The 71745-nt window shown below is 40.8% G+C and overlaps 2 protein-coding genes, 2 long non-coding RNA genes and 1 pseudogene across 4 annotated transcripts; 4 read left to right on the top strand and 1 right to left on the bottom strand.

Moving 5' to 3' along the window:
• The first annotated feature begins 5733 nt into the window (after positions 1-5733).
• Positions 5734-7634, top strand: LOC149998033 (C-C motif chemokine 4). The gene is made up of 3 exons (XM_090290957.1): positions 5734-6073; positions 6558-6672; positions 7233-7634. Exons 1-3 carry the CDS (start codon positions 5998-6000, stop codon positions 7318-7320), a joined length of 279 nt encoding a protein of 92 aa, XP_090147083.1. The 5' UTR covers positions 5734-5997; the 3' UTR covers positions 7321-7634.
• Positions 7635-19282: 11648 nt separating this feature from the next.
• On the top strand, positions 19283-34085 carry LOC149998031 (SKA complex subunit 2-like). The gene is made up of 4 exons (XM_090257723.1): positions 19283-19318; positions 22451-22537; positions 27506-27682; positions 33496-34085. Exons 1-4 carry the CDS (start codon positions 19283-19285, stop codon positions 33562-33564), a joined length of 369 nt encoding a protein of 122 aa, XP_090113849.1. The 3' UTR covers positions 33565-34085.
• On the top strand, positions 28614-29339 carry LOC149998032 (enhancer of rudimentary homolog pseudogene; annotated as a pseudogene).
• A 3959-nt stretch (positions 34086-38044) lies between the features above and the next one.
• Positions 38045-54781, top strand: LOC149998029 (uncharacterized). The gene is made up of 3 exons (XR_016507251.1): positions 38045-38851; positions 40505-40558; positions 54717-54781. It is a non-coding gene; the product is annotated as an uncharacterized LOC149998029 (long non-coding RNA).
• Positions 49806-52092, bottom strand: LOC149998030 (uncharacterized). Its single transcript, XR_016507249.1, has 3 exons — positions 52050-52092; positions 50008-50062; positions 49806-49926 (listed from the first exon to the last, which is right to left on the bottom strand). It is a non-coding gene; the product is annotated as an uncharacterized LOC149998030 (long non-coding RNA).
• Positions 54782-71745: the final 16964 nt, after the last annotated feature.

Raw genomic sequence — 71745 nt, 5'->3', positions numbered from 1 at the left:
GTTGTTTTCTTATAAATTGCTCTTTATTTCAATTAGTGTATCCTTTGTTCCTGACTGGATCTTTTTTATTCTGTTGGGGTTCTCACTAAATTCCTTGAGCGTCCTTACAACCAGTGTTTTGAAGTCTGCATCTGATAGATTGTTTATCTCCATTTTGTTTAGCTGTTTCCTTGGAGTTTTGATCTACTCTTTCATTTGGGCCACATTTCTTTGTCTCCTCATTTTGGCAGCCTCCTGTGTTTGTTTCAACATATTAGGTAGAGCTGCTCTGATTCTGTGGTTTGGTAGTGCGTCCTAATGTAGTAGGTGTCCAGTAGGGTCCACTGGCACAGCCCACCCTATCACCCAAGATGGGTACTCAAGGTTCACCCTTCATGTGTCTGAGTACACCCTCCTCTTGTAGTTCAGCCTTGGTTGCTGTTGGCAGATCAACGGGAGGAATTTACTCAAGCCAGTCAGCTGCAAGGATTGGCTGTGACAACTTACCACCAACCTCTGCCCTCCATGGCGGATCAACTGTGCAGGGTCAGGGTGGTGGTGCTCTGACGTGGACATGGTCTGTAGCTGTGCACTGGGTATGCTGGCCATGGTGTTTCCTGGGTGATGCAGGCCAAGGTCAGCCTTCACCTGTGTTTTGCTCGGGGCCACCCTACCTGAGCTGTAAAGCAATCTGAGATGGCTGCTGCTTGTGCTGGGTTTGGAGATTCCCACAAGAAGCCAAGCTGTGAATCCAGGCTGGCTGCTGCTAGTGCCAGGCCTGGGGCTCACTGAGGCCAGCTGTTGCTTGTTTGAGAAGATTTAGGAAGTTGTGAAGCACAAGCCAAGACCAGCCATTCCATATGGAAAAGCAGCTTGGGTGGGCCCCTAAGTTGGGTTGGGCGGAGTCTCCAGGGTAGGTCAAACAGTGTTAACCAGGTTGATGGAGTCTTAGATGTGGCACCAGCCTGCCAGCTCTGTGGCTCTGTGGGGGGCCGGGGGCGTTAGAAAAGGGACAATGGCCTCTGCTCACCTTGGTGCCAGACACTTCAGTTTCTCCCTGTGTACCACTGGTGCCTTTCAAGTTGCTACCCTGGTTCTGAAACTCAAAAGGAGTGAGTCTGAGAAGGTGAGTCTGTGTGTGGGTTCTTTAAGAGGAACTGCTTGGGGGTCCAGCAGTTTCTTTCATGGACTCAATCCTCGCTGGGTTTTGCAGACAGAAGTTGTGGGGACTTATCATCCTGGCACTGGAACCCTGAGTTGGGGGACCTGGTGTGGGGCTGGGACTCCTTACTTCCAAGACATCCCTCCCGAATTTTTATCCACCACTCATGAGTGAGGGACCAGCCCGTTCCACATCTATGCCCCTCCTATCTGTCTCAATGGATATAGTTTCTTTAATTCTGTAGTTGTCAGACTACCAATCAAGTTGATCTATGACAGTTCTGAGTGATGGTTGTTCTATATTTTAGTTGTAATTTTGCTGTGGTTGTGTGAAGAGGTAAACCATGCCTGCCTATGCCACCATCTTGACTTCTGAGTTTTTAAAGGGAAGAATATAAAGTAATAAAAATAAGATATACTAGCTCAAGAAAGACTGTTAAGTAACAATAGTAAAATGCAAAACTATGTGGAGAATGCTGGGTAATTTTTTTCTTATTTATGACTTTCTATATTTTCTAAATTTTATGCAGTGACCATGTATATTCTCTATTGAAAACAAAGCAAACTAATAAATTTTTTAAAAAATGAGACATCATATTTTGGGGAATCCATTTTAAACACTTCACCCACTTTCCAAAGCATGCATTCCTAGTGCCTGACTTAGTGCCTGTCATATAGTAGGTACTCAGTTAAGTTTTACTGAAGTATTTTCCTTTCTTGCTGGATGTCCCAGCCTGGAAAGAGCTAGAAACAGGTATAAAAGCACTGTTTGGAAGAAGGAAGATGCTTCATAAAGAGTACTGAAGGTTTGCGGGAACCAGTCAAATACTGGTGAGCCATTAAGCTTCTTTCAGGAACTAAACATCCCCTGAAGTCACTGCCTTCCACCCGTGACTGCCAAAGAGCAGGCTGTGGTGGGTGTCAAAGGTCCTTTCCTTTTTAAGGAGAGTGGGGCTAGCTGGCTGAGGGGTTGAGTGTGGGCACCCTGAGGAACTGGTTCAACCGGTTCACTGTCCTCTGGACTCCATCCTGAACCCTGCACTTGAGATAATTGTGTACTTGTTTCTTCAATCTGTAAGCCCATTTCCCCCAAGTAACTTGGGTACCATATTGGCAGAACCAAAGGATTTATCTCTTCTTGATTTATTATCTTGGCAGAATGACCACCTGTTCCAGCACACCTTGGATTTCCAGTCTCAGGAGCTCCTTGCAAAGCAATTCCCTAGTTCTAGGCATTCCACCTCCTTGTGGCCAGTGCTCTCAGCCCCAATACCCAACAGTCTCCCAAACACTCATGCATCTCAGCACTCTCTTTCTAGGAAAACACAGACTATCAAGATTGTCCACCTGTTTTTCTGCTTCTCGGCAGATTAGTAGTCTCTTCTGAGAGGCTGGCACCTTCAGAGATTCCCTATATGTGCCACCCCAGAGGGTCACACTTGTAAAGGAAGTTCGGTCATCTTTGGACGAGGAGTTGGAAGACCTTACCGTACATCCTGTGTGACCTTGATCAAGTCTTTTAACTTCTCTAGGTTTTGCTACAATAGCAAAACAGATTGGGATCAGATAAACCTGTGGACATGGATATGCTGGTGGAAATCAAAAGTGCCAGGGCCTTTGCATGGTCATATTACTGCTGGGGTTGCCAGTCCTGCGTGCGGATTACAGAGACTGGGAGGACAGAATGACGAAACTGATGTGAAAGTGCCCAGAATAGTTATGAGCACAGTGTCAGCTAAGGGTATGAGAACCTCTATGTTACCATGACGGGAAGTGAAAGGTTTCCCTGGGCCGAGAGTGTGGGTGACCCACAGAATGCATTTGGAGCACCCTGAAACCATGCTGACTGCTCCTGTCATTTCTCATACTCCTGAACTGAAAAGACTGAGTCCTAAAATAGTATCCCTCACAATAACGGCTGAGGAGAAGGGAAGGAGGGGAATTATCAGCTCATCACGGCTGGGAAATCACATTGTGCCCAGCTCATTCTCACTTCACTTAGCTAAATGGAGTTTACATCCTGAGTCCCTGTACCTGTCATACCCCCTTCCCTTAAAACTGGCAGTTTGGGCTGCCTCTGGACATTTATTAAACAAGTATTTATTGAAGACCTACTATGTACAGAGATAGGTATAACACATTTTCTACATCAAGGAGCTCACTGTCCACTGGGGGAGGTGATCAAATCGATCTGTCACAGGTGATATGATGGAGGTAGCTCAAGATATGTAGAAGCGCAGAGGGAGATGCAGAATTCAGTTGGAGAAGAGGTTAGGGAAGGTTTCCTAGAAAAGATGAGCACTTTTTTTTTTTTGCTGTGTATCTGAGAATCATTTGTTATCATTCTCTACTACCTGTTACTTAGAAATGGACTCAATGAATAAATCTTAGAGGACATTGATTTAGCTAAACATATTGGCACAAGCTCTTTATGCTCTTGGCGTTGAATTTCACTAGTGTGAGCACAATGTTATTGTTGGGACCTTCATGAACAGAACATTTTCCTCCATGAGCCGAAGATCAAACCAAGGCTAAGAAGCAACAATCAAACTCATGGTGTGGCTCCCTGCAGACTCATCACCCATTTTTATCCATCATCATTCACCTAATACCCCAGGGCGGGCACCTTCAGAATCCGTCCACAGCTTGAAAATCATCAACCCCACACATTTAGACAGAAGTTTCTGCATCGAAGGCTCCACCTTAGCACAGAGTGGGATTTAGATTTGACTTGGAACTATCCACCTACAGCTGAGGAAGGCGCTAATGTCTTGTTTCTACCTCTGATATGACACTTTATTCCATCTCATGGGACAGTTATTTCTTCTTTTTAAAGATTTTATTTATTTATTTTTAGAGAGAGGGGAAGGGAGGAAGAAAGAGAGGGAGAGAAACGTCAGTGTGTGGTTGCCTCTCACGTGTCCCCAGCTGGGTGGAGGAAAGAAGTAGTCTGTATGTGTGAGGGGGGAATGGCACGTGTAGGTGGTGGTGGAGGCAGCGATAGGAGCCAGGATGACATTATAGTGTATTTAGTGACCCTGAAGTACCCCAAGATGCTGCTCTTCCTTCTTCTATCTCACATCTCTACAGCACCCAGGGCACCCGGTTTCCTGTTTTCACTCTTTATTTTTTTTTCTTGGAGCACAGACAGGTAGCAATGGGGCTGGGGGTGAGCAGGTGGGTCAGAGCAGTTGAGCTGAAGGTGGATGGATAGAGATCTTAACCCCATCATCCTAATTGCTCTCACTTGTCCACTGCATGTACTACTGTACTCCTGGCCTTTGTGAGCTTCGGGTCTCGGGGCTGAAGCCTCCCAGAAAGCAGCTGCCGAACCAGGCAGAGCTCTATATGAACACAAGGAATTCCCTATAGATGGCTGGGAAACACCCACATGCTTAGCTTATATGTTTTATCCATAACATAGGTAAACTCATTGTGAGGTATATTTAATCCCATTTTTATACTAGAGGAACATTCTTTTTTTCTTTTTAAATTAAAAATTGACATTCAATACTATTTTATATTAGTTTCATGTGTACAGCATAGTGGTTAGACATAATTTACAAAGGTAAAAATGGTGAAGGGGTTAAGAAGTACAAATTGATTGTTATAAAATAGTCATGGGGATGTAAAGCACAGCATAGGGAATATTGTCAATAATATTGTGATAAATCTACACTGTGTAATATTGTGATAACTATACACTGTGTCAGATGGGTGCTAGACTTATTGGGGGATCACTTTGTTAATTATAGGTAGATTATGGGGGAACATTCTTTATCTGGGTCTTCCACACTTAATTCTAACTGATTTCTTTCTCCTTTTTTTATGGGTTCAAGTGAACATACTGAAACCTTTATTTCTTTTCCCTTCTGTTCCCTCCTTTCCTATAATAGACTGACCCAAACTACCCCCCCAAATTCAGCCCTAGTAAGATGGTTCTTTGTGTGGCAAAGCCCCTGGTGGGCAACACTTTCTCTCTTTGTGACCACATTCTATATTTGCAAGAGCAGGGCAAGAAGAGAATGGATTTTAGAGTTGGAAGAATCTCATTTCAAATCTTGGCACTGCCACTTAAGATTGTGGCCTTGAGATTCCCAGGGAGCTCTCCTTTGTTCTGCGATCTTTGTTGCCTGCAGGGAATAATCACACCCCTGCTCAGGGTTGTGGCAGGATTTGACCTTGTGTGTGTAAGGCAGCTTGCCCAGTGCCTGGCACATAGTAAATGTTCAATTAGTAGATTATTGTCTTGCTGGGTCCTTCTGCACATTCAATGCTGGACTCTTTATGCCCAAGGAAGCATATAGGACACTAAGGTCACTCAGCCCAGCAGTAGGAGGCTCTGGAAAGTGATTCCTGGGTTCCTCTGCCTTCTTGAGGCAGCCCTGGAAACACTGACAAGAAGGCTCTGCTTCTGGAGGTGCGAACCCCCAAGAGCAGTGTGGTTTTTGTGTACAAACCCCGTCTAGCAGGTGTGAATGTTTCATCCTTCCTCTCGGGTTGACAATTCTCTCTTTAGTCTCGGTCATTGACTTTGGTGCACCACTTCCCTCCCGGGGGGAGCCCACTTATCCCCTCCACCTCCTTCTTCTTTCCACCCTGAGGACATCACCCTGGGGACAAGAAGCTGTGCAAAGCTCTGCACTGTCAGCTGGCTTCGGTTTCCTTAGTGACACCATGACATCATCTCTAGCCTGGAAATTCCATTGCCTTCCTGTGCCCCCACCTCTGTCCCAGTCCTCAGAGGTCCTATAAAGAGGGGATCCCAGCTCAGTCTCAGCACAGAACACAGTCGGGTTCTGAAGCTTCTGGGGTCTGTAGTCTCAGCTCTAGGAAAGCCTCTTCTCCACCAAGACCATGAAGCTCTGCATGACTGTCCTCTCTCTCCTGGTGCTAGTGGCTGCCTTCTGCTCTCCAGCACTCTCGGCACCAAGTAAGTGTGTTCTTCAGCTACTATTTCTAGAGCCATGTGTAGGCAGAGCCCACTTTTCTAGTTGGGGCTGAGCCAACAGGGGCATCTGGGGATGGGACAAAAGGGAGCTGGGAAGATTTTTAAGTAGCCTGCTGTTAAATGTAGTGTCTACTAGACATTCAGTAACATTCAAGTTCCTGTTTTCTTACGAAATAGTAACCAGCAGACTTGTTTAAGAAAGACCTTATCTCTCTGTGTGTCTTGGTTTCCCCATTTGTTAAATGGAGTTAGATGTGTGCTCTGCGACCCAATCCAGCTCCATGATCTTCTCTTAGGATCCTGTATGCAGGAAAAGACTCCTAGTCAGGGTGGGTGGGACTGGATACAAAGGACCACACTTGGGAATCTGGAAGCTCCACAGAGATGCCACTTGAATAGCCATAATTCAAAGTCAAAAGCATAGTTTCTTGTAGAGCTTTGATCTCACTTGGGCCTTTCTTTCCAGTGGGCTCAGACCCTCCCACTGCCTGCTGCTTCACTTACACTGTGCGGAAAATTCCTCGAAACTTTGTGGTGGATTACTATGAGACCAGCAGCCTTTGCTCCCAGCCAGCTGTAGTGTAAGTATCAACCTCTGTGGTGCTCTGGGAGGCAAGGGCAAAGGCAGGATTAGATAAGGGGCCTATTTTGGGCAGGAAGAGGATCTAACAGTAGTATAACAGGTCTCAGGGCTGAAGCCCTCCAGGAAAGCAATAAGGAATAAGGTCATGAGTCCTGGAGGAGGATGGGAGGGAGTCAAGAGATAAGATGCACAATTTCTGGGAAGGAAATTAGGCAGAGGCTAGAAAACCAGAGTCAAAAAGATCACAGGAAATGTGAGACGATTTCTTAAACCATGCTTAGAAAAACACTTGGAAAATTTATTGCTCAGGGCACTAGGGGATGAATGGGGAGATAGAGCCATGTTGATTGTAAAACTAATTGGTTCCTAATCTGGGCAACCTTGAGGCCACAACTAAATCCAGGGTGGAAGTTACGAGGAGTCTGTTTCCAGTACAATGCCAGATAGGGTCTTCCTACCTACTGGAGCTGTCCAACATGAAGAATGGTCAAGTAGAGGGAGTTATCTACCACAGACAGGGTCCATGCGATTCTAATCTATCCACTCCTTCTTCCACAGATTCCAAACCAAAAAGGGCAGACAAGTCTGCACCAACCCCAGTGAGCCCTGGGTCCAGGATTACATAAATGACCTCGAGCTGAACTGAGCTGCTCCAGGCGCAGGGTCAGGTCTTCAAGGAAGGCCACCTGAGCTTGATGCTTCTCAGTGAGATGCACCTTCTCCACATTCACTACCCCTCTCAGCAGTCCCCATTCCTTCTCTGAACTTAATCTTTATTATGTGCTGTGTTATTGTATTTGGTGTTATTTCCATAATTTATGTTGGTTTTACCAAAGGACACTTATCCCCTGTGGGGATGGTCCACTATCACTGTTTCTCTGCTATTGTGGATACATGGATAATGCAGGTGATGCTGTGTGTTTTCATAATAAAACTAAAAAACAAAACCAAAAAACTACAGACAGTTTCTTTGTGTTTTCATTTGATTTGGTATGAAGGGGGTTGCCTGGTATTATTAATAGGGACAAATTACCATTTCCAAACACAATAAGAATGAGCAATTACTGAGGACTTCATATGGGCTAAATGCTCTAAAGACAAGATCTCATTTAATACTTTCTTTATAAAAAATATATTTTATTATGCTATTACAGTTGTCCAGATTTCTTCCCTTTGTCCCCCTCTGCCTTGTACTCCCCTTCCCTCTAGCAATCGCTGCCTTAGTTCATATCCATGGGTTGTGCATGTAAGTTCTTTGGTTTCTCTATTTCCTACACTATTCCTATAGTATTCTGTCAATTTTGCTTCTTAATCCCTGCACCATTTCCCTCATTCTCTCCCTTCCCCCTCACAGCTGATCACCCTCCAAATGATCTCCCTACCTATGATTCTGGTTTGTTTTTGCTTTTGTTTTTAAGAGTCAGTTGTTGGTAGTTATGAGTTCGTTGACATTTTAATGTTCATTGTTTTGATCTTTTTTTTCTTAAATAAGTCCCTCTAACATTTCAAATAATAATGGCTTCCTGATGATGAACTCCTTTAGCTTTACCTTGTTTGGGAAGCACTTCATCTGCCCTTCCACTCTAAATGATAGCTTTGCTGGATAGAGTAATCTTGGGGTTGTACGTCCCTGCTTTTCATCACTTTGAATACTTCTTGCCAGTCCCTTTTTGCCTTCAAAGTTTCTATTGAGAAATCAGCTGATAGTCTTAAGGGAACTCCTTTGTAGGTAACGCTCTCATTTTCTCTTGCTACTTTTAAGATTCTCTCTTTATCTTTAGACTTTGACACTTTAATTATGATGTGTCTTGGTGTGATCCCCTTTGGATCTAGCTTGTTTGGGACCCTCTGTGCTTCTTGGACTCATATGTCTATTTCCTTTGCCATATCAAGGAAGTTTTCCTTCATTATTTTTTCCAATAAGTTTTCAATCTCTTGCTCTTCCTCTTTTCTTTCTGGCATCTCTATGATTTGAATGTTAACACTTTTGGAGATGTCCCAGAATCTTCTTAAACTCTCATTTTTTTGCATTCTTGTTTCTTCTTTCTGTTCTGGTCAAATGTTTATTTCCTCCTTATGTTCCAAATTGTTGATTTGAATCCCAGCTTCCTTCCCTTCACTGTTAGCTTCCTGTGGATTTTATTTCACTTAGTGTAGCCTTCATTTCTTCCCTTATGCATTTGCCATACTCAGTCATATCTCTGAGCATCCTTGTCATCAGTGTTTTGAATTCTGCATCTGATAAGTTGGCTATCTCCTTTTCACTTAGTTTTTTTCTGGAGTTCTGATTTGTTCTTTTGTTTGGGCCACACTTCTTTGTCTTCTCAATTTGGCAGCCTCCCTGTATTTGCTCCTGTGTATTAGGTAGAGTTGCCGCAACTGTTACATATTAAAGGGTGGAGCCTTAGGTATTCATCAGTGTGCAGTAATCCATTTCACCACTTTGTGGTGCTGTATGTGGGGGAGGGATTAGAGAGGAAACAGTGCCACTTGTTCAGCATTTGCCCCTTTTCCAGTCACCTCACCCACTTCCCGTATGTGACTCCTGCCTCTCTAGCTGTTGCCCTGGCCATGGTTCCTAGAGTGGGTGGGTTTGTGCACATTCTAGGACTATGGGGGCCCCCTAAACAGACTCTCCTGAGAGATGGGAAGTTTCTTCCACTACTCCAACCCCCACTGGTTTTCACAGCCAGAACAATGAGGCTTTATTTTCCTGGGGCTGAAACTCTGAGCTGTGCAGTCTAGTCTGGAAATGGGATCTCTCCCCAGGGGTCCCTTCTGGCTTTTATCCCCTACATGTGAATGTGAAACCACTTGTTCCACCAGCTACAGCTGCTGCCTTGCCACCATCACCTCCCCTCTGCCACACCATGTCCTCTCCACCCTGGCTCCCCAATCTTTGCCCTTCCTACCTGTCTGGATGAATATAACTTCTTTAAATCCTTGGTTGCCAGACTTCCATACAGTTCAATTTTCTGGCAGTTCTGTAATCCTTCTTATGGTTGTGTGAGGAGGCGAAACATATTTACTATGCCTCCATCTTGGCTGGAAGTCTCACTTAATACTTTCAACAAGGATCAAACACCCTTAATCCTTAGGGACTCTTACCTCCAATTTTACAGGTGAGGAGACCAACGCACAGAAGTGCTGTGACTTGCTCAGCTTGTAGGCCTGTTTGGAAAGCAGCATGAGAGGATGATCCAAAGGACAGCTGTGATGCTACAGTTATCATTTCACTGATAGATAAGTTATAAATAGCAGCAGCACAATGTAGAGGGAAGACGAGGTAGTTCAGATTCAGAAAAGTGAGCCTCCACCACTTATCATTTATCATTAGGAAAGTCATCTTGCCTTGACCTCAGTTTTCACATCTGTAAAGTGGGAGCAGTATTACCCACTTTGAAGGGCTGTTATGAGGTCATAGGGTCTGACACCTGGACGATTCTCTCTCTCTCTGAGCCTTAACTTTTTCACTTAAAATGGGCATAGTGTCTATTTTCCTAACAAGAGCATCTGGATTAGTTAAGTTAGTGGATCAGCTCTCTAAAGCCAAAAGCAATGGTGAAGTGTTATCATGAGGACAGAAGAAATATCAGATTTGGCCGTGGAGTGTTGTGGGAATAACCTAAACCAAGTCTCCTTTATAAGCCTCCAATCAGGATTTCCTATTACATGAGTCAGAACAGGGCTCTGAGATAGAATTACATGCACAATCAAGCTTTGCTCTACAGAACACAGAATCGTAGTCTATTAAAGCTGGGAAGAACCTCTCATATTATGAAAACAGAGGGCCAAGGATTGAGAAGCGACTTGCTAAGGGCCACCTAGCAACTGTGTGACAGAGCAGGACTCCAACCAGGGCCAAATCCCAGGTTAGTCCCCTTGTGACATGCCTCTGTGGTGCCAAAAAGGAGAACCCATTGTGGAAGTAGGGTCAAGAGGGGGCAACATTGAAAAACATTTGTGTGTTCTCAATCCAGTGCAAAAGCAGAACTGAGACTGCACCTCTCTGGCGCCAAAGAGATACAATTCCCTTATTTGCCCTGCCCTCAGCAGCCCCACCATTCCGGAGCCCCAGAAGAAATTTCCTTTAGATTCCACAGGGACTGAGAGAAGGAGGGTAGGGGCAGAACGAATCCAAAAAGGCGTGAGTAGAGGCTAGCAGCAAACAGCCTGATTGCTCTTGGCTTCTGCTTTTCATCTGCCTGCATCAGAGCTGTTCCGTACATTAGCCCCTAGCTGTAAGTGGCTACTTAAATTTCAATTAAATTTAATTAAAATTAAATTAAAATTATAACTCAATTCTTCAGTTAAACTAGTCATATTTCAAGTGCTCACTGGCCACATAAGGCTAGTGGCTGGCTGCCTCTTGGACAGGAAAGATATAGAACAACTCTGTCATGGCAGAAAGTCCCATCAAATGGCACTGTTCTCAGGCCTAAAGGGAATGATCAGAGGGGGTGTTGGGGTGACCTGAAAGGTTAGGGTGTGGTCTCTGGCTAAATATACTCAATTCTATTCTCATTAAGTGGTTGGAAGAGAGACTGGATGACCCCCAAGCCTGAGATAAGGTATAGATCATCATGGCAGGCCTCCCAAAGGTCCACATCCTAATCCCCAGAACCTGCGAATATTACTTTATTCAGCAAAAAGGACTTTACCTGTATGATAAAGGTCAGGATTTTGAGAGGGAGAGATTATTCTATTATCTGGTTGGGCCCCAAAGGTAGTCATAAGTATGCTTATAACAGGAGGCAGAGGGAGATTTTGTGACAGAAGAAAAGAAGGCCACGTGGCAACTAAAGCAACATGCGATGCTGCTGGCTTTGAAGATGGAGGAAGGAAGAGGCCAGGAGCCAAGGAATGCAAGAATGCAGCTGGAAAAGTCAAGGAAAGGGTCTCTCCCCTGGAGCCACCAGAGGGAACCAGTCCTGAGGACGCCTTGATTTCAGCCCAGTGAAACAGATTTTGGACTTCTGACATCCAGAACTTTAAGAGAATAAAATGTGTGTGTGCTGTTTTAGGACATCAAGTTTGTCGTAATTCACTACAGCAGCAATAGGAAGTTAATACAATCATCAACTAAAAGGTCACTGACAGTGGCTGCCTCCAGCTCAGTGTGAAAGGTAATGGAACATTCTAGAAGGTGAGACAAACTTCCCTGAAAGAGAAACCCAGGGCGAAGTGGACACATTCCAAGGTGATGAACTAGAATGAGGTGAGGCATCTCAAGAAGAGGGTCTGCATCAGCAGCAGAGAATGAGGGCTGAGGCTTCACGAAGGGTACGAAACCCACCAGTCAGGTTCAGAGGAAGCCTGAGTCTTCTCTAGGCTCCTGTGGTCCTCTGAGGGTGGGGAGAACCTTGGATTCCTATCTGAAAGTTTCTGTCCTCTCGTTTGTCAGATGAAGTCTAGAGCAGAGCTGTGACCTGTCTCTGTTTTATTATAAAGACAGGGCAGGGCTAGGTTCAGAATCGGGGTCTTCTCCCTCACCCCCCAGCCCCTGAACAAGGTGGGAGAGAGAAACTCTGTTCCACAGGGGCTGCATCACCCAGGAAGGAGACCTGAAACCCTGTGGAGAAAAGCCTCACCCAGGGATTCCAGGCGGAAGCACGGACCTCTTGTGTTGGGGCAATGTGGGACTTCACTCGTTGCACAATAAGAGACTTGCTTTTTTCCTTTCTTCTTGTTTCATAAAACTTCCTTTTCTCAATTGAGTTTTCAGTGGCTGTTTTTGTGGGTTTCTGGTGAGGGCCAGAGCCAGAACAGGACAAGGAATGGAAGCTACTGTTTGTGTAGCAGCTTCTGGAAGTCAGGCCTGTGTTTTTCTACTCACTTGTAGGGCCTGCCATTTCTCTTTCCAGATAGGAGGGAGTCTGTTTTCTCACGTTTTGGTTTATGCAAACTTCCGGTCCTCTCCCTATCTCACCCCAAGCCAGAATCTTCTGTAATGTTCCCATGACATAGGCATTTTCTCCCGGGAGGACAGGAGCTGAGCCAGCAGAAGCAGGGACCAAGGACGCGGCTCGTGAGTGAAACCACAGTTCTTCCTGACGACTGAGCCCAGCAGCCACATGGCTGTCCTGTGTGGCTTTGCACACTCACCCTGCACAGACCGAAGGGGCTTGTCCTCTCTTTCTAGTTGTCTCCACATGTTCCTCCTTCTTAACGCCTCTCCTCTTGGGTCCTACTGCATCTAAGCAGGCCAGAAAATGGAAACATGTGCAGGTACTGAGACAAAATTGTGACTGCATTTTTCTATTTTAAATAGTGTGGATGAAAAGGGGGCCACCTACTAAAGCTGACAAGCTCAGGGGAGGCTGGCATGATGGGTCTTACAGGCTCAGAGACAAAAGTAACCACATAGGGTCGTCAGAACATAGTTTATTTTTAAACTTTTTATTATGGGAATATTGAAACACATACACTGTAATGATAGACGATGTACCCACCGCCCAGTTTCAATCATTGTTAATGTGTAATCATTCGTCTTTCCTCATCCCATTCACCTCCCTTCATCCCATGCTAGTGGGGAAGCAAATTATTTCTCTCCCCTCCCCACCCCAAACCCTTAACAACTTTGATTTAGATTGTCTTGATTCAGGGTGAACACTTTTTAAGTTATGTAAATGTTTAATAACTGCATGTACATCTGAAACTAATATAATAATGTATGTCAACTGTAATTTTTAAAAACAGGAAAAAAGATTGCCTTGATTATCTTGACTTTTGGAATTTTTATATAAGTTTTAGAATCAGTTTATAAATTTTCATTAAAAGTCCTTAAGATTTTAATTGGAATTATATTAAATTTCAATTTGGGGAAAACTGACATCTTTATGATCATGAGTCTTCTAATGCATGAGCATGGCATATCACTGTTTATTTTTTAATTTCATTTAACCTTTATTGTATTTTTTTCCATTACCATTTAGTCCCCTTATAATCTCCTCCACCCAGCAATCACCAATCATTTTGTTTATTAAGATACTTCCAAATTGTTTCTTAAAAATAATATGTAGTTTTATGAACATAATTGGTTAGATTTATACTTAGGTAATGGACGGTTTTTTACAAACTTTAAAGGCAGTTTTAAAATTTATTCTTTAATTGTAAGACTTAAAAGTTTTTAACTAGTCTTTTTTCTCATCAGGCATCTGTGAAGACCAATGCAGAGCAGACAGGGACTGTGGGCAGGGAAAAGAGTGTGTCTTTTTTTATTAAAATTCTTTTAAATTGATTTATTTTAAAAATTTTCAATTACAGTTTATTTCCAGTATTATTTTGTATTGGTTTCAAGTGTACAGCATAGTGATTAAACAATCATATATTTTACCAAGCGTTCTCCCTGATATTTCCAGAACCCACTGAGCACCATACATAGTTATTACAATATTATTGACTTTTTCCTGTGCTGTAGTTTACATACCCGTGTTTATTCTGTAACTACCAACCTGTGCTTAATTCTTTCACCCCTTTCCCCTAGTTCCCACATCCCATCCCCCAAATAGGTAGGTCTTGACTTCCTTCCATCCTGGCCTGCCCGGGGAGAATTAGGACTTTGGTGCTACCTGAACTTTCACAATTGTGTGCTCACCCAGAAGTGTGGCAGAAATTCACCTGAATGCCTGAGGTCTCCTTCTGCTCCTGCTCTTCTTCAGTGAAAGGTTGGTCATGTGGCCCTTTATCCCAACATTTTCAAGTATGAGAACCTTGAAAAAATGTTTCATCTTCTTAAAGGAATATATACTCATTTTAGAGAAGTCAGAAACTCAGAACAAGTTGATTGCAAAACGTACCATAATCTCATCACCAGGAGATAAACATAATTACATGTTTGTTCACATCCTTTTTTTTTCCCCAGGGGGTGTGGTAAAGAATAATCACTGCATCACACTCCATAAACATTTTTAAACTTTCTTTTTTTTTTTTTTTACACTCAATAATAAGTAGTGAACAGCTTGCCATGGCAATGTATGTACTGCTACAACTCTATATTTTTTCAAAAGGCTTCAAAGCATTTTCATTGTGAATATACCACATTTTGCTTACTAATTTCTGACCAATGGACATTTAAGTGTCTCTAATATTTTGCTATCAAAGGATTTCCTTGGCACTAAATATTTCCATGCACCCTTATTTCCTTAGGAAATGTTCCTAGAAATGTTACTTTTGGCTCAAAGGTTATGCGTTTTCTTTTAAATCCAAAGGTACATCGCCAATTTGCTTTTGTGAGGATGTACTTTATACACAAAAAGTTTGACAAACCTCAAAATGCTGAATATATTTTAATTTTTAATTATTTGACAATAATAGTTTTATATGAGTTTTCATTTTTAAATCACATACACTTTCTTTTTTTTCATTTTAAATCACATACAATTTAAAAGCAATTTCAATTGTTTATGAAATATTTACTTGGTTTTAGGGAATGTTTCAATAGTCCTTTGCAATGAATTGGCATCCCCAGAGAGGGAAGAAAGTGAAAACCACATATTTGGCAACCTCTCTGTGCCAGGTCCTTTCAAATACATTATTTTATTTAATTTTGGGAGTATTAGTTATGAGATCCCTATTTTACAGATGAGGAAGCTGAGGAATGAATCAAATGCTTTTTTCTTCCTTTTGTTCACCTTGCCCTGATTCCTTTCTAGCTTTTCTTGAGTCACTTGGATCACACTGTAAAGAGTGACACCAGGAGGCTGTCATACCCAACCGCGTCCCCAATTTGCACTAAAGATTGGTGTCCAGGGAAAGCAGAGCCTGAGCTCCTAGCTCAGGACCAAAGCCTGGAACGGCATTAGCCCCATTGCGCCACCTGCTGGCGATTACCAACAGGGCATGACCTACATGGCAGAACGAGCTAGAGGTGAGGTAGAATTATCTGAAAATCGCACACTTTTGCATTTAATCTCCATAATACCTTTTTGTAATTATTATCACTCTCACTGCAAGTGCTTGGAAACTGGGTTTCAAAGAGCGTATGTGCTTATCACATATCAGGCAGTTAATAAATGACGGGTCTCTTCAAAGCCAGAATACTTTCTAGCACACCATGCTGCTTCCCTCAATGAGATAGTTATGAGGAAGCACTACCCACATCGTTCTATAGCTTCTTTCAAACCATTCAAGCTATAACAACAACAACAACAACAACAACAAACCCACATCACCTATTATCTTTGTATCGAGTGGCCACAAGTGTGTGTTCAGGTGTATGTAACAGCTACTGGCCGTACTCTGACTCATTCATGGCTAGCCTCCCTACTTGGGACCACTTCTTCCTGCTTAGACCCATCTTTTTCTGTTCTCTGAGAGGCCCAATGGGAGCAAGTAAGCTCCATCCTAATGGGGTTTCCGTGACTCTGGCTGGCTGGCTGGGCTTCCTCCAAAATCTCCTCCTTTCCCCTAGTCAGGACTCACAGAGCCCCATCCTGAGGAGCTCAGACAGGAGGCCATGGGACCTCTGAGTGGGGACAGCCATTCCTAGGGCTGTTGTCATTGTCCTGGTCCATGAGATTTGACAACAGAATGAGGTTTGAAGTCACACAGACCAATCCAAAACCTGGCCCCTTCTTTTCCTACCTCTGTGCTTTTGTGAAAGCTACTCAAACTTCCAGAGCCTGAGGGTCTCATTCAAAATGGGGATAATAGTTCCTGCCTCACATTGTTTTCTAAGGATTAAATGACATTGTGCTAAACACAGCCCAGTTCCTGGAACACAGCAAGTGCTCAATAAATGGTAGCCAAGAAACAGGTAGGGGATGGTGCTAGATATGTGTCTTCCCTGAGGTTCCCTTGGTCAGGAGGGAGCATTAGTACATGCAAGTGAAGATCCTGAGGCCTAGAGTCAAGCAGATGTCATTGTGACGTTAGGTTTTGCCACTTCTTGACTGTAGACCATTTGGTTATCTTGTGTATTCTCTCTGTAAGGTGCATAGCCTTTATTGAAGTCCAGGGTCCTGACTATTTTTTAAACTCTAGGTTAATATTTCCTACTGGCTCATAACAACCCTTTTAAAATGTCATAAACATTAAGATACTCATAAGATAGCTGAACTTTTAGTATCCAACATGCTTAATGACAATATGCCTAATGACAAGAAATGGAGGTTCATGTAGGTATTTACAGCAGTGCTTTAAAAAATAAGCATGTAAAAATGGTTAAGAAGCCCTGGCTGGTGTGGCTCAGTGGATTGAGTGACAGCCTCTGAACCAAAAGGTCACTGGTTCAATTCCCAATCAGGGCACATGCCTGGGTTGCAAGCTCAGTCCCCAGTTGTGGGTGTGTGAGGCAACCCATCAATGTATCTCTCACACACGCATGTTTCTCTCCCTCCCTCTTTCCCTCCCTTGCCCCCTCTCTAAAAGTAAATAAATAAAATCTTTAAAAAAAATGGTTAGGAAAAAGGTTGTACAACGAAACAATGTAGTCATGTAACTATATGTTCTGCTGTTACACAGTATTTAATACTGTTAGCACTGAATGTTTATTCAAAAATGGTGATATAGGTATTTTGAGTAGAAAGAGATAGTAGTCCATTGTTGTCTAAATCTATGTCTAAAATTGAAAAAAAGAGAGAGGGAGAGAAACAGTATTATAAGCATGTTATTTAGAAGCATGAAGGTAAATGCCAGAGAGAATTATAAGAGTGATAGTGTTGCCTTTGGCAACTGGGAGTCAGGATTATAAGAAAAGAATTCAGAGGACTGCCATTTTTTGTTTGTTTCTCACTATAACAAGCTTTGTATTAGTAGTCGATAGTTAACTTTTCGTATACATCATTAGCTTGAAAAATGGAATACCACTATTCTGGAACTGGGTCATCTCTTTCTAGCTTTTTCCTGGTGGTTGTTCCAGTGCCCATGCAGTCAAATTTCTGAAAAGTTCTGCAAAAGCTGATGTATATCATTCTGGAGATGATTTTTCAATGAAAAAAAAAATCTAGGAACTAAATAATCTTTTCTCCTCTTCTGTGGCTGTGTGGGTATGTTGTGTGTGTGTGTGTGTGAGAGAGAGAGAGAGAGAGAGAGAAAGAGTGTGTCTTGAGCTCTGGGTCATTGTCACTCTAATAGACTTCTAATTAAATACAGTAATCAGCACATGCAGAGAATTTAGAGACTAAGTCAAATTTGTTAGTATCAAAAGGTGCCGTCTGAGATATTCTCAAATTAATGTTACATTAAAATATAACCACAGGTCTATCAAAAATTAAAGATAATTAATTCCTACCTGAAACATGACAGAGGACTCAGCGAGCTAAGGTTTGTATTTATTATCATTGGTTTATTAAAAGTATTAGATGTTGTGTAGAGGACAATTGACCAACTGAAAGAGTATACAGCAGTCTTCCTTGAGGTTAAAATACATATACTTGTTCCCTTTCCAAAAGAGTAATGAGAGATACAAATTCTTTTTACTGGGTTAGGTAAGATTCCAATTGCTCATACTAGGTAGAAGCTCATTTTCTTATGATTACTCAAAGTATTTTTCCTTTTTTTTTTTTTAATTAAAAAGTACTCTTCCTTGCTTTTTACCTCCCTTGTTTTGAAAAGATTTTAAGGGCAACTAAAAACACCCTGCATCACCCTGGCCCCAGTGGCTCAGTTGGTTGGAGCATTCTCACACACCAGAAGTTTGTGGGTTTGATTCTGGTGAGGGCACATACCTACGTTGCGGGTTCTAACCCCAGTCGGGATGCAGCCGCTCAATGTTTCTCTCTCTCTCTCCTTCTTTTCCTCTCTCGTTCAAATCAGTAAACATATCCTGGGGTGTGGGTTAATAAAAAAGAAGTATTAGAAATAGGGTTAAGGTAGAACTCGGCATGACAGTTTTAACCGCCTCGGACCTCCGCCCGGCTCCATCTCCCCTCGAGTGCAGCCAGTCACCACCTCGGAAAATCTTAACAACACAGGCAGCAACAGGCCCAGCCACGGAAGACGCGAGCCGGGGTAACACAGGAAGATATCCCTGCACTTACTAGTCTAAAAGCCCACGGGTTAGCTGAAGTCCAGGCAGCGGCCTCGCCCTCATCATGAAGAAAACTTCAAAATTGAAACCTTACTGTGGAGGGACCAATCGTAGCCACGGTCTCCCCAAGAATGGCGTTCCCAGTGACGTAAGAGCACAATCTGGATTGTGATTGGCTGAGATAGCAGCACGCTCCGGCCAATCATAGCTGAGGCGCTTTGGTATGAATAAGCAGAAGGCGGGAGCGAGGGGAGGAGAAGCAGGAGAGGAAAGAAGGCGTGTCATTTCCTCCTGTGCGGTTTGTGGAAGCCGTTGTGTCATTGGTTGGCTCTTCTTCCGATTGCACCAATCGCAATCTTCTCTGCTGAGCCCTAACTAAGAAACTGAAAGCAGAGATGAGGGTGTAACCAATGAAAAAAAAAAAAAAAAAGAGTGCAGCAACCAGTCTTTTTGCCCAACAGGAAAAGGTGTTTCCTGAGGAAAGGTGTTACCTAGTCGCCAATGGGCGGGTGCTGCCGAAGCGGAGGAGCCAACGAGTGCAAGACGTTGAGTGACAGCTGTCCAATAGGGACCCTCAGTGCTAGTACGGTTTGTGGTTTAAGCGCCGCAGCGGCCTGAGGAATGTCAACTATTCAACATGGAGGTCCAGGAGGTCGATAAGCTGGAATTGATGGTGAGTGTAAAGTGAAGGAGATCTACTGGGTAGTTTATGTTTCCCCGGATGGCCGCCAAAGTGGGACGCAATTTGGAGTCGCCAGAAACCCTGGGCGGAGGCTGGACCAAACCTGAGTTCCCTCCTCCTGCACCAAAGGGAGCTGCCTGCTCTTTTAACCGCTGGGGGGGGGGGGGGGCGTGCAGAGAAGGGGTTACATCCGGGCAACTGGTGAGGGAAATGTCGGGAGAGGCTGAGGGTGTGGGGCCATTGAAATAGTTTGTTCCTTGCCCTCACCTTTCTGCCCCTCAAGGAGCTGTAGCTGGTGTGGACGTTCGTATTTCCACCCAAAGATGTGACTGGAATGGTCCCCACACGCCCCTAGAAGGGGAGAGGTCGGTCACACTCCAGAAAAAGGGGATGGAGGGTGGGGTTGGGTGGGGATAACGGAGTGTAGCGGAGAGAAATCTGTTCGGGGCTGAACTGTTCGCATCCTCCTAGGCGGGCTGGGAAGTCTGAGAAAGGATGCCAGACTTACGGGCTCAACTTCCTAGCGGCCAAGAACGCCCCTAGACCCGTTTTTGTTTGGCCCACAGGGGCAGGCCGTCCTTGGGTGGGGGAGCGAGTGATGGGCACCTGGACCCTAAGCTCCTTTCCTGGAGCACGGGCGGGATCGCACGAGGAAGGCTCCCTGCTCCTGAGGTGCCTGGTTTCGTTCGTTTGTGAAGGTAGGGGGCGGGGGCGAATCGTTGGAAAGGACTCCCTCAGTGCTCGTCCTGCACGGGGGCGCCAGCTGGAGAGTGTCCTAGTTTTCTTCTATGGACGCTTCTCCACTTGCCCTCTTTATTCACTCCCTTCCGTCCCTAGGCTACTAGCTACTAGCTTGATCGGCCGCGTTTTTTTATCTTGTTAGTTCCCTTGTTTTACCTTCAGCGTTACCAGTTTTGTTTTTTCAATTGGGCTGGCTTCCTTTAAAACATGGAATTTGGCGGACTCACCCGTCATTGAGCTCCTGTCGGTTTTTCGGTAAAGAAAAATAAGGTTAAGAAGCCAAAAGCTTTCTCACCCTGCAGTCCGCCCCTCCCCCCCTTGCCATTCACCGTCATTGCTCCTTCGGAATCACACATTTATGCCTGCGTTGCTTTCTCCAAGCAACGCTTTTGCACTGTTGGTGGGAATGCAGATTAAGAATATTTACATTGCTGTGCAGTCACTACCATCCATCCCCAGAGCTTCATCTTTCCAAACTGAAACTCTGCACCCATTGAACAGTAACCCTACATTCTCCCTTCACCCCAGTATCTAGTGACCACCGTTCTACTTTCTCTAGGAATTGGACTACTCTAGGTACTCATTTAATATTTGTACTTTTGTGACTGGGTTATTTCACTTAGCATAATGTCCTCAGTGTTCATCCATGATGTAGCATGTATCAGAATTTCCTTCGTTTATAAGGCTGAATGATATTCCATTGTATGTATGTACCGCATTTTGTTTCCTCATCTGTTAATGGACACGTGTTGCTTCCACCTTTTGGCTATTATGAATAATGGTCCTATAAACAGGGGTGTACAAATATCTGTTTCCGTGCTTTCGGTTTTTTTTTTTTTTTTGGTGTATACCCAGAAGAAGAACTGCTGGATTGTATGGTAATTCTACTTTTAATTTTTTGAATTTTCTATCTCTTAAAGCCTGTTTATAATTTTATTGTCTTCTCAAATATTTTGTAATTGGAAGTGTGTATACATTACTTAAAAGGGGCATGGGAAATTTTTTTTTAATCCTCATCTGAGGATATGTTTATTGATGTATTTACTTATATTTTTTAGGGGGTGGTCAGGGAGGAAGGCAAAAGGAGAAAGAGAGAGAAAAACATCAATCAGTTGCCTCCTGCACACCGGGGATTGAACCCAGCAGCTTTTGGTGTATGGGAGGATGCTTCAATCAATGAAGCCCCCTCGCCAGGGGCTAAAGGGGCATGGGAATTTAAAAAAATAAAAAAACTGAAAGCAGTGGTATAAACCCCAGACTTTTAGCATTTGCCAACTTTCCTGTGTAAATATTTCCATCCTGATCAAATTTTAGCTACCCCTATGATGTCCTTGAAAGTGGAGTTGGAAAGACATGTGTATTAGCACATGATATTGTATTTCCTCTATACAGTTATGATATACCTCAAGAGCACAGATAATAGTAAAATAACTGGGAAGTTATGATTTTTGAGTATTTATTTGTTTTAATAGATTAATTATAAATTCACATAATTTAAATCTTAGTGATACCTGTGTTTAACAACTGGCTTGCAAAAGTCCTTGAAAATTTAGCTGACTCCATCATCCACCCAACTGTCAATTGAAAGCACACTCTGTCATATCTTTCTTTTTTTAAAAAATATTTATTTATTTTTAGAGTGAGGGGAAAGGAAGGAGAAAGAGAGGGAGAGGAACCTCAATGTTGGAGAGAAATACAGATGAGTTGTTTCACACACCCTGACCAGGGATTGAACCTGCAACCCAGACATGTGCCCTGACCAGGAATCGAACTGGTGACCTTTTGCTTTGTGGTAGGACACCCAACCAACTGAGCCACACCAATCAGGGCTCTGTCATATCTTGTAAAATATAAGTTACTCAAAAGCAGGAACCACTATTTTTTGTTACTATTTGACAATGTTAATACATGTGGACTTCCAGGTATTACAAGAAATCATTGCTGAAACGACTCTCTTAAAAAAAAGATATTGTTAAATGGACTATGGGATTATGCTAGTTAAACTTTAAGCAGAAGTAAAATATTAAGTTAAAAAACACACATAGGCTTAAGGGTTTCTGGTTCATAAATAAGTTAAGGGCTTCTAAAATAGAGATTGTTTTAAGGGAACCCTGAAGCCACACATGTGATAATCTTAAGAATTCTGTGGTAATAGAGAAATTTTCAAAATGTTAAGTAGTTTAAAAAATTTTAATAGACCTTGGGTATTATATATAGACCATGGAAGTTTTTTATACTTTTTTATTTCCTTTTTTTCAAAACGAGTTATATATCACTATCAAAATATTAAAAAATATAAAGAGAAAAGAAGGAATAGTTGCAGAATTGTGTTTATTAATATGCCTCTTGCTTCACAAAATAATGATTTATGCTGATTTTTAGTTCCAGAAAGCTGACTCTGACCTGGATTATATTCAATACAGGCTGGAATATGAAATCAAGATTAATCATCCTGATTCAACAGGCGAGGTAATCTGGAAAATCAATGTCTTTTCAAAAGAATATTTTATTACAAGATTTTCTGATAGTATTTCTAATAATAGTGGTTATAACAATTACAGTATTAAGTACTAAGTTTATAGAATCTTAAAATCTTTTTATGTGGGAAACTTGGTCACAGCATATGAGAACACACTATTGTTTCCATAGTCAAGGAAATTTGTGGCTACTTTTTTTTTTTACACTTAAAAATAATTTTTGAGTCAGGAAATAATGAACCATTGTGGAAGCCTCTGACATTGTAACATTTTTTTGATTGAGTGGAAGTACAAATTAAAATATTATTTTATATGAAATTGGTAAAGCATGGTGAGTGTTTAGTTTTTACTGAACATTCTAGCTCCTTACTAGGACTATTCTAGCTCCTTAACTGACTTAGCTTTTTCTTTGTTTTTTTCCTCTTTTCTCTCTGACTGAAGAACAACAAACCAATTCTGGTCCAGTGGTACCACCAAATGACTGGCCAAAGGACTCTGAGTCAGTGTCCTTCAAGAACTATGTGGAAGGCATTTCACATGATGCTCCAACTTTCTCTCCATTTTCCATCTCATCTTTGTTCCACTTCCAGTTATTTTTCTCTTCTACAACTTGTTTTCAAAACAGCTTTATTGAGTCATAATTCACATACTATAAAATTCATCCTTCCAAAGTATACATTTCAGTGGTTTTTAGTATATTCAGAGATGTGCAGTCATCGCAACAATCAATTTTTGAACATTTTCATTACCTCAATAAGAAACACATGGCCATTAGCAGTCACTTCCCAACCCCACCCACTGCCAGCTCCAAGCAGCCACTAATTAATTACTTTATATTTCTGTACATTTGCTGTCTATCTAATGTGAATGGGATCACCTATATGTTTTTTAAACACATTTCATATCTTTTAAATATTCATCCATGTTGTAGCATGAATCAGTACTTTATTCTTTCTTAGAGCTGAATAATATTTCATTGTATGGCTATACCACATTTTCTTATTTATTCATTAGATGATAGACATTTTGATTATTTCCTTCTTTTGGCGACTATGGTAATGCTACTCTAAACATTGATGTACAGGTTTCTGTGTGGATATTTGCTTTCATTTCTCTTGGGTATATACCTAAGAGTAGAATTGCTGACCATATGCTAACCCTACATTTAATACTTTCAGGAACTGCCTATTATTTTATTTTCCAGAGCACCAACACCATTTTACATTATTATCCTTTTTTGTTTTTGGTAGTAGACTATGCATAACAAAATTTACCATTTTAACCATTTAAGTGGTATTAAGTATATTCCCATTAAATGCAACCATGACTACAATCCATCTCCAGAACTTTGCGTCTCTCCAAACTGAAAATGTATCCACTAAACAATAACTCCCCGTTTCACCCTCCCTCCAACCCCTGGCAATCACCATTCTGCTTTTTATCTATGAACTTGACTACTCTAGGTACATTAAAAAGTGGACTCAATACAGTATTTGTCCTTTTGTGATGGCTTATTTCACTTAGCATAATGTCCTCAACATTCACCCGAGGTATAGTATGTATCAGAAGTTCCTTTCCAAGGCCGAATAACATTCCATTGTCTTTATATACCACATTTTGTTTATACATTCATCTGTCAGGGGGTGCTTGGGTTGCTTCCATCTTTCGGATATTGTGAATAATGCCACTATGTACATGGTTGTACATATATCTGATTGAGTCTTTGGGCTGTTATAACAAAATACCACCAACTGGGTCTCATGTAAATAACAGAAGTCCAAGATCAAGGTGTCAGTATGACCAGGTTTGGGCCCTCGTCTCTGGTAGACTTTTGATTATAATCTCACATAGCAGAGGAGAAAGATCTCTCTGAGGCCTCTTTCATCAGAGCACTGATTCCATTCATAATTACTCTGACCTAATCGCCTCCTGAAGGTCCTACCTCCTAAGTCCATCTCCATGGGGGTTAGGTTTTAACCAATAAATTTTGGAAGGACACATTCAGACCACAGTGATTATGACTCTGCAAATATTGCTTTTATCTAAAGTCATAGTATACTGTATTTGCTTTTCCTTTCTTACACACTTCTTTTTCTGAAGCTTATAATTATTTTTTTTTCTTCAATCTCTTTAGTTTCCCTGTGCCTTTATCATTCATTCAGCCTCAGACTTTCCTAACAGAACTGTAAGACTTGTCAACATTGTCAGACACATCACATGATCCCTCAGTTCCATTTTCCCCAGTTCTTTCCCATATCCCTTCTTGTGCTGTTTTTCTGCTCCAGTCCGACCTGCGCAACAGGTCCCCTGCCTGGCTGTGTTTCTGGGATTTCTTTACCAACCTTTCAGTAATTTCTTTAGTTTTTCTCCTCGTTTGGATCATGTGTTTCACTCTTTCTTGTTTTACTCCCTTGATTAGGTGAAGCATATCCTTCAGAAACTTTGAGGAGGAATACACAAAAGGTTAACTTTTTGAGATATCAGATATTTGAAAATATCTTTATTTAAGCTTTATTTAACCCTTTAGTCAACAGATGGTTTGGTTGAATATGGAATTCTAGATTGGAGATTATTTTTTCTTAATTTAACATTATTGCTTTGCGGTTTTTTAGCTTCCAATGTTCTTGTTGAGAAATAGATGCCATTCTAATTTCTGATCCTTTGTGTGTGTTCCTCCTTATTCTACCCTCCCCCCATCTCTCTTGGAACTTCTATAATATTTTATTCATGCTGTGAAATTTATTTTATGGTTACAGTATAGGTCCTTTCATTAATTCTGCTGTTACTTGGTGGGGCTCTTTAAATATGAAAACACATGGATCTGAAGTTTTATAACTTTTCTTACCCAGTATGTTCATAAGAAAAGAAATTCTTTGTTGTGGCCTTTAGTATTTCCTTTATTTTTCCAGTTCTGCTGGAGATCTTTTATCCAATACAATGTCTGGCCTCTAGAAATAGGATGGGAAATATACCCCTAAGGGTGACAGGACAGGTCTCAATGTCATTGGGGGCAATATTGAGTAGATACCACAAAAGGCAGCTTAATATACATTTGGTGTTATTTATTATTTCTTTGCCCATGTCAAACATTCTACTAAGAGTTCTTTTTTCATACTGTCTTCTGTCCCTTCTTGTAATGCTCATGGCATAGGTCTTGATCACTCTCTGCAGAATTATATTACTTGTCTTCAAGTTAGATCTTTTGTTTTTATTCCTTCCTGTTGGATTAAAAAAACAAAAACAAAAACAAAAAAAAAAACATTTCCATCATTAAAAGCTTAGAGAAAAATCTCCAAGGAAGCGGAGAGGGGAGGGCGATGAACTGAGTCTCTGCCTATAGCCATGATGAAGGGTCCATGAAGGAGATATTTGAAGAGCAGGAAGGTAACTAAGATGATACAATTTTATGGAAATCAAGAGTTTGTTTTAAGGCCATGGCCAGGTAGCTCAGTTGGTATAGCATTGTCCTAATATGCCAAGATTGTGGGTTTGATCCCTGGACACATACAAGAATCAACCGATGAACACACAAATAAAGGGAACAACAAATCGATGTTTCTCTCTCTCCCCACTTCCTCTCTGTCTCTAAAAATCAGTCAATAAATTAATTTGAAAACTTACAAAAAGAAGGTTATTAAAATTTTATTCCATAGGGCAAGCCTGACCTTTAAATTATTTTAAAGTTTTGCAAAGAATACTAGTCTGTGGGTATGTTAAACTGAGGAAGTATATTATAGGATCTCAAAGGTCAGTGGCAAATGGAAAAAAAATGAAACTGGTTTTGAAGTGACAAGAGAGTCAAGAGAAGGAGTTAATTTTTCCCTTAGTATTGGGGAGATGTCTATATGTATTTGAAGTCTCTAAAGGGTACTGAAATGGTTATTGAAATAATAGGAAAGTCAAGTTACGGAGGCCATGGAAAGGAACGACAGCAATAGTGGCAGTGTTAGGGGGCTGAGTATGGTGAGAATGTCTATAGATGTTCTCCTTTCGGGATGCAATGCCAGGAAGGGAGTTTTTACTAGATGTTTTCTGCCTTCTCAGTAAAGTAGTCAGTGAGGTCTTATGGCAGGAAGGAGTAGGTGGAAATTGAGGGAGTAGAGAAAGTTTGGAATAGCTAGTATTGAAGGTTTGCTAAGGAACCATCAGGGATTGAAAGGAGTTACCAAGTGGCAGAAAGGACCCAGTTCAAATGAAATGTCTTTTATGGAATAGTGATTATATTCCAAAAAGACTTTGAAAAACCACTTAATATATAAATATAGTTGCTTGAGTTGCCATGAATTTTATATAATGAAGTCAGCGAATTGGTATTTATATATACTTTAGCCCCATGGCAGTGTTTAAGAATTTTATAAGTGGTTCACATTGTCTTATTCTTTAACAACAAATTAATATAGTTCCTTTAATCATCTTCTGAATCGCGTTTAAAATTGTATTTTAGAAATACTATGCAATTCATTGGTTTGAACTATGTATCAAACACTATGCATTTAAAATGACCTTATTTGATGTTTAATTGCTTTTTTGTGGACTATTTCTATACGTAGGCTTTATTTTTTTTAATTTTTATTTTTCAATTATAGTGACATTCAGTATTATTTTATATTGGTTTCAGGTGTACAGCATAGTGGTTGGACAATTATATAATTTATGAAGTGATCCTCCCAGTAATTGTAGTACCCACCGAACACCGTGCATAGTTATTAGAATATTATTGACTGTATTCCCTGTACTGTACTTCTGTACCTAGACTTTAAATTCCTTGAGGATAGAATCTAGGTCTTCTACTTACCTCTTTCTTTCCCTTCTCCATCCTTGTCACACAATTGCATAATAAAATATTCACAGTGTTTCTTAAATGGATGGTAGAATGCCTTGTATTTATTTTAATTCTTAAAAGAAGTTTAATTTTTCATTTCCACAATTTAATATACATATATATTTTTTCCTGATGTAGAAAAATCCAGTTACACTCTTACAGAAATTGTCAGCAATAAAGTCTCGATATCAGACTTTGCATGCACGCTTTAAGCCGATTGCTGAGGAGCAGAAAGAGACTAAGAGCCGCATCTGTGCTACTTTCAGTAAGACTATGACCATGATACAAGAACTCCAAAAGCAAACAGACCTGGAGGTAATGCTTTCAATTGACATGTTAAATTTGTAAAGTTTTTATTCTGAGTGTTGCTTTGAAAGATGAATCCTCAGTAATGTTCATTTTAAAATTCATCAGTTTGAACTGTTGATAGAAATGAGGTTTTCTTGATTCCCTTTTAATTTATTATCTCCTTGTATTTTAAAATGAGCATGTGAACTTGGCATGGCTGATTAAGAGGTATGCTGTCTTGGATTATGCTGTCATGGCAGAAAAGGTGATAATACTTATTAAATCTACCAGCTCTGTTGGTTCCATAATGTAAGGGACAAAGAAACTAGTGACCCTCAAACCAGTAGGAAATAATTAATAGCAAAGGACAAATGTAATTGAATCTTGAATTAGGGGGTCTCCGAGTCAACAGTATTAGCATACATACAAGTCAGGAAGTGACATTCTGCAGTTCATCACAAATGTCTCTGAGATCAAAGGGGGGAAGATATTCATCACCAAACACAGGGAAATGGGAAAATGTAGCTAGACAGCTCAACAAACAAGTTAGCAAATCTCCAAGGGAGAGCTGGAGACAGACCTATAACCAGATTACCCTTAGTTAATTACCACCCTCAGTTAATTTAATTAATCAAGTTAGACTGTAACTCCAGAGTATCCAGCATGGAAAAACGGAGGAGGAGGGAGAGGGGAAGGGGGTTTTACTTGCATTAGGTTAAAGCCAGCTTGCTTTGTCTGTTGGGGCACGCATATCTTTGTTTCGTGCCCCCAGCTCTGCAGACCTGTGAATGAACAACGCATCGGCTACTGCTGAGTCCTGTGTCCTGGTGTTTTTATTGTGAGCATTTCTCACAATAAGAACTAGTGAGAAGGGAAGGAGGATGGGGAGTGGAGGGAGCTCACCAAACCAACTGAAGGAACGAACTATAAAAAAAAGTCAGTTTTCGGCGTGCGGCTAAGCTCGTGTGAGGTGGTGGTGTCGGCGGCGGCTGCAGTGAAAGAGTTGGCGCGATGTCTCACACCATTCTGCTGGTACAGCCCACCAAGAGGCCAGAGGGCAGAACCTACGCCGACTATGAATCAGTGAACGAATGCATGGAAGGAAGGCGTTTGTAAAATGTGTGAAGAACATCTGAAGAGAATGAATCCCAACAGCCCCTCTATTACATATGATATCAGCCAGTTGTTTGACTTTATTGATGATCTGGCAGACCTCAGCTGTCTTGTTTACCGAGCTGATACCCAGACATACCAGCCTTATAACAAAGACTGGATTAAAGAGAAGATCTATGTGCTCCTTTGTCGGCAGGCCCAACAGGCCGGGAAATAGTTGTGCCGGAAGATTGAGGGTGGGCTTGGAATACAGGTGTACAGTGATCTGTAGTGGGAGTTTTGTATTATAGTAATCCTGTTTCCATTTTGGTACACTCTAGTCAGGGTTGAATGTGCTAGATGATAATGGCATCGAACAAGATCACCCCCCTTTTTTTCTTTTCCTGTTTTTTTTACTGAAACATTGTTATGATTTTGAGGAAAGTTTTTCTTCATCAGTTAATGTTCATATCTACTTTGCAACATTCACTGTACTAACCCTTCAAGTTGGGGTCGGGGTGGTGACCCAGTTTAGTTATGTCCTAAGATAAAGTCTTGGTGCAAAATAAATAAATGTTCTTTAGTTAAAAAAAAAAAAAAAAGTCAGTTATAGATGCTTTCCAGACTTCTCAGTCAGAATACTATTTTCCTGTTTTGGGGACAGTAGAGGGAGATCCTCTATTTCAGTTGCAGTAAGGTACAGTAAGGTGACTTTTTCATTTAATCCATGTGAATTTGGGGCAAATGTTGGCTTGATCAGCCAGACCACCTGGGCCATTCAGTAGCCAAATGTGGCTATATAAATTAAAATTCAAGTAATGAAATAAAATGAAAAATTCAGTTCTTCATCTACTGATCGGACAGTGCAGATATAGAATATTCCCAGCATCACAGACAGTTCTATGGGACAGCACTGCCCTGGAGATTCTAATTCTGTAGTTAGTTATATGGGGTGTTCTAGATTTGGCAGTATCTGTAGAGATGACCTAAAGTAGTCCCCTTACCTGCAGTTTGGCTTTCCCCAGTTTCATTTACCTGGAGTCCAAAAATATCAAATGGAGAATTCCAGAAATAAACAATTCATAAATTTTAAATTTCAAGCTATTTTAACATGATGAAATCTTGAACAGTCCCACTCCATTTTGCCTAGGGATGGAAATCACCCCTTTGTTCAGAGTATCCACGCTGTATATGCTACCTGCCCACCTGTTAGTCACTTTTTAGTTCTTTCAGTTATCAGATTGACTGTCCCAGGACAGCAACCCTTGTGTTCGAGTCACCCTTATTTTATAATATTTAATGCAAGAGTAGTGATGCTTGCAATTTGGATATGCCAAAGAGAAGCCAGAAATTGCTTCTTTTAAGTGAAAGGGGTGAGTACAGTACAAGAAGATATTTTGAGGACTTCCGGCCAAGATGGAGGCATAGACAGACATGCTGCGTCTTCCTCCACAACTAAGAAGGAATACAACTACCTCAAAACTAGAAACAACCAGAAGCTCCAGAAAATCAAACTGCATGGAAGTCTAACAAACAAAGACAGAAAGAAGAAATCCTCATCCAGCCAGGTAGGAGGGGCAGAGCCAGGGCGGAGAGGACGAGGTGTGGTGGTGGTGGCAGCAGGCCAGTGGAAAGCATAGTTACACATTTCAAAAAGTCAGGAGGGACACCTGGGGAGTGTTCTCAGCTCCTCACCAGACCTCGCAGCTCACGATCCCAGCACTGGGAAAAATCAAGCCTCATTGCTTCTGACTGTGCAAGCCAGTGGGGGTTGGGGCGGAGGCGGAAACTGCCGGTCTCTTAGTGGAGTCCACTTCTTTAAAGGGCTGCTACGGTCCTAGAACATACGCAGATCCACCCACCCTTGGAACGACGGCCAGGGCAATAGCCAGAGGGGTGCCAGTCCCATACGAAAGTGAGAGAGGTGCCTGGAGAAGGGGCAAGTACTGGGCAAGTGGCATTGTTCCCTCTCAGACCCCTCCCCCACCCACAGCGCCACAAGGACGTGAAACAGGTCATCCTGTACTGACGAATCCCTAAGGCTCCGCCCTTTGCAACGTAACAGGAGCGACAGCTCTACCTAAGACACAGAGGCAAACAAACATAGGAGCCTGTCAAGATGAGCAGACAGAGAAGTATGGCCCAAAAGAGGGAACAGATCAAGGTTCCAGTGGGAGAACTAAGTGACGGGGAGTTAGCCAACCTAACAGGCACAGAGTTCAAAACACTGGTGATGAAGATGCTCACAGGCTTGACATATGCTTGACTGATATGCTTGAGTATGGCAAATGCATAAGAGAAGAAGGCTATACTAGGTGAAATGAAGGAAAATTCACACAAAACCAAGGGTGAAGGGAAAACCGGGGTTCAAATCAATGATTTCGAACATAAGAAAAAAAGTCAACCAGGGCAGGAGGAGGAAACAAGAATTGAAAGAAATGAGGAGAGGCTTGGGAACCTCTGGGACAACTTTAAACGTGCCAACATCCGAATCATGGGGGTGCCAGAAGGAGAAGAGGAAGAGCAAGAAATTGAAAACTTATGTTAAAAAAATAACGGAGGAAAACTTCCTAAATTTTGCGAAGGAAGTAGACATACAAGTCCAGGAAGCACGGAGCGTCCCGGGCGAGCTGGACCCAGAAGGGACCACCCCAAGAAACATCATGATTAAAATGCCAAAGGTGAAAGATAAAGAGAGAATCCTAAAAGCAGCAAGAGAAGCTGAGAGTTGCCTACCAAGGGGTGCCTATAAGACCATCAGCTGATTTCTCAAAGGACACTTTGCAGGCAAGAAGGGACTGGCAAGCAGTATTCAATGTGATGAAAAGCAAGGACCTACAGCCAAGATTATTTTATCCAGCAAAGCTAGCATTTAGAATGGAAGGGCAGATGAAGTGCTTCCCAGACAAGGTAAAGCTAAAAGAGTTCATTACCACCAAACCATTATTATATGACATGTCAAAGGAACTTAAGAAAAAGAAGATCAAAACTATGAACACTAAAATGAGAACAAACTCACAAATATCAGCAACTGAATAAAAAAAAAAAAAACAATCCAACTAAGCAAACCAGAATAGGAACAGAATCATAGGTATAGGGTCATTTGGAGGGTTATCAACTGGGAAGGGCTTAGGGGGAGAAATGGGGAAATGGTGCAGGGATTAAGAAGCATAATCACTTGGTACAAAATAGACAGGGGGAAGTTAAGAATAATATAGGAAAGGGTGAAACCAAGGAACTTATATGCATGACCCATGGACATGAACTAAGAGGGGTGGGATTGCTGGAGGGAAGGACGGTACTGGGCAGAGGGGAGCAAAGGGGAAAAATAATTGGAACTACTGTAACAACATAATAAAATATACTTCAAAATATATACAAAATATAAAAAGATATTTTGCGATAGACCACATTCACATAACTTTTATTACAGTATATCATTATAATTATTCTATTTTATTATTGGTTATTGTTGTAAATCTCTTACTGTGTGCCTTATTTATAAATTAAGCTTTATGATAGGTATATATGTGTAGGAAAAAACAGTATAGATAGGGTTCAGACTATCTCCAATTTCAGGCATCCATTGCGGGGCTTGGAACATGTCTTGGGACGACTGTATATATTTAGGCAGATTTGGAACTATTTGAGTGATTCTTTAGGTTCTACCTCCTATTATTTCCCCATATAACATTTAGTTTCAGCCAGCCTGTTTGTTGGTGCTCTGTGAAAATCTTTTACAAGTTCCCTTTGGCTTCTCTTCTTCCCTTTGCTTTTGCTCCTATCTGCTTTTGTGAATACTATTTGCTGCTTGTTTTCTTAGCATCTGTTCTTCCTTCCTGCCTTACAGAGCACTGATTTTTCGTGAGATGTGTGCCATCCCTCACAGCCTCATGCCTGAGATAAATAACGCTAGCACTATCCTCAACACCAGTGTGTGCCTGATTGGTAATGGGAATGGATTTTCCTTTAACTAAACTTAATCCAGAAATGGGTTTTTAACCGAAATGATATGTAAGGAGGGAAAGTCTGAAAGTAGAAACTGAGGAAGAGTTTCCTCTCACTTCTGAGAAAGCCCTGGGAAAAGAAAACTTTCCTTCTAAACATTTTGCATAAATGTGATGCCTAGATCTATTTTCCTGTCAGCTTGAGGAAAAAGCCACCATCAAGGATGTCAGAGACATGAAATGGAAAAAAGAGTCCTTATATTCTTGAGCTCCTAAATAAACCAGCCCTGAAGTCTGCCCTTCTGTATTTATTTTGCAAAGATAATAACTTTTCTGATCATTTATCTATTTCGAAATATGTTTTTGTTACTTGCATCTAAAAGCATCTTAATTATCCTTCAAAATTTAGCCCAAGTTTCTACTTCTGAGGAAACTTCCAGGTTATTTTTCATTTACATTTGTTTACCAAAATACGTTTACAGTGTGGCATTCAAACATCATATCTTTGGTTCTGTTAAATTATAGTCCTTAAATTGTTTGATTTCTTGGTCTTGTTTCTTCAACTTAATTGCAAGTTCTTTGGAAGTTCAAACATCAGAGTACTTTGTATACAGATAGCTAAATAATCTATTTTTCCCTGCTTCCCTAAATTTGTGATCACATACATAGTATGAGTTTATAGCAATTATTGGTGTGATAAAGAAGTTAACAATTTGACAGTCTGTAAAGGTTTTCATAAAAATAAAGTATATTTGAGCCTTTAAAGGTTTTGAAATAAAGACTTTGTTATTTGTTTTCTAGCTGTCACCACTGACTGAAGAAGAGAAAACTGCGGTACAACAATTAAAATCTCACGTATCAGACTTATGAAGAAATGGACTTGCAGAGGGGAACTCTAATAGAGTAGAGATCAATTTCAGAGAGATTTAGGAGGATATCTTGTTAGCACTTGGTACTTAGAGGTGGGGTATGGTGAAGGAGAAGGTCTGGCCTGGGTAACTAGAAAGTGATGCCTTTCAGAAGAGAAGGGAATATGAGAAGGGCAGATGTTCCTAAATTTCAGTCAAAAGGATGTAATGGGAATAAAGGGATTTAAGCACACATATTTAGTTTTGCAATTTCAGGCAAGGAAGTGCTAACATTATTTTGCATCTGTTTTTGTATAATCAGGGTAGCACAGATGTCCTATTGTAAAAGAATGTTTATGCACTATAAGTCAGTCCAATGTGAATAAGCATGCTTTAAAAGATAGAAAAAGTATTTGTATTATGTTATACAATATATTATAGAACTCTTCATTTTTGAAAATTTTGATTGAAGATGTGGTCACATTATCAGTGAGACTGCTATGTGACCTATAGTCTCCCATAAAACCTACCTTTTATAATCTGGTTTTTCTGTTGAGAGCCTTTTATTTTTGTCCTGTTCCTTCTGCTTCCTAATGTTGAACAGCATGAGTTCTGCTTTCCAGTGCTCTCTTAGGCTGTTCCTTTTGTATTTCAATATGACCTTTGTTCTCCTTCAGCCTATATTACTGTAATGGTTCATACTATGTGAAAGCTAAGAAATTGAAATCAGAAGAGCAATGGCGACTGCTGCTTGCCAGTTTTGTGTGTGTTTGTATATGTTTCCTTCATTATTTATTTATTTAAGATTTTATTTAATTTTAGAGAGAGGGGAAGGGAGGGAGAAAGAAGGGAGAGAAACATCAATTGGTTGCTTCATGCACACGCTCTGACCAGGAACCGAACCTGCAGCCCAGGCATGTATCCTTACCAGGAGTTGAATCGGCGACCCTTTGCTTTGCGGAAGGATGCCCAGTGAAGCCACACCAGTCAGGACCCCTTATTTATTTTTTTAATAACTTGACAATAAGGTAACTGTCCAAAGTAGGGGCAGATCTTGATATAAATGTTAATCGCAGGGTTATATATAATAGTAATACACACATCTGGCTAATAGCAGGCAAGTAGGAAAATAAGTCATGGTGTATTTATGCAATAAGAGGTGAGAGTTGTCTATAAATTTATTACTTTTAATGTTCTGGGAAATGCCAAATGGGGGAGGGGAAGCAGATACTGAAGTTGTGAAGTTAAGGTTGGGCTTTGACATGTATCTGAGATGTAAATAGCAGGTTTTAAATTTCAGCTGTGTGACCTTGAGCAAATCACTTAACTTCTATGTGCCTGGATGGTTGGAAGCACAATGAGATGGTGTTTGGTTTTGAAGGATACTTAGCAATCCTTCCATAAGTGATCTTTCCATATATGTAATAAAAATGAAGCATTGAAAGGACTAGGAAAAATGAATACAATATTGGGTCTGTAGGTTATAGAATTATACCTCAATATAAATTTAAAAATTTCTGTTATGAGAATGTATTTGTCTCTTGACCAACTTACAATAGCTGAGAAAACGGGGTTGGGAGAGTAGCTGCAGTTAAAATTGTGTTGTTTTGTTAGAATATTTCAAGAACAGAAAGCCCCCCCCACTTTTATAAAAATTGGAGAAAAATAAGTCACACCTTAGTAACAGATACTAATTTTATCCAGTCCTCAGGCAATTGATATTAAGGAAGTTCCTGTACATAAATTTTGGTGAGAGAATTTTTCAGTCAGATTAATCTTCCTAAATTCTCTTCGTCCATGGCTCACAGTTTAAAAAAACTTCTTGTTGTCCACTACTTATAAGAAAGTCCAGACTTCTGGCCAAGATGGAGGGCTAGACAGACATGCTGCGTCTCCCTCCACAGCTAAGAAGGAATACAACTACCTCAACACTAGAGACAACCAGAAGTTCCAGAAAATCAAGCTGCATGGAAATACAACAAAGAAAGAAAGAAGAAATCCTCATCCAGACAGGTAGGAGGGGCGGAGCTGGAGTGGAAAGGATGTGGTGTGGTGGCAGTGGCAGCATAGGCCACCAGAAAGCACAGTCACATCTTTTAAAAACTAGGGAGGGACACATGGGGAGCTCTCCCAGCGCCAGACCAGACCGAGCACACAGCTCACAGTCCCAGCACCAGGGAAAATCAAGCCTCATTGCTTCTGACTGAGCAAACAAGTGGGGGTTGTGGTAGAGGCAGAAACTGCTGGTCTCTCAGCAGAGTCCGCTTGTTTAAAGGGCCCCCACAGTCCTAGAATGTCTGCAGACCCACCCCTTAGGGCACAACGGTCAGGGTAGCAGCTAGAGAGGTGCCAGTCTGGTGCGGAAGTGAGAGAAGTGCCTGGAAAAGGAGTGAGAGCTGAGCAAGCATTATTGTTCCTTCTCAGACCCCTCCCCACATACAGTGCCTCAATGTGGTGAAACGGGTCAACTCTACTCACAATCCCCAAGGCTCCGCCCTTACAATGTAACAGGAGCGACAGCTCTACCTAAGACACAGGCAAACAAACACAGGAGCCTGTCAAAATGAGTAGGCAGAGAGAAGTATGGCCCCAAAGAGGGAAAGGATCAAGGTTCCAGTGGGAGAACTAAGTGACAAGGAGATAACCAAACTAACAGATATTGAGTTCAAAACACTGGTGATGAAGATGCTCACAGGCTTGACATATGCTTAAGTACAGCAAACGCATAAGGGAAGAAGTGAAGGTTACGCTAAATAAAACAAAGAAAAATCCACAGAAAACCGATGGTGAAGGGAAGGAAATGGGCTCAAGTGAATGATTTGGAACATAAGGAAGGAAAAAAACAGCCAGCACAGAATGAGGAAACAAGAATTGAAAAAAATGAGGAGAGGCATAGAACTCTCTGGGACAACATCTGAACCATGGGGCGGGGGGTGGGGGTGGGGTGGTGCCAGAAGGAGAAGAGGAAGAGCAAGAAATTGAAAGCATATTTGAAAAAATGAAGCAGAAAATCCCAAATTTGGCAAAGTAAATGGACATACAAGTCCAGGAATCACAGAGTCCCAAACAAGCTAGACCCAAGGAGGACCACGTGAAGCCACATCATAATTTAAATACCAAAGTTCAACATAAAGAGGGAATCTTAAGAGCAGCAAGAGAAAAGCAGAGAGTTACCTACAAAGGGGTGCCTATAAGACCATCAGCTGGTTTCGCAAAAGAAACTTTGCAGACAAAAAGGGACTGGCAAGGAGTATTTAATGTGATGAAAAGCGAGGATCCACATTAAGATTACTCTATCCAGCAAAGCTATCTTTTAGAATGGAAGGGCAGATGACGTGCTCCCAAGACAAGGTAAAGCTAAAGGAGTTCATCATCACCAAGCCATTATTATATGAAATTCAAAGGGAGTTAATTATTAACAAGAAGATTAAAATTATGAACATTAAAATGACAACAAACTCACAAATGAATATAAAACAAAAAAATCCAACTAAGCAAACAAGAATAGGAACAGAATCATAGGTATGGGGATCATGAGGAGGGTTATCAGTTGTGAGGTGGAAGGGGGAGAAATGAGGAAATGGTGCAGGGATTAAGAAGCATAATTGGTTGGTACAAAATAGATGGGGAAGATAACAAGAGGAAGGGGTGAAGCCAGAGAACTTACATGCATGGGCCATGAACATGAACTAAGGGGGTGGGATTGCTGAAGGGAAGAGGGGTACTGGGTGGAAGGGAGCAAAGGGAAAAAAAATTCAGATTACTGTAACAACATAATCAATAAAATATATTTATAAAATAAAATAAAAAGAAAGTCCAAATACTCCCTGACTGGTATGGCTTGGTGGGTTACGCATCATCCTGCAAACAACAAGTTCTCTGGTTCAGTTTCTGGTCAGGGTACATACCTGGGTTGTGGGCCAGGTCCCCCGTTGAGGGCGTGCAAGAGGCAGCCTTTGGCTGTTTGTCTCCCTCTTTATCCCTTCCCTTCCCCTCTCTGAAAATGAATAAAATCTTTTTTTTTTTTTTTTAAAAAAAAGGTCCAAACGCTTTGATACTTAAGAATTTTATAGGTTATTGTTGATTCTCTACATGTGCACTTCTAGGTTGGGTGAAGTGTAATAGTTGTTTGCAAACAAACCAGAAAGAAAAAAATTAAATTCGGATTAAGAATCTGATGCAAGTCCTTCGTCTCATACCTTCAATTCCTGCAATATTTAAGCATGTCCTATACCAGAAAATTGTAGAAAGCAGCCGCCAATATAGGAAAGCTCGATGCAGTTGATACCCATTTGCACTTCGTATAGTTTCATGGCAACAGCGCATCTCAAGCGGCAAGAAATGCAGCCTGTGGTGTGGCACTTAGATCTGCACAATTTATGGTCCCGTTCAGGTACCCCCGAATGAAGAAACGCCACCGCTCTGGTTTTCGCAGTCTTGAGCTTCGGAAGTCTTAAAAACCTGAGACTGGGCTTTCAGAGAAAAAACGACTAGCTAGGAAACCTTTGCACCACGGTTTTGCAAAGGGAGGATCATAAACCATCTGCCAAAATCACCTAGAACGGTTGTTAAAAACGCGGATTTGGTGGGGCCCAAGCCTCTAGAATCATGGAGACCGAGTCCTAGGGATGTGGCTCTGGAGTTTGCGTTTCGCACTGGCATTCCTGGGAGCTGCGGTCTCTGGCCGGCAAGTTTGAGAGCGGTGAGGCTCCGCCCCTATCCTGGCCACGCTCTCCGCTCCCTGCTCCCTGCGTTTTCCGGAGTGGAGGGTACGCAACTGCAGAAGCGAACCGCCAAATCTCGTGTGCGCCCCCGCACCGCAGGAACTAGGTGCAGCCTCTCCGTGGTGCTCCCCTAACACTGCGTCCTGCGCTTCCAGCTGCCCTGGTTACCGTTGGTGTTTGTGAATTCCCTGCAGCGCATTCTTAGCTGGGGACCAGCGCGTCTGGGCTTCTGCAGCATTTCCGTAGGGCGCGCCCCCCAGTCTGCGTCACTTGGGCCAAGGCTGCCTCCTGGTACCCAGCGGGCGGTTGAACCCGGAGGAAGGAGCTGCGGCCAACACTTGCCCTCCCACTGCGTCCTAGGGCGGGCACGCGGATAAAAATGGCGAAGTGGGGGTAGCTGGTGGAGAAGCGATGGGGAGCGCAGGTGGGGCGGTCGTTGGAACCTCCTGACGTGGACACCGGGTTGTTCTCCGCGGCAATTTGAAGTGGCGACCTCGGGCTGGCACTTACTAGGTCTGACCGCGGACTCCGTGGGTCACCAAGCCCCGGCAAGAGTCAGAGGCAATGGATGAACAGAGCGTGGAGGTGAGGGGCTTTGAGAAGGTTGGTGATTAGTCTGCCCCTGTCACTCGGGGAGGGCTTTTTAGTCAGGGCGCCTGGTCCTAGTTCTCTGGCCCGGCACCCTACTCTGCTGCTCTGGCTGTGGTGAGGGCTGGCCAGGTGCGAAGGACGTGGTGCTTGTTCCGCAGCCCTCTGGTGTCTGTGCTCGGAACGTTCCCGCAGTCAGGTGGTCTCTGCACGGGTGCGCAGTCCCCGCAGGGTTTCTGCAAACTACATCCTCCTCACAGCAAAACTGCAAATTCATTAGGTGGACGTGCCCTTCCACTCGCAACCAGTTCTTGCGAGTTCCTGCGCGACCCAAATCTCCCTCCAAATGGATAATCATTCCTCCCAGCGGTGCATTTTGTAGACTTTTGTCCTTCCTGTGAATGAAGGTATACTCTTACTGTCTCAATTTGGCTGTTGTGTGCCAGAACAGCTCTATTCTTTTTATATGACATTTGTAAGCTGTGATTTAAAATGTTGTGTGTATTTACGTAAAGGCTAGGAACATTTTTTTAAAAGGATTGGTTATTGGCCATAATTGTATAATGTCTAATTTTGAACCTTCCAAATACTAAATAAATTTTTGCTTCTTAGTAAGGGCAACGATGTCACTGGGCACCCCACTTGAAACTAGTTGTCCACGCCTCCCTGCCCCCCCAGCATCTGCACCTCACAGATTCTTTCTGGTCCAGCAGAGTCATGATTAGACTCCAGTAATTTTCTTCTTAATACTTTGTGTGAAGATATTATAAAGGTTTGATAACTTTACCTTGGTTTTAGGAGAGTTCCATTCTTCTAGAATGGAGTAAAAATAAATGTGAGTACCGCAATAATAAACTTAAAATATGTAATAACTTACATTTAATTATATCTTTTCTTGTTAGTTACTTCCTAAATTGGTTCACATGAGACTTCTTGCAAAGATAAGAAGTTTCTTCTATTTACGTGATCTTTTTTTCTTCCCTAAACATTGGTTGTGCTGCCACCAAAAATCTCAGCAGGGACAGAATCTCAGGCTCAGGTAAATTAGTTACTTGGTTACAGCATCAGGGCAGAAATTCGGATTTCTGGATTCTGAATTCGTTTGTTTCTTGACCAGAGTACACTGCTATTAGAACATACATCTTCTAAAAACTTTTACAATATTATAAAAATAATTCGTTCCCCTTGGGGAAATTGCAGAAAAGTAAAAAGTCCATTTGTTCCTTTTTTTCTTACTGTTAAACATAGGCTCCCCCTCCTCCCATATCGTTTCCTGAAATATTTGCAGTGACTGTAAATTAACTGTGACAGTTTAATTAATATTTGGACGCTTGGGTTAGTCAGATTCTTGCCATTCTAATTAATGCTTCCATGAAAATATTTGTGCATAAGTCTGTCTGTTTGCATGTCATAGCCTTTCCTTAAAATAGAACCATTGTGAAGCTTAGATGTACTCAGGTACCCTGGACCTTGGACTGACCAAGTCCTGATATGGAATAAAGTTAAAAGTAAAATTTTATCAAGTGAATTATTTTAAGCATGCTTTTTCCTCTTGATTCAGTAACCTAATCTGGTGGACTTTACATCTTTTATTACTTTCAGAGCATTGCTGAGGTTTTCCGACGTTTCATTTGTATGGAGAAATTGCAGGATGCCCGCCTGTGTCCTCGTTGTTCCAAGCTTTGTTGTTTCAGCTGTATCGGGGTAAGTTTTTTTTTTTTTTTTTTTTACATGCATTTAGTTTACGTAAGATATTGTAAAAATTAATCGTTTTCTGTATTTTTTTAACATTTTAAAAATTGTGTTTCTATTACAGTTGTTTCATTCTTTCCCCCTGTATTTTTTCTTATTTTAAATTTTGTGTCCTCTTAAAAAATGTCTATATGAATGTTCTTTAATAGGAAGACCATCAATGTATATTGCTTAGTACTGCAGGGATGAATAATCATCAAGTGATAGCTGCCATGAAATGTCTGGAAACCAAAGCTCCATGTAATTTTCATATATTTGTATTATTAAATCACTGCACATTTAACCAGTATTAAACCAATGGACTTTGTGTTTATATTGAAGAATGTGTACTGTCATAGAGAGGCACTAACAAAATACTGAGAGACCCAGAGGAGGGAAAGTTCAAACTTGTTTGGTGGGTAAGACTAAAAAAAAAAAAAAAAAAAAAGTAAAGAATAAAATCATATCATCTTATAGTTATAAGAGACCTTAGTGATGACTATAATCCAGTGACTTTAATAATTGAATGTAGATAAACTCCTCAAACAAATTTACAAGGAGGCTTACCAGGTAGGAACTTGTTTCGGTTGTGTATGGGGATTCAATAACACATTTGCAGACCACAGTTGAAAACTGCCCTGCCCACATTACTCTTAGTAGATTATTTTCTTTCTTGAAAAAAACCAAAGCATCTCACATGCTCTTCACCTCAGAATTTCTCTGTGGTTTCTTATTTCTGTCTAAGGAAGATAAATATCCCTTTGTGAAGAGTAATATCTCTAATATATAAATCATTTGCTTCCAGTCACAGCTAGCAAATGGTGGAGCTGGAGTTGAACCCAAGAAGTCTGGCTTGAGAGCCTGTGTTCTTTGCCACTATACCATGTGCAGAAGACCTAGGTTATATACCATGCTAGTTCTCCCACACATAAACTGAGACTCAATCTTTCTTAGCCTTGTTTCCTCAGCTATAGGAGGTGGATAACAAGATCTTCACAGGGTGGTTGTGGCATTAGATGAGATAAGCTAAAACTAATTTAGAAACTGTAAAATACTATTTTCTTGTAAAGTGTTACATTGTTGTTAAAATAGCAACTAATGCACATACATCTTCGTTTTAAAAATTTTTATTGATTTCAGAGAAAGAATTTTCGATTTGTTGTTCTTCTTACTTATTCCTGTCTCCTTTCCTCCTTTCCTCCTTTCTTTCCTCACCAGAGGACATTTTTTCATTGCTTTGAGAAAGAGGAAGGCAGAGAGAGAGAGAAACATCGATTGCTTCCCTCTTGTAGGCTCCCCACCCGGGGATTGAACTTGCGACCTAGGTATGTAACCCATCCCATTGTATGGGATGACGATCCAACCAACTGAGCCACAGCAGCCAGGGCCATTGGTTGTTTTCTTGGATGTTCTCTGACTGCAGACTCAACTGCAACCTTGGTGTACCTGAACAGTACTGCAACGAACTGTGCTACCTGGCCAGGGCCTCGTTGGTTGATACTTGTATGTGACATGACTGGGAATCGAACCCCCAACCTTGCTGTATCTGGATGACGCTGTAACCAACTGAGCTACCTTGCCAGGAATTTGTTTATGTTGATAAATGGTGAAACTGAAACTAGATAAATCAAGTCATTGGCCTCTCCTACTGTAGTTAATTAAGTGATAGAATCTGGATATGGACTCAGTCCTTGTGATGAAGGCGCAGTAGACATACGACCTCTGGTTATTACCTTATAACTCAGTGATTCTTTATTTCTTCATTGTTACCTCTTCCTGTTCCTTATAGGCATATATTTTCTTTTTTTTAAGATTTTATTTATTTTACTTTTTAGAGAGAAGGGAAGGGAGGGAGAAAGGGAGAGAAATATCTGTGCGACAGAATCGATTGGCCGCCTCTCACAGGCCCCCAAGTGGGGACTTCTCTGGCAACCCAGGCATGTGCCCTGACTGGGAATTAAACAGGTGACCTTTTATTTGCAGTCCAGCGCTCAACCCCCTGAGCACTCCTGCCAGGGCGAGGCATATATTTCTTAAATATTGCTGCTGGCATGCTGTACTCTGAGGTTTCTGGGAAAATTTTATCTACTTTAAGACACTTGATTTACTGTTGCAGGTTTAAGTTTCATTTCTGTGAGCAGGGCTCCCAAATTTATTCCTTCAGCATTGACCTATAAATGTCCTCTGATTGTCCTTCCAAGCATCTTCAACTTTCTTCCAGATCAAATTTGTCCTGTTCTTTTCTCAAATTGACTTTTTTGACTTCTTTCTTTTTATTCTATTTTGCCTGTCAACCTTGACATCTCTTACACTGATGGTTTTTAAGTCCTGTCAGTCATCTCCAAGTGTCTCTCCTGTCTGTCCTTTCTCTTCCTATCATTACCATCCTAATAGAGAAATACAGACATTATTACCTTGTGCTCAGGTTATTATAGTTATCTTCTAACTGATCTCTCTGTCTTTAATCTTTTCTTATCTCTAGTCTGTTTTGTATCCCGCTGCCATGTTGATGTTTTCCAGTGATGTCATGTTTTCCCTTCCATGCCTGTGAGATTTATTGCCTGAAGGATAAAGTCCAAGAATATTACCCTTGTGGTCAGATCATTTGGATAAAATGGTTCTAATGTTTCTTTCTAGAGCTGTCTTGATTCTTGAAGGTACTCTTCATTTGTTTATTCATCAAATATTAATTGCATGCCTACTTGAAGTTAGGCATTGACTTCCCAAGGAGTTGACTCAGTTGTTGGGATATAGACAGACAAGTGAGTAGATATATGTTAGATACCAATAAGTGCTATTAAGAAAATTGAAACTGAGTAAGGGTTTAGAGCAGGGACACTGAGGAGGGCAGAGGCAGGCTGGTGGCTGTTTTAGATAGGGTTGTGGGGGAAGGTCCCTTTGAGGAGTTGACATTTGAGCAGAGACCAGAATGAAATATGGGAGTGTTGTGAATATCTAGGGGGAGAAAATCCCAGGCAGAGAAATTAGAAGGGGCAGAGGCCTTGAGAAAGAAGTATGCTTAGTGTGTTGAGAAATAACAAAGAAGCCAGTGTAGCTGGAGCAAAATGGACAGAGGAAGAGTAGAAGAGGAGATGAGTTTCGAGATGTTGTGAAGGGCCTTGGTAAAGACCTTGGAGTTTATTTTAAGTGTGATGGCAGTCATTGAAATTTTCTGAGTGATATAATGTAAATTTTTAGAAACTGCCACTCTGGTCCCTGTGTGGAAAGTGGACTGTCAGCAGTTGGGAGAGGAAGTGAGGCAATCCTTTAGGATATGCTTTATCAGTGAAAGGTGAAGGGTGGGTTAGACTAGAATGGTAATAGTAGAGGTCATGAAAGTAGGACCGTCCTGGATGTATTTTGAAGGTAGAGCTTGCAGATGATATGTGAGGAAGTGTAAAGCATCTGGATGGTATAAACGGTATTCCATTCTGAGGTAGAAAAAACTTGGGGATGAGCAGATTTGGGTAGGCTCTAGATGTAAAAGTTTTGTTTTTAAATATATGGAGTTTATGCCCTGGCCAGGTATTCAGTCGTTTAGAGCATTGTGCCGATTTGCCAAGGATGTGAGTTTGGTCCCTGGTTAGGGCACATACAAGAAGCAACCAACAAATGTGTAAATGAGGAGAACAACAAATCGATGTCTGTCTGTCTGTCTGTCTGTCTCTCCCCCTTCTTCTCTTTCTCTAAAATCAAGAAATAGAAAAAAGTAACTTTAAATATATGAAGTTTGAAGTGTTCATTATACATCTAATGGGAGATTTTGACAGTTGGAAATATGACTCTGGAGTGTGGAAGGGGACTTTCGGAGAGATTGAATTGTTAGCATATAGATAGTATTTAAAGCCAGGGGGTTGGTTGAGCTCACCAGGTTACCTCCTTGTAGGAAGATATTTTTAGGTCCGAACTGTGGGTTGCTCACATTTAGAGGTCAGAGGAGGAGGCAGATTCAGCAAAGGATGACAAGAAGGAGCCACAGAATTCAAGTGAGAAACATGTTTGAAGAGGAGTAAGGTAGCTGTGCCATATGGTTCTGGGCTGGGAATTGACCGTTGGACCTGAGAATGTGTGGGTCATTGGTGGTGACCTTGATGTGTAGTTTTAGGGGGAACAGAAACTTGCTGCCAGAGAGCGGGAGGAGTGAGACAGCAAGTATGAAGAGCTCAGAACTTCGTAATAAGTAAAGGGGAGCAATAAGGCTGTGGTTTGAAGGGGGTGTTGAGAGTCAACATTTTCCCCCATTTTTGGAGAAGTTTTATATCTTGCTTTGACTGAACCAGTAAACAGAATAATTAATGATGCTGGAGAGACGGGGGGATAATGACAGGAGCAAAGTCCTTGAGAAGCTGAACTCTCCACCCAACCAAATTGTAATATTCATTTTGATGCCTTCCCTTCTTTCATCCCATCTCTGTTCACTTGACTATGGAAATTTAACTGTCTGTGAAAGGACAGATACTCATGCCCAGACCCGTGAATAAACATGTCCAAAGTCACCGAGTAGTTGGTGACAGACCAGGATTGGACTCCCATTCCAGTGCTCTACCCATGACTCTGGTGTGCCCAGGCACGTACACACACACACACACCCTCAAAAGGTGGGAACATTGTCTGTTTTCAGCCAGGTCTCCTTTAATTATCTAACTACACTTAGTGATTCTCTCTTATTACCAGTTTCCTTTTATTTGTGTTTATATCCCCGCCCTCTTTTTTGTCCCTGCAGTTCTCATTGTTCTTAGTTTTCGGGTTGGTTTTTTTTTTTTTGACTTCTTGATTTTCAACACAAGTAGCATTTTTATGTTTGCCTATATTTATTGACTTCCTTTTGTTTTTAATTTTGCAGCCTTTTTAAAATTAGGTATAATTGACAATAAATTGCACATGTTTAAAGTATATGGTCTGATAAGTTTTGACAAATGTATATACCTGAGAAACCATCACTACAGTTGAGATTGCATTCCTCCAAAGTTTCTTCGTGCCTTTTGGTAATGCCTCCTCCTGCTTGTCTTGTTCCCAGGGAACCTCTAACTGCTTTCTGCCACTATAGATGAGTTTGGATTTTCTGGAATTTTATACAAATGGAATCTTAGAATGTGTACTCTTACATATCCTTTTTGTTTGTCTTATACTCAGCAAAATTATTTTGATATTTATCTGCATCATGTGTGTCCAACAGTATTCCTTTTTATTGGTCCGTAGTAGCATTGTGCTGTGTGCATATGCCATAATCTGTTTATCCATTCACCTGTTTTTGTTTTATATGAGGTATAATTGACATATAAAACATCACATTGGTTTCAGATGTACAACACATTTTTAGATTTGGTATATGTATATGTTGCAAGATGACTATACTAAATCTAGGTAACATCTGTCAGCATATATAGTCAATTTTTTTTTCTTGTGATGAGGACCTTTGAGATCTGTTCTCTTAGCAATTTACAAATCTGCAGTATAATATTATTAACTATAGTTACCATACTTTACACACCCACTTGCTGATGGATACATGGGTTGCTTTTAGTTTTTGGCATTTACATAGAAAACTACTATGAACATTTATATACCAGTCTTTGAATGGACTTAAGTTTGCATTTCTTTTGGGTAAATAATTAGGAGTGGAATGTCTAGATCTTATGGTAGATGTATGTTTAACTGTTTAACAAATTGTCAGACTGTCTTCTAAAATAGTTGTATCATTTTACATTCTCACCAGCAGTTTATAATAGTTCCAGTTCTTCCACATTAATTCCAACACTTGTTTTTTTCAGTCTTGATTTTTAGCCATTCTCATAGGTATGTAGTGGTACCTCAACTTTCCCCCTAAGATCAGGAAAAAGATAAGGATGTCTACTTTTATTACTTCTATCTATTACCTTCTCTCCCAACCCCTGGTACCTACTATTTTTCCTGTCTCTATGAATTGGACTAGTAAGTACCTCATAGAAATCCAATCATGTAATATTTGTTCCTTTGCATTTATTTGTGGACTCTCTATTGCTTTCTATTTCTGTCCTTATCTGAGCACCAAACTGATGATTACTGTAGCTTTGCTGTAAATTGAAATCAGGAAATTCAACGTAGTTTTGGCTATTTGGGGTCCATTGAGATTCTGTTTGAATTTCAGAATAGGTTTTTTTACTTCTGTAAAAAGCACCATTGGGATTTTGATAGGAATTGCATTGATTCTGTAGATTGCTTTGGGTAGTATTGTCATCGTAACAATATTAATTTTTAAATCCATGAATATGGGGTGTCTTTTCATTTATTTAGGACTTCTTTAATTTCTTAATTTTCTTTCAGCAGTATTTTGTAATTTTCCACCTATAAATATTTCAGTCTTGGCTAAATTTATTCCCATGTGTTTTCCTCTTTTTGATGCTATTGTAAATGTATTGTTTACTTAATTTCCTCTTTGTAGTCTTCTTTGCTAGTGTGTGGAAATGCAAGTGTTTTTTATTCGTTGATTTCTATATCCTGCAACTTTGGTGAATTTATTAGTTTTAACAGTTTCTTGTGAAATAGGGTTGTCTACATAGAAGATCATGTCATCACAAACAAATGATTTTTACTTCTTTTCTATTTTGTATACTTTTATTTACTTGCTTAATTGCTCTGGCTGAAATTTTAGTATTATATTGATTAGAAGTGTTGAAAGCAGGTATCCTTGTCTTTTCCCTAGTCTTAGGGAAAAGTTTTCAGTCTGTAACCATTGAATATGATGTTTACTGTGGGTTTTTAAAATAAGGGCTTATTAAGTTGAGAACGTTTCCTTCTATTTTTCTTGAGTGTTTTTTTATCATGAAAGGATACTGGATTTAGTCATGTGTCTTTTCTGTATCAATTGAGATGCTCAGATGTCTTTTTCCCTTCATTTTATTATGTGCTATGTTCCACTGAATGATTTTTGTATGTTGAACTGTCAGTGAATTCCAGGAATAAATTCCACTTGGTCATGGTGTATAATCAAGGAGACTTGAGCTAAGTCACTTGTCTGGTGTCGTGTGGTTAGGATTCAGACTGAGGTCTGAATACTATCTGAAGCTTGTGATTCTTCCATTTGATGGAGAGAAATTAATTATTTAGTCAAATGTGGAGGAAATGCCATAAGGATTATTTTTTTAATATTGTGCATTAATATTGTTCAGTGGTTCTTACCTTTGGTTTTGGTTTGGGAGAAACATTGTTTTTCCCAAAGTATTAAAATTGCCATATTTATTTTTTGATTAAGTGAGATTCTAGAATACAAGGTAAAAATGCCACATATATACAGAGAAGGGAAAGGTCACCAGCTTGGGATAGGCAGGGAAGTTTTATGGCTATAACCAATGGACATTCCCAAGTGACAACATATGGAGGGAAGAAAGGACTGTCTAAGCAGGTACACAGACTTGATGCTGAAAGTTGGATACAAGGTCTGTCCAGAAGGTATCCAGCCATGTAATATGAAAAATAGAGACATTCATTGAGGAAGATGCAAGATACAAATAACATTGTACATAAGACAAGCCTAGGTGTCCTTCAAAGTAGACACCTGGGGACCTCACACAGTTCTCCCAGTTACCACCAGCTGCCCCATCGTATTTTCCTGAATATCATCTACAGTCTGAAATCTCTTCCCTTTCAAAGGTGATTTTAGCTTTGGGAAAAGCCGGGAGTTGCTGCCAGTCACCAGTCACCCTTAGCTGTGGCCTTCTGAAGCATCCAGAGAGTTTCCAGGAGGAATGTTCAAGCTTAATGCAATATTTGATGCAGATTTGTTGCTCTACTTGCTCAGTCATTGTGAAAGTGACGGCCGTTCAACAGTAGGTGTGCTCACTCAGTGGCTTCTACCACCCCCACTGACTAGTGCAGTGAGGTCACCATTGTTCATGCATGTGCATTCCAGTTCACGCATATGTATTCCAGTCCACTCTCCTTGGCTGTCAGGTTACACTGATGTCACGCAAACCATTCTCTTATATTAACAGTGGCTGATAGGTCTGGTCTACAGCTAGGGGTGCTCTCCAGGTGCTTCTCGCCTCCCCTTAAATACAGGTGTCTATGCTTACCACCGTCCCACCATCATCGCTGTTGCTGCCACCACCAGCACAGTTTGACCTCTCCACCCCAGCTTCACACCTCCTACCCTTCTGGATGAGCACCACTTCTTTATAACTTCCTACGTTGGACTTCCATTTATTTTCTGGAACTTCTGGTTATTTCTGGTTTTGTGGTAGTTGTATTCCTTCTTAGTTGTGGAGAGAGATGGAGCGTGTCACTCTAGGCCTCCATCTTGGCTGGAAGTCTCCTGTGTGTGTTTGCCTGTGTGTTAGGTTACATTGTAAGGGGCCGAGCCTTAGGGATTCCTCAATTTTTTATGTTAGCTTGCTATTGTATACTCAACCTTTGACTGAAAGATGAATATAAGCTTTTATTAATTTAGCTGACATTACTAAATTACTTATTTTCTTAATGACTTCTATCTAATTAGAGTCTTAATCTGAAATGACTTTCTTCCCTTAACTGTGAACTTTCTACTAGCTTGTAAGGATGGAGAACCCGTTACACCAAGACAGGGCACAGGTTTGTGCAAGTTTAAGATCTCAGGGGAGAAGACAGGCCTCACCGTAAAGGCATGCTCAGGGATCCAAATATTCTGACAGCCCTAAGACCTGATGATGGGGGGCCACAATGGGGGTCAAGTATGTTGTACATAACTGGCGCTTGGTGAGCCAGGGGCCAGAGCACCAGGATAAATTGTTATTTGACTTAATAACCCACACCCCTGGATGATGATGTATCTTCCAGTTCTCGGGGACAGACTATATTGGGGAACATGGGGGAGAGGAGTCCCTTTTCACCCTTGTTTGACCACACTGCTGCTTGAGGAAGTGCTGGCTACCCCGGGAGTCCTGCTTCAGCCTTGCTTTTCTTGCTTATGGCTCGTGCTATTTGTGTGTATATATATTTACCTATTTACATTTTAATTCTTTCCCTCATGGCTAGAGGTGGTTACAAACGTACACATTTCAGTAGAGAAAAACAATTTATTAGTAACCTGGTTCACTCAGCAGGAGGATCAGGTGTCACTTTCTGTTACTACTGATTCCAGGGTGTCATAGGAGACTCCCTCCTTTCTTCTGGGGAGAGAAAAAGAAGGTCAAAGCTTTTACTCTTGAAAGGAACAATGAAACTATTCATTATTTCCCCCTTTTAGACAGGAATTCTAAATAACTCCCAGTTATTTACATGTCTGAAGGCTCCTCCTCATCAGAGGAACCCATGTTTTGCAGATGCTGTGCCTCTTCTTTTTTCAAAGGGCCATGTGCACCCCGCCGCCAGCTCCAGAAACCGCCCTCCTAGAAAACAGAGAGGGAAACATGAATCCTGCCTGTCCCCCACTTTTTCCCACCACAGTGCTTGATCCTCCTGAAATTTACCTCCATCTGGCTTTCCACCGGTCGGTCCTTATTCAGGAGTCGCGAGAGAAAGCCCCTTGGAGGAAAACGCATACCAACAATTAGTGATTTGTCCCTCGCCTTATTAGGATTAAATGGGTAACTGGGTCCATACTCAGAGGCAAAGTCACTGTAGACCTGGGACCTTGGAAATGATTCTTTGCACACTGGGCTTCCAGGGGTTCTCTGTGTCTGTTTAAAATGTCCCTGCCATGTCTCTGGGGTGACCTCTCTGGGTGGTCTGGCATGGAGTACAGGTGGGATTTTCAGCCTGAAGCACTTTCCTGGCCCTTGGCCAAGCGCCCTGAAGTGCATTGGGGAAAAACTGCACAGCCACACTGGGCAGAAGCAGTTTGCTCTCTCCAGAAGCATTTCACATCTGTCCCATTTAGACTTAGTCCCACATACACCCTTTGCTGGGGGTGGGGGTGAGGGTAAGAAGGTGCTTTTAACTTTCTAGCTGCTTTATCCTATAAGTTAAATCACACAACTAAATGCCTGAGTCCAAATAGCAGTTAGCTAAGTTAGCTAGCTTGCTGACTTCCGTACTGCAGGCTGTCACCGCTGAGTGAGTTGTGAAATCAGTTTACAAGTCACAACCAGCACTAGACTACAAAGTATTCTTTTTGACTGAAACAGAATAGAAAAAAATCAGAGTGCATAATGAGTCTGTTTTAGAAACGACTTATGTCTGTGTGGTACGTGTGTACTGAGTTCTGACATAAAGTGTAGCTCACAGTCCAAGCACGGGGTAATCAATGGAGAGACCCCCAGCTGGAAAGGCACCATCTTCTTTCTGACACTAGCAATGTGGCCATGGAGCAAGATATTTCCCTTCCTCCTCTCTGTTTCCTTATTATTAAAAAAAAAAAAAAGAAAAGACAAACTACTGCGTAAGGTCTTGCCCAGTTAAAACTCTATGAAGTTGGGATAAAGGGAATAGAGAGAGTAGGGGCCTGAAAACCAGGAGGAGGGGAAGGGAAATTTTCCTGCCACCTTACAGGAAGGACTCATATAGTCTACATTCCGTCAGCCTTGAAGGAGACCAGAGCCTTTACCCTAAGGCCACGTGGCTTTCCCTGTCCCTTCCCCAGAGCTCCACCACCAGCAGGAACAAGTACAACCAAGACCTCCCCCTTTGCTCCCTGTTTCCTTAAAGGACCAGTGGCAGCAGATGCACCTGTGCTAGTCACACTCTCTATCAGCTTTGGCTACGGAGCTCATTTTGCAAAGTCCAGGCAAAGCATCAGAGTTAACAAGTGTTCTTTCCAAACTTAGCGGTTTCCTCACTGTAAAATGAGACTGAGGTAGAGTTCTAAGTTCTCCTCTAGTTCTTTCTTTTCTTTTTCTTTTTTTTAACTTTTCTAAGCATTTATTTTATGATAAATTTACTTTCAAGTTTTTCTTGCTTCAGTTCCTTATGGGACTTTTCTTTTCTTTTCTATGCATCTTCTTCTTCTGGTTCAGGACCAATCTGCTCTTTTTCAGGGAGGAGCATCTCAGTGCGGCAGGCCTGAGAGCCCTTGTGGGCGTTAATCCACCATGAGCGCCGTAAACTCTGCGCTGCATCTTGGGAGCTTTGCTCACCTGGATGTGCTCAATGCCCAGAGAGTCTGCACCCCAACCCTTAAGTTCAGCACTGCTCTCTGCAGTTTTAAGCATGTGCAGCAAAAACGCAGCACTCTTTTGGGGGCACCAACCTGCACCCAGCCCCAGTCTTTGGCCTGGGCACTCCTACCAACTCCACCATTGTAAGGACAGAATGGCACACATTGCTTCTGCAAAGTGACATCCTTTAGCTGCTTGGTGGCTTTTCAGATATGCATACCCTTTTGGCCTGGCTGTTTCCCAAGTGTTCTCAAAGTGAACATGAATATTTAAAACTCTTGATTTGCATGATTTTGTGGGGTTTTCTGGGTCAAATGAGTAGCGCACCATTTTCAGAGGTCACTTCAGGCCACCTCCAGGAAGAAGCTCCTCTAGTTGTAAAATCCTACTTTAAAAACTGTCAGACTAATATTTACCTTGGCTTTCCTCCATTATTGCCCACAGGTGTTCTTGCGGCACGGAACTGTTTTAGGAAGAAAGCGACATCACAATTATTCATCACAATGACCACTATCTCTAAATCTTTATTTGTTCCCTTCTAGGTAAGGTGATAACTTTCTTGAGGACAGGAATTTGTTGAATACCCTTTGACTCTTCTTCCATACTCCCTAAGTTAGGATCTTGCAGGGAGCTGGCAATGTGTTTCATTGGCTGCTTTGGATAACGTTCAGCAGTTAGTCCCTAATAAAAGCTCTTAGAAGTAGAAAAAGAAAATAAAAGTATCTACCGGAAACAACGCAGCAGCTTTGTTTTAAGTTCAAGAACAAGAGTAGGATGCCTGTTATTACTGTTACTATTCATCATTGTTGAGGAGGTCCTAATCAATTTAATAAGAAAAGTGAAGTATTGGAAAGAGACAAAACGCATGTGCATAGGAGATGATGCCAAACCTAAAAGTGCAAGAGCATCGACTAGAATTTTAATGTCAAGTAAAATGACAATTCAGTAAGTGAATCCAAAATCAAATGATTAATACGCAAACCTCAAGAGTTTTCCCACGTACCACAAAAGACTAATTAAAAAATGAAAGATCCCACTTGCAATATCAATAAAAATGCATCAAGTACCTAGAAACAGACTTAACAAAAAATGCGTAAGACCTACGTGATCAAAACATTAAAACTCTTCTGAAGGACATTAGGAAGAATACACGACGTGAAGATACCATGTTCTTAGGTGTTGTGAAGATGTCAGTTCCCTTCAAATGAACCTACCGATGTAATGCAATCTATTCAAATTCCAAGAGAGTTTTTAAACAAAACCTGGCCAGCTGGTATTTGGTAGAGAAAATATGCAGGAATAGCCTACAAAATGTATGAAGAAGAAGATAAAAAAGCAGCAGCTTATATGTTATAAAGAAATTGGAATTACATGGTGATACTGTCACTGGTACAAAAAAAGATAACTAGATCAACAGACTAGAGTCCAAAGAGAGCTTTTTAGATCAGGAAAGAAAGAATGAGTCATTCAATAAAAGATTTTAAAACAATTAAATCTTCACGTAGGGGGAAAACAGTCAACCACACTAAAAACAAAACCAATACTAGACAGATTTCTTTTTTAAATTATGAATAAAAGAAATATTATAAAAAGGACTAAAAGAAAATATCAGAGACCACTTTCATGCCATGAGGTAACAAAGGCCTCGCTAACAAAACCCATACCCCATAAGCCAGGAGATGATCGGCAGAGAGGGTGACAGATGATCAATACACATCCTGCTCCGCACAGCCCTTGCCCTCTTCTCCCCTTGTTTGTTTGTTTTCTCCCTGTTGATTTATGGAAGTCCTTTGATATTAAATATCTTCATACTTTCAGTGGTTTTCATTGAATTTCAAAATTTCAAATATTTCTCAGTGTTGTTGTCTTTAAGGAGACAGAAGAGTCAGGCAAACCATCCTCAAAAAGCTTATCATCTAACTGGGGAGAGGAAATAATGAAACCACATAAATAAACACAAATGCGAGATTAAACTCCATAGAAATTAAATGCATTATAGGAGTTTATAGAAAATCCAAAAAAGCAAAGGCCATGTGCCCACTAGAGAGGGAGAGGGTATTGTCTGGGCACTGGCCAATGACTTCTTCCCAGAGGCCTTGGCAAGCTGCCCACATGCTAGTCCCCAGCTCCTAGGCTCAGAAGTCAGACTCTTCACCAAGAGAGGGCTCACTTCTTCCGATCGGGGTAGTCTCACCTTGTCAATACTGCAGTGCTAATAAAAAATCAGAAGGCCAAGATTACGGCCTGAGAGTGAGAATTACATCTGTTCCACAGACAACACCTGTGTCTACACGATCAGGGAAATACACTCTGTGGAGCTAGGCCACATGGCACACAGAAGCACAGTCAGAAGGCTACTTGGTGAGAACAGAATTAGAACAATAGGAATCAGCTGAATCCCGTGTTTAAAGGAAAAGACTGTATTAGCTGGATCCATGCATCTCCCCAGCAGGCACAGCCTGGGTAGTGGGCTGGACTCTCCACGTCTGCTGCCTGAGGTGCCATCTCTACTCTTAGGCACTGCTAGGATGGGCAATGCCCATGTCAGACTCTCCCTCACCTGTTCTCTGCTTTTACTGCTGACCAACCCTCCTGCAAATAGACATGTTTTCTTTAGCAGTTACACATCCAGCCAGGTATTTCTCAAGTCTGGTAGACCAGGAGGCCATTTGGTCCATACACATCTCTGCTCTGCTCCATGATGTGTTGACCTTGGTATTTCTCTCTTAGGGAGCTGCCTTTTAAAAACTTACTTACCATATTTTTAAGTTCTCGTGGGAGGGGAATGCCTCACTACTGCCCGCGCCCTGAAAGGATGATAAATCTCACAGAAGAAGGAGGACTAGCAGGGCTGAAATAGGAATTTGAGCTGACTTTTGAGAGATTCACAGGACTTGCAGCACAGGCAGAGCAAAGTAAGGGAGTTTTAGATGAGCAAAGGCACGAACAAAAGTAGAAATGGGCATGGTGTGGCTAGGTTATGGTGGGGGGCTGCCATGACCATTGAAAATGTAAACAAGGTATTAGGTTGGATTAGTAGGGTAGTCAAGATTGTCAGCTAATTAGATCACTTTTAATATTAGCTCCTGCCTGTTGGGAAAACAAGCCATTGTGTAATTGAAGAAAAGGCACACAGGCAAGCTCCAGGAAGAGGTGAGTATAAATACGACAGGCTTTAGAGAGGCCTGATGCAGGATTTAGTTTGCAATGTTTTAACTGAACCTATTTACGCCATGCTTTTTACACACTGGAGAAGAAATCCGCTAAGTAAATCTAGTCAATTGACAAGATCACACTTTTGTCTTTTAGCCATGTCCTTTTGACCAGGGTGACATAACTTTATGAGGGTGGAGAGTCTAAATCTCTCCTCATTTCAGCCAACAAGAAATCAATGGTAGAAAGAGAGTAATTGGTAATACATCAAATCAACATCATCCATTTTGAGTTGAAGAAATTTTGCTGTCATGTCAACTCTGGCCTATTGTAAGTTCTCAAAATAGTACAGTGGCTTGTTATCTTGATTTCAGTTCCACAGAATCTCTGGGAGTGGGCTTCCTTTAAAAATCTTTGGAATATAATGTGTAATAAAATAATAAAGCATATCAGCATTCATGACTAAAGAAAAATATCAGGGAGGAGTAGGTGGGAAAGTGGCTTTGATTTTCAGTTTGTGGGTTCTGACTCTATTCTAAAGACAGAATGTATTCTGGGAAGCTGAATGAACCGTTGTCTTACCATAATGAGACAGAAGATTGCAGTTAAACCTGTCGCCACTACAATAACAGGAGAGGCTAATAGGAGTATCTCCTTATAGCCATATCTTGGCACATTTCTGATGACCTTAAAAGAGAAAAACAAGCAATAATTTTAAGAAACAAACCAAAGAGATGGAAAAGATAAAAGTTAACTATTCTTAAGCCTGTGCTAAAGAATAGCTAACTATTCTTAACTACTACTCTAAAATCCCACTCTTTCAGGTGAATGGCTTATGAGGAGAGACCCAAAAACCCACAGAATATATTTATAAAATATTGTGTGTTTATCCTTACATGCTTAAACTTCAGTCCCCTTTACAGTACTCTCTATTTGATGCAATACACCTATTGAGACGTTTTTTTCCACTGCTCAAAACAGTTTTTGAACTTGTCAATTTTGATGCCATTTAGTGCTTCTGCTGTTTCTTTGTTTCACTGATTCCACATTGGCAAAACAAATCCCCTTGAGGAATTTTTCATCCAGGGAAACACAAAAAGTCACTCAGGGCAAGACTGGGTGAATAGGGAGGGTGGGGTGTGGGGGTCATGCGGTTTTTGTCCAGAACAGCTGAACACTCAGCAAGGTGTGCGCAGGCGCACTTGTAAATTACCCATCAAATATGTTGAAAGAGTCTTCCAAAAAAAATTCACTGATGCCTAACACACCCTCTCACAACAAAACCAGCTGGTACATTCTTACAGATGGGTTCCTAGAATACTCCCCTAGTGGAGGAAACCTGTACTACAAGGGGCCCGCCCTCCAGAAGACAATTCTGGGTTTTGGGGGGTTCCCTCTCATATAGGTTCTTAAAGAGCATACCGTATCTAATGTGTTATGCAATCTTAGTATTAGCATTTTCTTGTGCAATTTATCTTGTGTGTTAGGTCCTCTTGGTGTCTACCCCAGGAACAGTGGCACCACTGTCTAAATGAGCAAAGTAGAAGATCACTGTCTTGGGCTTTGGCCAAAGTCACATGGCTAAGACAAGAGGCAGTCTGGGTGCCTCTGGTCTTCCTACCTCAGTGCTTTCATGGCACGTCCTAACTGACTGGCTGTCCAGGCCTTGTGCCTCAGGAGCTGCCCTTACCTCATGTGGCTCCTCCTCTTCCTCTTCACCCTGGGCTCCTGTCTTTTCATTTGCCCATTTGTTCATGTCCTCTGGCTTGGAGACCTCTTCTTCTTCTGGCTCAGTGAGCAAGTCTGTTAATAAATCTGTTCCAAAAAATAGTTTCCTCCATTTATTTTTGTAACTTGAATTGTAAAATTTAGGTTTAAGAAGGGTCCCTCTATTGTTTTTCAAACGACTCAGGGGCATACCTCCATCTTGTACATTTTAAAAAGGAAGTTTAATGAATGGTAATAACATTGATTCTATACCTGCTTTTTAATCTCCGAGAAATAAGGCAGTCTGTACTGTAGTGCACTAATGACATCACTGTTATCATTAAAGTCTAGCTGCTTACCCAGAATGGCTGACAATTTCTTCTTTTTTTGGCCTAAGGAGACCTCCTCTGGCTGAATTGTCAGCTCACTGCCCGCATTCTTATGTTCTCGCAACGCGCTCATGAAGGAGCCTTTCGGATTTTTTAAATGTGGTTCATCTGTCAAAAAAGAAGAGACCATTTTTGATCATGAAGGACTCATGGGACAGCTTTTTGTCAGTCCAAAGCCCTACATGCCAGTCAAATAAGTTGGGAATCAGCAAATATCGGAATGTTGTTGAGAGAGGAGAAAAATAAACCCCAACTTAAACCTGATTGACAACACAACAAAAGGAGAAAAGCTATGTTTTTAAAGGGCGTTATTGACTCAGAACATTCCACAGCGTGAAATAGAGTAACTATATTTAGGGTTAGTCCCTTAATCCCCGGGGGCCAGTTGCCAGGTACTGAAGAAAAACCAAGGCTGGAAGACCCCACTCAGTTACACTCTCTGCAGATCTACTGCGATTCCTCACGTTCATGGTTCCCACCCTGTCCTGCTCAGATGCAGAGGGAGCATGAGGCTTCCTCTCTCCGCCTCTTCGTGTGCTCGTGTTCTTGCTTCCATCACAGGTGAGCGTGATTAAAACCCACGGCTAACAGCTCTTCATCTGGACATGCCCTTCTCCACTTACCCACCAAAGCATTACTTCGGTCATTGCTTCTACACATCCCTGCCCCCAGAACAAAAGGCTCTATACAGAAAAAGAACTCTATGTCCACTCCTGCTCTGTACTTAAATTTAGGCAGGCATCTGGAATGTAGGTGGGTTAAGAGACTTGGCAGGTTGTGTGCCACTGTGGAATGTTCAACACATCTATGGAATAATACTTTGGGGTTCTAATATACAGAAGGGAAAAGGCAACTGTTGTCAGATGCCTACTCTCCTTTCCTTTCATGTCTTTTCTTACATTTTCAGCTTTACTTGGGGAACCATCCAAAGCTTCTGACTGCATGAAGGTCAAGTGTATCATTGTGCAACTGGGTTTCCATTCCAGAATAATGAAAGTATTGCTGTTGAAGCTGAGGGTCAGAGAAGGAGTTGAGGGTCCCAAAGTGGGGAGCTTGTGGAGCCCCAAAAGGAAAGCCAGAGATCTGAGTACTAGGTGACAGCACTTAACACTCTCTAATCTTGTTTTTACTCTCCTGTTAAAGGAGATTAAAATGCCTGCTCTGCCCACCTTTGGGGTAGAAGAGAGTAATATAATGGGCCAAAAATTTGTTTTTGAAAAATGAGCCACACTCTCTTAATATAAGTAGCACAGTGTTATTATTTATGATGTGCCCCAGATCCCTGCCAGAGACCCACATTCACACTATTTGGGCATGAAAGCACATTTTGGAAGTTATCAGATGGTGCAAATAAGCCTAATTTGTAGAAAAATACTTAAAAGCACCCAAGTGTTTGGTGGATAGAAAACCGTGAGCTTCAGAGCAAGTTCAGAGTTGGACACTCTAAGAATACAAGAGGCCTCCCACCCATTAGAAGGATTTGTCAGTAGCTTCTGATAATAAAACCAGAAATTCAGATCCCAAATAGAATTTTCATAAAATACAATCACTCGTACTCTTTTTATAAAATTGCAAAACAAACAGAATAAAAATATAGCTCTACCTGTCCAACGAGGCAAAGGACAAATGAGGCCCAATGCATCCAGAGCCAGTTTACAGGCTGTGCCACTGACCAACAGGTTCTCATTTGGACGGAAAGCGCCAACTGAGCACCGCACGCACTGTGTGCTCATTGCTGTTAATCCCCTGCCCCCTTCCTTTCTCTTTTTCCTTCATCCAACTTTTAGCAAGGAAGCGATTCTCAGAAATATAGGGAGTTAAACTCTGGATGAATGAATAAAAATAACACGGTGACCTTATTTGTTTAAAAACTTACCATCACTGGGACAACTGTAATAGAACAACAATTTTAAAAAAGAAAGAACAAAAGAAAAACAGCAACAACAACGAACCTTCGAAAGGTATTTCCAAAGGAAAACAACTTATCATCATCGATTAAAAATTAAAACAAATAAAATAAAAAAGAAAGAATTTACCATTGGGCAATTCAGACTCACCACAAGTTGTGTGTGTCAGACAGTCAGCGGGGCAGTGTAATTTCACTCTCTGGCTGACCCTCTCAATGTTCTCACTGAATTTGCAGAGGCAGCAGGCCAAATTACGGGGGAGGATCCTATAAAGGGAAAGGCAGAAAATTAAATTATTGGCAGAAAAGCTATTTGAGCAGGTAGAAGAGGTGGGCAGAGGCTACCAGAGGGCTGTGCGAAGAAGCGTTATGGGGGCTTCCCACCTGAACAGTTTGGGGGGCATCAGCTGGCCATCGATTATTCTTTTGGTAATCCTCACTGGGGAACGTGCTTATTGATTTTAGAGAGAAGGGAAGGGAGGGAGAGAGAGGGGGAGAGAAACATCTATGTGAGAGAGAAACTAACCGGGACCCTCAGCGAAACCCTAGGCTGGCTGGAAATGGAACCCGCGACCCTTCGGTTTACAGGAAACCTCTCCAACTCACTGAGCCACACCAGCCAGGGCAGCCATTTGCTCTCTTGAATATTGTCAATAAATAGAGGGGAGGACAGAAGAGTAAGAATGGCAGACTAAAGGTGATAGGCACTAGAATCAGGTGACACTCTGATCTGTAGTTATAATTCAGATGTATCTCCTTCTCCCAACCCAGAAGTCTCACTTTGGGTGGAGAGTGCACTAGGAGGGGGAAATCTTCTAAGAAGGCTCTGGATAAGTCCCTAACTTATAAATCCCTAATTGTGAGTGGTAAATGTATTAGAAGTTACTCTGGGCATAAAGAAAAACATTATGTGGTTAAATAGTAGCAGATTGCATTGGGCAAATCTGGGCAATATGAACATTCAAAAGAATAATGATAATAAGGTATAACATAATTAATTTAAAGAAGAGCCCATGAGTTCACAATAATACTCAAAAAGAAAATAGGTAAACTATTATTTATAGAATAATTCCAGCTAATAAATGTAGTAGGAATAATAAAATTAGAAAAAGAGTGTCACTTTGTAACCACCAATGTAGTAATCGATCAGACACAAATTATTACTGATGCACAATTGGGTAAAAAGTTGAGAGGAGAATGTCCACTGATCTTAAAGCATCATTCAACAGATTATTTATTAATTACCAAGGAAAAAATAACTTTACAATGGAGGGATCTGGAAAATACCATGTTCACCAAAAGATCAAATTTAGCATTATAGGCCACTTAAAATGATGAGGTAGAAAGGATACATCACTTACGTAGTATTCCTTCCAAAATATTTTACTTTGAATCTGATCATGAGCAAACAGACAAATCCAGACTATGGGACAATTCATAAGACAACCATCTTAGACACATCAAAAATGCCAGTGTCATAAGAGACAGAAAATAAAAAGGGTAGATAAATGTTTTAGATTAAAGGAAACGAAGACAAGACATGTGATACCTGATCTTTGGTTAGATTCTGGATCAAAACAAAACAGACTTAAAAAATATTATTGAGGCAGGGGGGAGAATATAACTGACTTTAGACCAAGATGGGATCAATTTGACCTCCTGCCTAAAACAATTTAAAAACCAGACAAAATATATGTAACAACAGTTCTCAAGAAGTTGAAATTCAGGTAATGAAGGACAGTGACTCCCAAGAGATAGGAAACAAATTAAGTAAGCCCTCTGATGCATTGTTCTAACTTACTGCTCTGAGCTTCCAGGTCATGATGTAAGGAAGAAAAAAAACCCACAGAGACTGGTTAACTCCCTAAGGAATGGATATGAGAGTTGGGGAAACCAAGGTGACTGGAATGCACAAAGCAGAATACTAGGAAAGAAAAGAAGTACACAGACAAGCACTCTGGGGATATGCAGAGAGATCTCTTGAGTATTCAACAAAGTACTGGATGGTGCCTGTGTGTGAAGAGTGGTTTGAGCCCAGGAAAAGAACCACATGAAAGGATCAGAGAGAAGAATAACTGGATATCACCCACTGTTAGGAATAGTGCCTGCTCCAAGAAGCTGGAGATTAAAAACTACAGTGTCTAACTGAAAAAGACACTGGAGGGGGGATAAATGGTAATGGAGGAAAGATGCAATAAATACCTACATAAATATAAAAACCAAAAAGAACAAGAAAAAGACACTGGGTAGGATTACTGGCGTATTAGACAGTGCAGAAGAAGAAAAGACCGGTGACTTTAAAATGTAGCAATACAAACTATACAAAATGGAACGCCAAGAGAAACAACCAACAACAAAGATGAACAGAGCCACAGGGAGCTGGGCAACAACTTCAGGTGCCCTAATGTATGTGTGCTTAGAGTCCATGAAAGGGGGGAGACATAAAAATCTGCACAAATAGCCCCAAATCGTTCCTGTTGGTGAATACTGAACACTCACAGATCCAAGAAGGCCAGTGAAGTCCATGCACAAGAATTATGCCCAAAACTATACTGAAGCACATCATAATCAATTTGCTCAAAACCAACAATAAAGAGAAAATATTAAAATCAGTCCAAGGGGGAAAATAAAACCACTATATAAGAGGAACAAAGATAAAAATTACAGTAGATTTTTTTGTTGGCAATAATGTAAGCCAAAACTCCCAGTGCAAAAAAAATATTTGAGATAGTGAAGTGGGGAAGGGAACCCAACAACTATCAAGCTAGAAATCTCTACCCATGACCTTTCAAAAACAAAAGCAAAATACTCTCAGACATCCAAAAGCTGAAAGAATTCTCCACTAGTAGATTTGCACTGTAAGAAATGTTAAAGGAGGTCGTTTTCAGCAAAAGAAAAATGTTACCAGATGGAAATACAGATTATTACAAATTCTGAAGGACACTTGAATTGGAAGTGACTTAGGTTAATATGTAAGATTTTTCTTATTATTTAAATATCTTTACAGATAATTGATTATTTAAACACAAAATATAGTGTAGTGTTTATAATGTAAGTAAAAGTAAAATGTATTGAAAACAACAGCACAAAGGCCAGGAGGGACAAATGGAAGTACACTATTGCAAGGTTCTTATACCATTGATGAAACTATAAAATATCATTGGAAGATAGGTTGTGATAAGGTAAAGATGCATACTATAAACCATAAAGCAATCACTAAAATAACAAAATCTGAGCTATAGCTTTGTAGCCCACAAAGAAAATAAAATACTCAAATGTATTCAATCCAAAAGCACAAATGAAAAGAAAACAACAGCAACAGGCAAACAGATGGGACAAATAAAAAACAAATAGCAAGACAGTAGATTTAAATGTAATTGCATCAATCATTACATTAATTGGAAATGGTCTAATACAGTTGTCACACTAGATAAAAAAGGCAAAAGCCATCTTTATGTGTCTACAAGAACCAACTTCAATAGAAAGATACACATAGGTTAAAAGGATAGAAAATATACTATGCTAACACTAACCAAAAGAAAGCTGGAGTGGAGATATTTCCATAAGACAAAGTCAATGTCAAAGCATATTACCAGGGATGAAGGAGGCTATATTTCATCAAAATAAATATGTCAAATAATGAAGACGTTACCTAGAAACTTATACACCTGATAACAGAGTTTAAACATAGATGAAGGAAAGTGAGAATGACTAGGAGAAACAAACAAATCCACAATTATAATTGGATACTTTAACATTTTCTTTCAGTGATTGATAGAGCAAGTAGATAGAAAATCAACAAGGATATAGAAGACTAGAAGAACACTATCCACGTACATGATGTGTAGAAGACACTCCTCCCCAAATCAGCAGGATGTACACTTTTTTCAAGTGGACGCATAAGATTTGCCAAAATAGACCATATTCTGGCCTATTACCAGAATTTACTGGCTATAAAGTCAGTTTCAATAATTTAAAAAGGATTTTAGTTATTCAATATACGTTCTCTAACAACAGTGAAAGTAAATCAGAAATTAACAGATCTATAAAAAAAAAAGTCCACAGTTTTGACAACTAAAAAACATGCTTCTGAATAACCCTATGGGTCAAAGAAAAAATTCATAAGGGAAATTAGAAACTATTTTGAACTGACTGAAACAGAAAACATGAGATGTCAATATGTGGGATGTTGCTAAAGCAATACTCAGCTTCTGCAGCTTCCATCTTAAGAAACCAGAGAAAGGACTTCAGGTCAAGTTGCAGGTATAGGCAGACATGCTTCAGCAGCCCCTTGCACGAGCATAAGAAATATCACAACTATCCTCAAAACAAAAAACACCCAGAACTGTGAGAAAATCGAACTGCATGGAAGTCTGACAACCAATGATTTAAAGGAGCCATATTCATCCAGATGGGTAGGAGGGGTGGAGCCGGGGCGGAAAGGACACTGTGTGGTGCTGGTGAGTTGGCACCAGTGGCTGGCAGAACAGGCAGTCCTACATTCATGTGTGGTGCATAAAGATCGAGTGATCCCAATCCAAGGCCAGACCACATAGCCCAGGGCGCCAACACCAAAAATATAAAGCATAATAACTTCTGGCTATAAAAACCAGTGTGGGTTGGGGTGGCGGAAGAAACCACTTGTCACTCAAGAGAGCCTGCTTAGAGGGCCCCCACAGTTCTAGAATGCACTCAAACCCACCCACTCTGGGAACCACCACCAGTGCAACAGCTAGAGGGGTGCTAGTGGGTGAAGTGACTGGAAGCAGGGTGAGTGCCGAGCAAGCCTCCAGAAGTCAGGCAGTGGCATTGTCCTCTCTCTGACCCCTCCTCCACATACAGAGCCACAGAGTGGTGAAATGGGTTGCCCCGCCCTGGCAAATACCCAAAGCTCCACCCCATACAACTTAACAGATGTGCTAAGACAGGGAGTCAAAGCAGCTCTACCTCGTACACAGAAACAAACACAAGGAGGCTGCCTGGTTGAGGAAACAAAGGAATATGGTGCAAATGAAAGAACAGAACAAAACTCCAGGAAAAGAACTAAACAAAATGGAGATAGCCAACCTATCTGATGCAGATTTCAAAAACACTGCTGATAAGGATGCTCAGAGAACTCACTGAGTACTGCAAAAGCATAAGGGAAGAAATGAAGGCTACACTAAGTGGAATAAAGAAAAATCCACAGGGAATCAACAGTGAAGGGAAGGAAGCCAGGGTGCAAATCAATGATTTGGAACATAAGGAAGAAATCAACAGTCAACCAGAAGAGAATGAAGAAATATGGAAGTTAAAAAAATGAGGAGAGAATAAGAAAACTCTGGGACACCTCCAAAAGTACCAACATCCGAATCATAGGGATGCCAGAAGCAGGAGAGGAAGAGCAAGAAAGTCTATTTGAAAAAATAATGAAAGTAAACTTCCCTAATTTGGCAAAGGAAATAGACATGCAAGTCCAGGAAGCACAGAGAGTCCCAAATAAGCCGGACGCAAAGAGGACCACACCAAGATACGCCATCATTAAAATGCTAAGTGGTAAAGGTAGAGAGAGAATCTTAAAAGCAGCAAGAAAAAAGCAGAGAGTTACCTACAGAGGAGTTCCTTTAAGCCTATCAGCTGATTTCTCAGAAGATACTTTGCAGGCAAGAAGGGACTGGCAAGGAGTATTCAAAGCGATAAGAAACAAGGACCGAAACCAAGATTACTCTATCCAGCAAAGCTATCATTTAGAACGGAAGGGCCAAAAAAAAGTAGAAACAACTCAAACATCCATTAACTGATGACCGCTTAAACAGACTGGTATCTTCACACAACTGGAAAATTACACAGCAATAAAAAGGAATGAACTACTCACAGATGCAATAACATGAATGAATTCCAAAAGGATTATGCTAACTGAAAGAAGCCAACCCAAAAGGCTACACTTTACATGATTTCATTTATAAGAGACTCTGGAAAAGGCAAGACTATCGTGACAAAAATCAAATTGGTACTTGCCAGGGACTAATGGTGGGAGGAGGAACTGAGTGCAAAAAATCATGAGGAGCCTTTTAGGTATGACGAAAGTATTCTGTATCTCAAATATCATGGTGGCACATAAATACACATTTCTCAAAACTCACTGAGCTTGTATACTTTAAAATAGTGAATTTTATTAAATAAGAATCCGACTTAAGAAAATAATAAGGCAAACCTAAAAGAACAACTAAGTGAAAATAAATATAAGAAAAATCAACTTACAGTTTTTCCAAATTAGTGTTTAGCGCGAGGATGCGCTCAACTGTTGTGAGTGACACATCTGTTTTCCCCAGATCTCTGAAGGAGAAAGTCCAAACATGCATCAAATGAACCCAAAGACAAAATTCTGTACTTGAAAGGGCACTTAATATCTGCTTACTTCAGTTTTGGCTTCTCTGTCAAGCCAGCTCAAAAGTTTACTTGCTGTGGATAATAATTCAGAGAGCTCTTCTTGAAGAAATTTACATTTATTTGCATCATCAAATTAATGATGTTGGTGAACAGTACAACCTACTTTTTTTTAGCCATTATTCTACTTCTCATTCTCAGTAGCATCCACCACTTCATTACTCTTTAAAAAATACATAATGTACAAGTTATTCCTTTTTTCTTTCTGAGATCAATGGTATTTCTACATGCTTCTCAAGTTACATATCAGTGTGTGTTCTTTAACATCGCTCCCTTTCTCTGCTGGCTCCCTTGTCCACCTGCATTCTCTCGTAATCATTTTTCTGTGCCAATAACTTTGTTTTTTTTCAATAGGGAAAGATATTTTATTTATTTTTTATTTTTAAAAATATTTTTAAATTTATTTTTAGAGAGAGGGGAAAAGAGGGAGAAAAACATCAATGTGTGGCTGCCTCTCATGCTTCCCCAACAGGGGACCTGGCCCTCAACCCAGGCATGTGCCCTGACTGGGAATAGAGCTGGCTATACTTTGGTTCGCAGGCCAGCGCTCAATCCACTGAGCCACACCAGCCAGGGCTACTATGCCAATAACTTTTATGCAATAAACCAGTTATAATTTAAATTACGACTTTTTAGTCAAAATGCAAAATGCTAACACTTTGACAAAAGTAGAAAGGAGCAGAAATCATCTCACAAACCAAGAGATTATCGCAATACTTACAAATGTTTTAATGCCGGCAATTTGAAAAGATAGGGATCATCAAGACTTCTCAAAGGATTGCGATTGAGGATTCTGAAAAAAATGCAATATAATAAAAATTATCTGCATTTTCAATAACTGCTACGAAAGTTTATATTCATTTTGTTGGTACAGAACTAGAAGGTTAAAAAAATATTATTTTCTGTCTTTACTTATAGATCACCCAGAGAATCTGTAAAACACTCTTTGTTGGGGAACTACCCAGATCTCTAAATGATAAAGTGGGGAAGAGAAAGTGGAAAATAAAAAAAGAAGAAGAAGAAGAAGATGATGATGATTAAAAAAAAAAAAAAAGTGGATAGCAAAGAAAAAAGTATGCCAAAGAACTTTCAGATGGAAAACCCTAGAGGTGACTACGCTGACAGGAAGCTCTTGCTCTACAGAAAATACTTATTGTAGCGTCCTCCATAATTCAAGTTGCTTTTCTTTCATCTACAGAAAGATTTTTAAATTCAAGTTTAAACCCCCCAGTTAAAAATAAAAATAGGACCAACTCCTTGGTTTTAGAGCCAAAGAAGGGATAAATCTTAAGAGGAGCTGGTGAAAACCACACTCTCATTACATACTCCCATGTGTATTCTTATATCACAAACTTCCTTACATTTCATGTAATCACCTGTTTACTTGTCAATTTCTTGGACTGTTAGTGCCTAAAATTTTCTAGGTATTTAATAAATGTTTGTTTAATAAATAAATAACATTTTAACTACATATCAATAAAATGAACAAATGTGATTTTTGACAAAATTTTTTATTTCAAATGCTGAAATAAATTTTATTCTTGACTCTTTAAAACAAGCAAAACAGGCAAAAATAAGAAAGAAAAGAAAGTCTGTTTTTAGGTTAACTCTTCTCAAGAATCATTAGTGTAACCCTCACAATAATCTTACTGATAAATATTATTATTACCCCATTTTACAAATGAGAAAACTGAGGCACAGAGAGGTTGTATTGCTTGTCCTAGGTCATCAAGCTAGTAAGAAGCAGAGGTGGCATTGAACGCAGTTCTGACTCCAAAGCCTGTTTAACTTCTATGAAGAAAAGGGGTTTAAAATAACTTGTAATTTAACCTTACTTGTGAGACCACTAAATAAAGAAATAGATTTTCAAATTTCATGTACCCATCTGGGAGACCCTCAATGATAAATTACATTTTCTGTTTTTATTTCTGTTTCCTAATCATTCCCCACGATTAAATATTTAACTAACGTATAGTCAAGTTTAAAACCATGTTGTAGGCAAATCAGTAAAAATTATGAAGTAAGGACACCTGAAAATTCATTTCTACAAAAGCAACAAAAAATACAACTGGAAAAAATAGACTCAATTGTTTTTAAACTGAAAATTTAACCAGCACGCTTGCAGGAATCCAGGGAACACTTATTCAAGAAAAGTGATTGGTTTCTGTAAGATCAATGATCTGTGTTGCTTTAATTCTTCCTAGAGCTTTGCTCTCCATCCCATGGGTAACATTGAAAAACAACCCACATGCCCAGTACCACAGGGGACAGAATGGAATACAATCTCATTCCCAAAGAACTGTCTGGTAGTTCCCTGAAGACTCACTTAAAAGGTTTGTCTTTGACGTGACTGAGAGCTGGGTAGCACCAAAAGCCTCTCTCCTCAGGGGCAATTTCGTGAAAACAATTGCAGGTAAAAGTTTTAAGAGGGTAGCCGCGGAGGCAACAGATAACGGTTGGTGCAAATTAAAAAAAAAAGAAAAGAAAAAAAAGAGAGCCTAACAAAAAAACTTAAAAATCAAAGCTGAGAAATGAGATATCCATAAAAACTCTGAAGGGCTTCAAAATATGCTCAGGAAATTGGAAGACCATGGGACACATTCCTGAGAATCTAGGAAAGAACTATCAGAGCTAATAAATGAGTTCAACAAGGTTGCGGGATACAAGACCAATATGCAAAAATTAGCTGTATTTCTATACACTAGGAATGAATAATCCAAAAATGAAATAAAGAAAGAAACTCCAGCTATAACAGCATCAAAAAGAATGAAATACCCAAAGAAGTGTATGACTCACATACTAAAAACTACAAAACATTGTGTAGAGAAACTTTTAAAAGATGTAAACAAATGGAAAGACATGATGTGTTCGGCATTGGAAGATGATACTGTTAAAATGACCCTCCTCCCCAAATCAATTTATGGTTTCAATGCAATCTCTATTAAAATTTCAACTGACTTCTTTCCAGAAATTGACAAGCGATTTTTAAAATCATATGACAATTCAAGGGACCAAGAATAGCTAAAATGATCTTGATAAAGAGGAACAATGTGGAAGAACACACACATCCTGGTTTCAAAACCTAATTCAGAGCCACAGCAATCACAGTGTGGGACTGGCACAAGGCTAGACATAGCAATCAATGGAACAGAATTGACAGTCCGGAAATGAACCCTCACATGTGTTGTCTATTGAGTTCCCACAAGGGTGCCAAAGCTATTCAATCGTGGAAAGAACCGTCTTTTCAAATGGTGCTGGGACAACTGTATATCCCCACGCAGAATAATGAAGTTGGACTCTGCCTACACGTCACACCATATGTACAAATTAACTCAAAGCAAATCAAATACCTTAATGTAAGAGCTAAAGTTATAACATCCTTAGGAGAAAACAAGGGATAAATCTCTATGACCTTGATTAGACCAACAGTTTCTTAGATATGATACTAAAAGCACAACCAAAGGAAAAATAGATAAATTAGACTTTATAAAAATGAAAAAGATTTTGTGCCTCAAAGGACACTCACTATCAGGAAAATGAAAACACAGACTTCCCGCCAAGATGGAGGCCTAGACTGACACGCTCCATCTCCCTCCACAACTAAGAAGGACTATAACTACCACAAAACCAGAAATAACCAGAAGTTCCAGAAAATAAAGCTACATGGAAGTCCAAGGTATGAAGTTATAAACAAATGGTGCTCGACTGAAGAGGTAGGAGAGGCGAAGCCTGGGCGGAGAAGTCAAGCCGTGCTGGTGGCAGCTGCTACAGCGATGGGTGGAGGGACTGCAGTAAGCACAGACACCCCCTATTTAAGGGGAGGCAAGAAGCACCTGGGAGCACCCCTGGCTGCAGACCAAACCCGTCAGCTCACGATTCCAATGCCAGGGAAGGCAGACCCCATTGCCTCGGACTGTGAGGCCCAGAGGGCGTGGGGACGGAGGAGGAGGCTCCCGGTCTCTCAGTGGAGAGAGAACGGCAGGAATCCATCTTGCACCCCTGCCCCCACGCAAAGCACCACAGTGTGGTGAGAAAGGTTGTCTGGTAGTGACAAATGCACGGGGCTCCACCCCCTATAGCAGAGAAGGTGTGACAGCCCCGCCCAGGGAGCAAAAACCTGCCAAGATGGCAGGGTTAATGATAGAGATCTCAATCATGCAGCTGACTAGAAAGCAAATACATGAATTAACGGACGAACAGATAGATAACATTTCTGAGGCTCAGTTCAGAGCTATAGTTATAAGACAGCTTACAGAAATAACAGCGGGACTTAATCAAGATGGGGAAGGAATGAAGGCTAGTCCTGCTGAAATGAACGAAGACACATATGAAACAAGTGGTGAGGGAAGGAAAACCAGGGATCAAATCAACAAATCAGAACAAACAGTCAACAAATGCAGAAAGAGGAAACAAAACGTGAGGAAAATGAGGAGGAGCTCAGAAACCTCTGGGACAGCTATAAGAGAGCAAACATCTGAATTATGTGATTGCCAGAAGGTGAAGAAGAAGAACTAGAAATTGAATAATTATGTGAAAAAATAATGAAACAGAACTTCCCTAACTTGGGGAAGGAAACAGATTTACAGGTCCAGGAAGCACAGAGAGTTCCAAAAAAACTGGACTCTGGAAGAACCACACCAAGACACATTATAATCAAAATGTCAAAAATTAAAGATAAAGAGAGAGTCTTAAAAGCAGCAAGAGAGAAGAAGAGAATTGTGTACAAAGGGGTCCCAATTAGACAGACTATCAGCTGATTTCTCAAAAGGAACTCTGCAGGCGAGAAGAGACTGGCAAGAAATATTCAAAGAAATGAAAAGCAAAAACCTACAACCAAGATTACTCTATCCAGTGAAGCTCTCATTCAGAATGAAAGGGCAGAGAAAGTGCTTCCAGGACAAAGTAAAACTGAAGGAGTTCATGAGATCCAAACCACTGTTATATGAGATGCTAAAGGGACTTGTTTAGGAGAAGGAGGATCAAAACTATGAACATTAAAATGAAAACTGTATCGCAACAACCAACAACAGAAGCTAGGGAATCAAAACAAAGGCAAACTAAGTAGGCAATGAGAGCGGGAAAAGAATGATAGGTAGGGGAACATTATGGGGGGAGGTCAGCGGAAAGGAGGAAGGGGGTAAGAGGGGAAAGGGAGGCAGATGATGCAGGAATTAAGCATAGTAGGAGGGAGTGGAGTAGACAGGAAGATGTTGAGAAGAACTATATTCACAACCAATGGGCATGGACTAAGTGGGGGGTACAACTGGAGGGAGGGGGGTCACAGGGTGGAGGGAAGCAGAGGAAAAGTAATTGGGAGAACTGTAACAGTAAAATCAATAAAACATATTAAAAAAAACTGAAAACACCACTCAAAGAATGGGAGAAAATATTTGCAACTCGTATATTTGATAAAAGCTCATATTTAGAATATCCAGAATATGTAAAGATCGCTTACAACTCATTAAAAAGATAATAACCAAATTTTAAGATGGACAAAAGATTTAAAGAGACATTTCTCCAAAAACGATATACAAATGGCCAATAAGCACATGAAAAGATGCTTAATGTCTGAAGTAAACAGGCAAATACAAATCAAAGCTACCGTGAGATACTACCTTACATTCACTCAGATGGCTATAACCAGACAGACAGACAGTAACAAACGCCGGCAAGGATATGGAGAAATTGAAATCCTCACACACTGTTGGTGGGAATACAAAATGGTGAAGACACTGTGTACAGCAGTTTGGCACTTCCTCAGAAAAGGTAAATGTATAGTTGCTATATGGCTCAGCAATTCACTCCCAGGTATGCACCCAAGAGAATTAAAAATATGTCCACAGAAACACATCCCTAGGTATGGGACTGTCATAATAGCATTATTCATAATGGCCAAAAGGAATAGCAAATTCCTTGCAAAGCTCATAAGTGGCTCTACCACTTATTAACAGTGTAAGCCTAGGTAAGTTGTTTAACATCTCTGAGTTCCAATGGGAATAATGATACCTGCGTCACAAGAGTTGTTGGGAAAATGAGATACAGCCTGAGGTAACACGTGATGAGCATTTACTGTGTGCAAAGCACTATTCTAAGAACTTTAGTCACGATATCTTACTTGTATCATAATTAAAAGTACCAAGTATACTGCCTGAAACATAATAAGCACCTAATAAATGTAAGTGTTAAAGAAACATGGGGCAGAGGATGAATTACTATGCTTTTGAGAGAAAGAAAATATCTTCTTATAAATGAGAAGACTAAGATGCAGTTGGAAAAAGAGAAGTATCATCGTAAGCTGCTGGGTTTGACAATCTCAAAACCTTTGTACTATTACAAATAAAACGACCCCCCTAGATGATCCTAAAGGACAGATTCCTCACTGCTATTTTTAGTGTCTTGTTTATGCCTTTCAGAACCCAAGAATAAGCTGCCAAGATTCCAGTCCATACCAAAAAGGGCATCCTTTAGTTGCCCACAGCTATCTAAAGGAACCCAATCAAGGTTAGTAGACAAGGGGAGCATTAGGGTGTC

Source organism: Furipterus horrens, unplaced genomic scaffold (assembly GCF_987537825.1).
Source record: "Furipterus horrens unplaced genomic scaffold, mFurHor1.1.pri manual_scaffold_11, whole genome shotgun sequence".
NCBI classification, from domain to species: Eukaryota; Metazoa; Chordata; class Mammalia; order Chiroptera; family Furipteridae; genus Furipterus; species Furipterus horrens.
This window is presented reverse-complemented; position numbering and strand designations above follow the sequence as displayed.

Bases quoted from the DNA above. Each gene is read 5' to 3' on its own strand.
- LOC149998031 (XM_090257723.1), top strand. From the start codon at position 19,283: ATGGAGGTCCAGGAGGTCGATAAGCTGGAATTGATG. The intron at 19,319-22,450 runs GTGAGTGTAAAG...GCTGATTTTTAG, and splicing joins TCGATAAGCTGGAATTGATG to TTCCAGAAAGCTGACTCTGA. The intron at 22,538-27,505 runs GTAATCTGGAAA...TTCCTGATGTAG, and splicing joins ATCCTGATTCAACAGGCGAG to AAAAATCCAGTTACACTCTT.
- LOC149998033 (XM_090290957.1), top strand. From the start codon at position 5,998: ATGAAGCTCTGCATGACTGTCCTCTCTCTCCTGGTGCTAGTGGCTGCC. The intron at 6,074-6,557 runs GTAAGTGTGTTC...CTTTCTTTCCAG, and splicing joins TCCAGCACTCTCGGCACCAA to TGGGCTCAGACCCTCCCACT. The intron at 6,673-7,232 runs GTAAGTATCAAC...CTTCTTCCACAG, and splicing joins TGCTCCCAGCCAGCTGTAGT to ATTCCAAACCAAAAAGGGCA.